This window comes from Rutidosis leptorrhynchoides, chromosome 1 (genome assembly GCF_046630445.1).
Source record: "Rutidosis leptorrhynchoides isolate AG116_Rl617_1_P2 chromosome 1, CSIRO_AGI_Rlap_v1, whole genome shotgun sequence".
In the NCBI taxonomy this organism is placed as follows: Eukaryota; Viridiplantae; Streptophyta; class Magnoliopsida; order Asterales; family Asteraceae; genus Rutidosis; species Rutidosis leptorrhynchoides.
The window spans coordinates 24,458,590-24,530,678 of NC_092333.1; positions in this window are offsets into that span (position 1 = coordinate 24,458,590).

Below are 72,089 nucleotides of genomic sequence, written 5' to 3' on the forward strand. Positions count from 1 at the left end.
AAGAATTGGACAAGAAGTACACCAATTTTCAATCAGAAGGAAAAAATAGAAAAAATGAAAATAACATCAAACTGATTTTGTAACCATCTACAATTGAATTCATGATTGGAATAGTTTTAGGGACAAAAGATCTACAGCTTGAGAGTGATGTCAAACTAATTCTGATTCCCAGCTCATATTTATGTACGATCTTTATTATAAAACATAATCTTAATAAAAGTAATTCTATTATTTATTTAAATAATAAAAATATTGATTATTATTAATAGTGATAACATAATACTAATTATCCTAATAATAAAATTTTTAAGATAATAACTTGTTATTTATAATAATGTTCTTAATGATATTATTATAACATTATTAATAATTTACTTTATTGATACATAATAATATTAATAATATTATTATTAATAATTATCTTTATAATATTAATATTGATTTCCTAATATGTATTTATATGTATCTGCATTAACATTTATACACTATATATATATATATATATATATATATATATATATATATATATATATATATATATATATATATATATATATATATATATATTCATTGTAATAACAACTTAATTACTTTGTATATTTCTTTTCATTTCCAATTCAAATGATTAAATTGTATTTTATTAATTCCCATTATCACATACACTTTTTATTTATAATTATATGTATACATATTTATTAACAATAATTTGTTCGTGAATCGTCGGTAATGGTCGGAGGTTAAAATAAATACATGGACAAAGTTCAAAATTTTTAAGATTCAACATTACAGACTTTGCTTATCGTGTCGAGTTCATATAAAGATTTAGTTTAAATTTGGTTGAAAATTTACGGGTCATCACAATTACTAAGAGTATTATTATTATAGTTATATTTATAATATTAATAAATATATATAAATATAAAAGATATACAAATACAGATATAAATAGAGATATACAGATACATGTTAGGAATCCAGTATTAATATTATAAAGATAATTATTGATAGCAATATTATTACTATTATTATTATATATCAATAATACAAATTATTAATATTATTATTAAAAATATCATTTAGAACATTATTATAACTATTAGTATTATTATTCTAAAATTGTTATTATTAGAATAATTATTATTAATATTATTATTATTATGTTATTATTATTAATAATAATCAGTATTTTTATTATTTAATAATAATAGAATTATTTTCATTAAAATTAAGTTTTATAAATAAAAATCGTTTAATTAAACTGGAAATCAGAACCAGTGGCACGTTCCTTTCATTCCATATTTAATTTCTGTTTCTTATATGAATTTATCAACAATCTATAACAGTTAATTGTAAAATTCTGTTAAATGTCTGTTTTACTTTATTTTTTTTACTTTTCTTCTGCTTGTTTTGTCTGAAAGAATATTTACAGGTCGACTAGTTGGGCCATAAGTAAAACGAATTGTTCAGTAATACTAGGAATTCATTCAGACCTTCACCCTCATTATCAATTATCACTCTAATCTGTTTTCATTTAATTTAATTTAATTAAAAAAATTTTAACAGACGTTTACCTCTGTTCATGTATCAAATAATCAAAAACTCGTTTTCAAATGAATTTTTAAAATCTATAAATGCAATGTTGTTAGAAATCCTTCATTCAAGGTATCTGAAAAGTTTCAATCTTCAATTTTTCATATTGATTACGAATTTCTAAGTCAAAGCTTTTAAATTTAAAATTCAAACTTATGTTCTTGAACGAATTCGAATTTTCTGTTATGAGTTAATTTAAGTTAACGATTCCAACAGTTTCTAGGATGGATTTGCAAAGTATTTCGTGTTATAATTTTCGTCCAAAACTTTCTTAAAATTGATATCATATTTTTTTTTCATAACAGCAAACGTGCAGCTGTTCTTTTATTTTTATTATTTATTTTTTTTCTTTTTCAAATTAATCTCATCTAATCGTTTATATGGAGATTAAATACAAAAATCAGGTTGTAATTATTATTAAGGTTAAAAGGATTTGGATTCGGTTTTGATCGATTTTAAAGAAGATGAACTAGAAACAGAAGTAACCGGTTAAATATTATGAGTGATGAATTAAATCAGAAATACACGAATGGTTCAGTGGTTAAGAGATGATTCGGGTGAGCGGGAGGTCTCGGGTTCGAGCCCGGTTCATGCCTTTTTTTTATAGAAAAAGCTCTAAAGGGTATACTCATTTATTATTATTATTATTATTATTATTATTATTATTATTATTATTATTATTATTATTATTATTATTATTATTATTATTATTATTATTATTATTGTTGTTGTTGTTGTTGTTGTTGTTGTTGTTGTTGTTATTATTATTGTTATTATCGGTATTATTAGTATTATAATTATTAATAGTATTATAATTATTAATAATATTATAATTAATATTACAAACATAGTTATAAGAATCTAACCATTATTATTATTATTAACATTATTAATGTATTCATTATTATAAATTTTACCATTTAAGTATTAGTTATCATTATTATTATTACAATCATAGTTATAATTAAGAGTATTGTTATTATAATAATTATCATTATTATATTTATGAACAACTAATATGCGTATTATCATTATTATTATGTAAACGTAAAAGTAATGATTAATATTATTATTATTAAGAAAATGATACAAGTTATTATTATTTTCACTAATATTAGTATTAGTATCATTTTTACAATTATTAGTATTATTATCATTAACATAAGTGTCATTGTTAACAATATCCTTATTATTATTATTATTAATATTAATAAAGTTGTTATTATTATTATTATTATTATTATTATTATTATTATTATTATTAGTAAATCATTAATATCAAAACTATCGTTTTTAAACAAATAAATATTATGTACATAAAACATTACTTATATAAAAACTTACATACAAAAAATTAGATATTTTTAATACAATACTAAATATATATATAAATATTAATATAGATATATTAATCACTTTAATTACATATACAAAATAAATATATATAACATATGATTTAAGATATAACATAAAGTATATGTTTTAAATAGAATTTAGTATAAATCTTATATAACTACAAAATATATATAAATAATTTATATTAATAAATGAAAATATGATATTTCTATTATATGTTTTTAATAGAAATACAGTTGATATAGGTTCGTGAATCCAAGGCCAACCATGCATTGTTCAATGTCGTCATATGTATTTTTACTACAAAATACAGTATAGTGAGTTTCATTTACTCCATTTTAAATAATTTTGCAATATATATTTATGGGACTGAGAATACATGCGCTGCTTTTATAAATGTTTTACGAAATAGACACAAGTAATCAAAACTTCATTATATGGTTGAATGATCGAAGCCGAATATGCCCCTTTTGCTTGGTAACCTAAGAATTAGTAAACCGATCTACTAATTGACGAGAATCCTAAAGATAGATCTATTGGGCCTAACGAACCCCATCCAAAGTACCGGATGCTTTAGTACTTCGATGTTGTTTTTATCATGTCCGAAGGATTTTCCGGAATGATAGGGGATATTCTTATATGCATCTTGTTAATGTCGGTTACCAGGTGTTCAATCCATATGAATGATTTTTGTCTCTATGCATGGGACGTATATTTATGAGAACTGAAAATGAAATTCTTGTGGTCTATTAAAATGATGGAAATGATTATTTATGTTAAACTAATGAACTCACCAACCTTTTGGATGACACTTGAAAGCATGTTTATACTCAGGTATGAAAGAAATCTTTCGCTGTGCATTTGCTCATTTCAGAGATATTACTTGGAGTTATTCATGACATATTTCAAAAGACGTTGCATTCGAGTCGTCGAGTTCATCAAGATTAATACTAAGTCAATTATAGTTGGATATATTATGAAATGGTATGCATGCCGTCAACTTTCGATGAGATGAAAGTTTGTCTTTTAAAAAAACGAATGCAATATTTGTAAAATGTACCATATAGAGGTCAAGTACCTCGCGATGTAACCCAATGTAATGTATTCGTTCAGATGGATTAGGACGGGTCGCTTCACTGCACTCGCAGGAAACATCAAATTCTTGATTATTGCAATCGACTATTTCACGAAGTGGGTTGAAGCACGACCGCTGGCAACAATTTCAGGAAAGAGGGTGCGAAATTTTGTATGGGAAGACATTGTTTGTCGATTCGGCATACCAAACGAAATCGTTAGTGATAACGGTACACAGTTTGCGGGGGATCGTTTTCGCAGTTGGTGCGCGGAGCTTAATATTAAGCAAACTTTTACTTCTGTTGCACATCCGCAGGGGAATGGCCAGTGCGAAGTCACCAACCGGGGTATAGTAGCTGGAATCAAAGCTAGATTGGGTCATGGTCGCATTGGTTGGGTGGACAGACTACCAAAGGTTTTATGGGCACATAGAACAACACCCAAAGCAAGCACTGGTGAGACTCCGTTCAGTTTGGTCTATGGGTCAGAAGCAGTCGTACCCGCAGAGATTGAGGTGCCAACGTTCCGCATACAGAATTTCGACGAGCAGAATAATTGCGGGAAAATCTTAATTTGTTGGAAGAACGCAGAATTTCTGCGGCGATAAACGAAGCCAACAATAAGCAGAAAATTGCAAAGTACTACAATCAGCGTGTGCATTCGCGCTCTTATAAGTGCGGGGACCTAGTTTGATGTTAGAATGACACAAGTCATGCAGAAGATACTGGAAAATTGGGGCCCCGTTGGGAAGGTCCATACAAGGTAGTGAGAGCAAGCAACACCAGGGCATACCATCTCGCGACATTAGACGGAAAACCTGTGAAACGCAACTGGCACGCGACGTTGTTGAAAAAATGTTACATGTAGCTGGTTGGACCTGATCACTCCAAATATTTTAGCACATTATTTTTTCCTTGTGTAATTTACGTCCGTTTGGATGTGTCATGGTTGTAATAATGATTAATGCCAATTAAAATATTTACTCGCGCGTAATTTTATTGTATATATCTTTCTTTTTTGTATGCGGTTCCTGCCTACTTAAGGGGTGTCCTCTAGCCCCCGTGTAGCAGAAGCATGTTTGGTTACAAGGCTAGACATTAACGGCAGGTGAAGGGAATTGGCTTTCCCCTAACCAAGCGCCACGCAGACTAGATGGCTGCCAAGTCGACTTAAAATATACAAGCATTGGTTTGCTTGTGCATAATTACTCTCGCATTGGTTTGCATGAGGAACTCTTAAGTATAAAAGCATTGGTTTGTTTTTAGTTGCATTGCTTACCATACAGCTAAAGTGCACCTCTAGCACATGACAAAGCGATAACGCAGTAGCTTTTGAGTCTAAACTGTTAAAGGTGAAATTGCTAAAGTACTAGTTTATTTTACGCAGTACCTGCATGAAATGTCCCGTTCATATTGATTATAAATGTTCCATATTAATTGATTTCGTTGCGAGGTTTTAACCTCTATATGAGACGTTTTTCAAAGACTGCATTCATTTTTAAAACAAACCATAACCTTTATTTTATCGACAAGGTTAAAAAGTCACCATCTAGATTATCCAGAAATGATAATCTAAAAATATCACACATACACACTACCAATACATATTGGTTTACAATATTAATATGTTACAACAAAGTAAATCTCGAATACAGTTTTAAATAATATTATACAAGCATGCTGACACCAAATCTTGTCCATATTTTAGCATGCAACAGCGGAAGCTCTTAATAATCACTTGAGAATAAACATGCTTTAAACGTCAACAAAAATGTTGGTGAGTTATAGGTTTAACCTATATATTTATCAAATCGTAATAATAGACCACAAGATTTCATATTTCAATATACATCCCATACATAGAGATAAAAATTATTCATATGGTGAACACCTGGTAACCGACCTTAACAAGATGCATATAGAATATCTCCTATCATTCCGGGACTCCCTTCGGACATGATGAATTCGAAGTACTAAAGCATCCGGTACTTTGGATGGGGTTTGTTGAACCCAATAGATCTATCTTTAGGATTCACGTCAATTTGGGTGTCTGTTCCCTAATTCATAGATTACCAGACTAAAAAGGGGCATATTCGGTTTAATAATTCAACCATAGAATGTAGTTTCGATTACTTGTGTCTATTTCGTAAAACATTTATAAAACTGCATGTATTCTCATCCCAAAAATATTAGATTTTAAAAGTAGGACTATAACTCACTTTCACAGATTTTTACTTCGTCGGGAAGTAAGACTTGGCCACTGGTCAATTCACAAACCTATAACAAGTATGTACATATATATCAAGGTATGTTCAAAATATATTTACAACATTTTTAATACGTTTTAATGTTTTAAGTTTATTAAGTCAGCTGTCCTCGTTAGTAACCTACAACTAGTTGTCCACAGTTAGATGTACAGAAATAAATCGATATATATTATCTTGAATCAATCCACGACCCAGTGTATACACGTCTCAGGCTAGATCACAACTCAAAGTATATATATTTTTGGAATCAACCTTAACCCTGTATAGCTAACTCCAACATTACTGGATATAGAGTGTCTATGGTTGTTCCAAATAATATATATACATAGGTCGATATGATATGTCAAAACATTTGCATACGTGTCTATGGTATCCCAAGATTACATAATATATTAGAATACATGTATAATACAATATGAGTTAGCTAGGATATGATTAATATAGATTTGTTACCAATTTTCACGTAGCTACAACAAGAAAAATTATCCAATCTTGTTTTACCCATAAATTCTTCGTTTCAAATCCGTTTTGAGTGATTCAAGTTGCTATGGTTTCATATTGAACTTAAATTTATGAATCTAAATATAAAAAGTATAAGTTTATAGTCAGAAATACAGGTTAAAAGTCATTTTTTTAAATGTAGTCATTTCAGTCGAAAGAACGACGTCTAGATGACCATTTTGGAAAACATACTTTCACTTTGAGTTTAACCATGATTTTTGGATATAGTTTCATGTTCATAAGAAAAATCATTTTCCCATAAGAACAACTTTTGAATCAAAGCTTATCATAGTTTTTAATTAACTAACCCAAAACAGCCCGCGATGTTACTACGACGGCGTATATCCGGTTTTAGGGTGTTTTTCGTGTTTTCAGGTCTTAAAACATTAAGTTAGCATATAATATAGATATAGAACATGTGTCTAGTTGAATTTAAAAGTCAAGTTAGAAGGATTAACTTTTGTTTGCGAACAAGTTTAGAATTAACTAAACCATGTTCTAGTGATTACAAGTTTAAACCTTCGAATAAGATAGTTTTATATATATGATTCGAATGATGTTATGAATATCATTACTACCTCAGGTTTTGTGGATAAACCTACTGGAAATGATAAAAATAGATCTAGCTTTAAAGGATCCTTGGATGTCTTGAAAGTTCTTGAAGCAAAATCATGACACGAAAACAAGTTCAAGTAAGATTTCCACTTGAAATAAGATTGTTATAGATATAGAAATTGAATCAAATTTTGAATATGAGTACTACCATGTATTAGAGAGATGTCTTACTGTAAATAAGAAAGATTTCTTGAAGTTGGATGATCACTTGAAATGGATTTGCAAGATTGAAAGTAAGCTAGTAAACTTGGAAGTGTTGGTGTGTTCTTGAGTAGTTGTTTTGTATCTTGGTTTATGTATGGATTTATGAACTAGATTGAGCTAGATTTTGATGAAGATGATGAAGAACACTTAGAAAAAAGGAAGAACACTTGAGAGAGAGTAATTTGATGCATAAAAATTGAAAAATTAAAGTGTTTATGGTGATGATTGAAAAAGTGATGTAGGTACTCCATATAAGGTCACATTAGTTTGTAATTTTGTGTAATCATTCATGCTAGTTGCCAAACGATGGTTCCCACATGGTTAGGTGACTCACATGGGCTGCTAAGAGCTGATCATTGGAGTGTATATACCAATAGTACATACATTTAGAAGCTGGGTATTGTACGAGTACGAATACGGGTGCATACGAGTAGAATTGTTGATGAAAATGAATGAGGATGTAATTGTAAGCATTTTTGTTAAGTAGAAGTACTTTGATAAGTGTCTTGAAGTCTTTCAAAAGTGTAAGAATACATATTAAAACACTACATGTATATACACTTTAACTGAGTCGTTAAGTCATCGTTAGTCGTTACATGTAAATGTTGATTTGAAAGCTTTAAGTTAACGATCTTGTTAAATGTTGTTAACCCAATGTTTATTATATCTAATGAGATGTTAAATTATTATATTATCATGATATTATGATATATTAATATATCTTAATATGATATATATACATTTAAATGTCGTTACAACGATAATCGTTACATATATGTCTCGTTTTGAAATCCTTAAGTTAGTAGTCTTGTTTTTACATATGTAGTTCATTGTTAATACACTTAATGACATGTTTACTTATCATTATATCATGTTAACTATATATATATATATATATATATATATATATATATATATATATATATATATATGACATCATATAGTTTTTACAAGTTTTAACGTTCGTGAATCACCGGTCAACTTGGGTGGTCAATTGTGTATATGAAACCTATTTCAATTAATCAAGTCTTAACAAGTTTGATTGCTTAACATGTTGGAAACACTTAATCATGTAAATATTAATTTCATTTAATATATATAAACATGGAAAAGTTCGGGTCACTACAGTACCTACCCGTTAAATAAATTTCGTCCCGAAATTTTAAGTAGTTTGAGGTGTTGACGTATCTTCTGGAAATAAGTTCGGGTATTTCTTCATCATCTGATCTTCTCGTTCCCAGGTGAACTCGGGTCCTCTACGAGCATTCCATCGAACCTTAACAATTGGTATCTTGTTTTGCTTCAGTCTTTTAACCTCACGATCCATTATTTCGACGGGTTCTTTGATGAATTGAAGTTTTTCGTTGATTTGGATTTCGTCTAAAGGAATAGTGAGATCTTCTTTAGCAAATCATTTCTTCAAATTCGAGATGTGGAAAGTGTTATGTACAGCCGCGAGTTGTTGAGGTAACTCAAGTTGGTAAGCTACTGGTCCGACACGATCAATAATCTTGAATGGTCCAATATACCTTGGATTTAATTTCCCTCGTTTACCAAATCGAACAACGCCTTTCAAAGGTGCAACTTTAAGCATGACCATCTCTCCAATTTTAAATTCTGTATCTTTTCTTTTAATGTCAGCGTAGCTCTTTTGTCGACTTTGGGCGGTTTTCAACCGTTGTTGAATTTGGATGATCTTCTTGGTAGTTTCTTGTATTATCTCCGGGCCCGTAATCTGTCTATCCCCCACTTCACTCCAACAAATCGGAGACCTGCACGTTTGTAGTGACCCGAAGTTTTCCATGTTTATATATATTAATTGAGATTGATATTTACATGATTAAATGTTTCCAACATGTTAAGCAATCAAACTTGTTAAGACTTGATTAATTGAAATATGTTTCATATAGACAATTGACCACCTAAGTTGACCGGCGATTCACGAACGTTAAAACTTGTTAAAACGACATGACGATATATATATGGATATACATATGGTTAACATGAGATTATGATAAGTAAGTATCTCCATAAGTATATTAACAAAGAGTTATATACATATAAACAAGACTACTAACTTAAGGATTTCGAAACGAGACATATATGTAACGATTATCGTTGTAACGACATTTAAATGTATATATATCATATTAAGATATATTAATATATAATAATATCATGATAATATAATAATTTAACATCTCATTAGATATAATAAACAATGGGTTAACAACATTAACTGAGATCGTTAACTTAAAGGTTTCAAAACAACACTTACATGTAACTACTAACGATGACTTAACGACTCAGTTAAAATGTATATACATGTAGTGTATTTAGATGTATTAAAATACTTTTGGAAGACTTCAAGACATATATCAAAACACTCATACTTAACGAAAATGGTTACAGTTACTTTCCCGTTCTTTTCTTTCATCAAGAATTCTAGTCGTATTCTTACCCGTATTATACACAGCTTCAAAACGCAGTTACTATGGGTATATACCAATAGGAACTAGCATGGGATTCCACTCTTGATTATGTCATGTATTACTAATCAATTTTAACTTCTACCATGAGCTAGTCAACTAACTAGAACTCCTTTTAACCCCACTCACCACTCACCAATTACCACTCATCATTCACTCCATTTCACTTCCAATTCTCTTTCTAATTCTCTCTCAACACACACACACTATTATGAACGTATTTTTCCAGTAGTTAATCATCATCTTCATCAAAAATCACTTCAAGAATCAAGCTATAATCATCATAGGAAGAACACTTCAAGAACACTTCAAAAATCCCTTCAAGTTTACTAATTTACTTCCAAGCTTTCTAATCCATTCCAAGTAATCATCCAAGATCAAGAAACCTTTGTTATATACAGTAGGTTATCTTTCTTATTCAAGTTAATATTCATATTCAAACTTTGATTCAATTTCTATAACTATAAACTATCTTAATTCGAGTAAAAATCTTACTTGAACTTGTTTTTGTGTCATGATCCTACTTCAAGAACTTTCAAGCCATCCAAGATCCTTTGAAGCTAGATCATTTCTTGTCACTTCCAGTAGGTTTACCTACTAAACTTGAGGTAGTAATTATGTTCATAACATCATTCGATTCATATATATAAAACTATCTTATTCGAAGGTTTAAACTCGTAATCACTAGAACATAGTTTAGTTAATTCTAAACTTGTTCGCAAACAAAAGTTAATCCTTCTAACTTGACTTTTAAGATTAACTAAACACATGTTCTATATCTATATGATATTCTAACTTAATGATTTAAAACCTGGAAACACGAAAAACACCGTAAAACCGGATTTACGCCGTCGTAGTAACACCGCGGGCTGTTTTGGGTTAGTTAATTAAAAACTATGATAAACTTTGATTTAAAAGTTGTTATTCTGAGAAAATGATTTTTATTATGAACATGAAACTATATCCAAAAATTATGGTTAAACTCAAAGTGGAAGTATGTTTTCTAAAATGGTCATCTAGACGTCGTTCATTCGACTGAAATGACTACCTTTACAAAAACGAATTGTAACTTATTTTTCCGACTATAAACCTATACTTTTTCTGTTTAGATTCATAAAATAGAGTTCAATATGAAACCATAGCAATTTGATTCACTCAAAACGGATTTAAAATGAAGAAGTTATGGGTAAAACAAGATTGGATAATTTTTCTCATTTTAGCTACGTGAAAATTGGTAACAAATCTATTCCAACCATAACTTAATCAACTTGTATTGTATATTATGTAATCTTGAGATACCATAGACACGTATACAATGTTTCGACCTATCATGTCGACACATCTATATATATTTCGGAACAACCATAGACACTCTATATGTGAATGTTGGAGTTAGCTATACAGGGTTGAGGTTGATTCCAAAATATATATAGTTTGAGTTGTGATCAATACTGAGATACGTATACACTGGGTCGTGGATTGATTCAAGATAATATTTATTGATTTATTTCTGTACATCTAACTGTGGACAACTAGTTGTAGGTTACTAACGAGGACAGCTGACTTAATAAACTTAAAATATCAAAATATATTAAAAGTGTTGTAAATATATTTTGAACATACTTTAATATATATGTATATATTGTTATAGGTTCGTGAATCAACAGTGGCCAAGTCTTACTTCTCGATGAAGTAAAAAAAATCTGTGAAAGTGAGTTATAGTCCCACTTTTAAAATCTAATATTTTTGGGATGAGAATACATGCAGGTTTTATAAATGATTTACAAAATAGACACAAGTACGTGAAACTACATTCTATGGTTGAATTATCAAAATCGAATATGCCCCTTTTTATTAAGTCTGGTAATCTAAGAATTAGGGAACAGATACCCTAATTAACGCGAATCCTAAAGATAGATCTATCGGGCCCAACAAGCCCCATCCAAAGTACCGGATGCTTTAGTACTTCGAAATTTATATCATGTCCGAAGGATATCCCGGAATGATGGGGATATTCTTATATATGCATCCTGTTAATGTCGGTTACCAGGTGTTCACCATATGAATGATTTTTATCTCTATGTATGGGATTTGTATTAAAATATGAAATCTTGTGGTCTATTGTTACGATTTGATATATATAGGTTAAACCTATAACTCACCAACATTTTTGTTGACGTTTTAAGCATGTTTATTCTCAGGTGATTATTAAGAGCTTCCGCTGTCGCATACTTAAATAAGGACGAGATTTGGAGTCCATGCTTGTATGATATTGTGTAAAAACTGCATTCAAGAAACTTATTTTGTTGTAACATATTTGTATTGTAAACCATTATGTAATGGTCGTGTGTAAACAGGATATTTTAGATTATCATTATTTGATAATCTACGTAAAGCTTTTTAAACCTTTATTGATGAAATAAAGGTTATGGTTTGTTTTAAAATGAATGCAGTCTTTGAAAAACGTCTCATATAGAGGTCAAAACCTCGCAACGAAATCAATTAATATGGAACGTTTTTAATCAATAAGAACGGGACATTTCAGTTGGTATCCGAGCGTTGGTCTTAGAGAACCAGAATTTTGCATTAGTGTGTCTTATCGAGTTTGTTAGGATGCATTAGTGAGTCTGGACTTCGACCGTGTTTACTTGAAAAATGATTGCTTAACAAATTTTGTTGGAAACTATATATTTTTAACATGTGAATATTATGTGATATATTAATCTCTTAACGCGTTTGATATTATGTGATAGATGTCTACCTCTAGAACAAGTCCCATTGACTCACCTAATAATAATGAAGAGTCAGATGTAAATTGGAATGATTCGTGGACTGATTCACAAGTTCCCGAAGAGGAACCGGAAGAAGAGTCGGAACCAGAAGAAGAATCGGAACCGGAAGAAGAATCGGAACCGGATGAAGAAATAGAACCGGTGGGGGAAATAATAAAACGGTTAAGTAAAAGAAAATCCTCAACCAACCGACCAAGGTTAATTATGGTCAATGGTGTTTCCGCTAAGGAAGCAAAATATTGGGAGGATTACCAATTCTCCGATGAATCGGATTCTGACGAGAATTCCGATGATGTTATAGAAATTACCCCAACTGAATTTAAAAAGGCAAAAGAAAATAATAAGGGAAAGGGCATAAAAATAGAAAAATCTTATTCCAACCCCGATGAACTTTATATGTATCGTCAACCCCCGAAGTCCTTAAGTTGTAACAATGACCCGGGAACCTCTAAACCACCAGGTTTTTCTAAACCAATGTGGATAACGACGGCTCGTATTAGGGGAACATCATATATCCCTAGAAACTTGGCAAAACGAACCAAAACCGAAGAAGAAAAAAACAAGCGAGTCGGAATAAGATAGTTGTATTCGTGTGGTGTAATATAAGTAATATAGTGTGCTTATGCTTTATGATATATGTAAAAATTGATTGTATTAATAAGTATTTTTTTTTATGAATCTAACTCTTGTCTATTTTACAGTATAAAAACACAAAATGGATAGACAACCCAATATTTTAAGAGACCTACCCGGAGACATGATTGATGAAATCTTGTCTAGAGTCGGTCAAAATTCTTCGGCACAACTATTTAAGGCGAGATCAGTTTGTAAGACATTCGAAGAACGTTCCAAGAATGCCTTGGTTTATAAAAGGCTTTCGTTCGAAAGATGGGGGATATCACATTGGGAAATCCATAAGTTACGATGTGTTTACTTTGACGCATATATTGCGAGGAACCCAAATGCTATTTTACGCAATGGGCTAAGAAATTATTTTTGACTCAATATATCCGAATATTGGACTTCATGATTTAGAAAAAGCGGCTAACATGCAACATAAAGAAGCATGTTATGCTTACGGATTAGTAATATTCGTTTCTCACCAAAGTGAGAACAAGAACATCGGGCTACAACTATTAAACAAAACGTTCCCACAAGTGACGGAGTCGGTAATTGGGGTAAGAAATGAGGTTTTTAGGTTATTATGAGACTGTTGGTCATTACGTAACCCTCGTCCCTTTGACGACGTTACAACACGCTGTCTTATCAACGGCCATAACGGTTATGTTCCACAAGACCAAGGATGGGAAGTAGTCCTAGTAAAACCAGAATGCATGACTTGTTTCTGGACGTATGAATTACGTGTCTTTATTGCCTTTGCTGAACGACTTGTGTACTAGCTAGAATTATCTTCACAACTATCTTGTATCAAAGTTATTGTGTGCTATATTTCATGCTTTATGTAAAATAAGCGGTATTGTAAGTTTGTAAAATATTGTATAAGAGTTTGAACGCGAAATATTATTATAATCAGTTTTTCATATAGAATTGTAGTAGTTGAATTGTATATTAGCTACTAAGTATGAACTTAACGGGAAGGTACTACCCGAATTTAAACTTATAAAACGCTAATATGAAGAAAAAGCTTTTATAAATGAGTTCATATTATGCTACGAAATACTATTAACTACTCTTAATATTCTGTATGATTAACTTGTTCTATTTGGACTATTTTGAAGGAAATGGCACCGACTACTCGACACACCGTGAATATGAATGAAGAGGAATTCCGTACTTTTCTAGCTTCAAACATAGCCGCAGTACAGGCTGCGCTACATACCAACAATAACCTTGGATCTAGCAGTACAGGAAATCGTGTAGGATGCACCTACAAAGAATTCACTGCCTGCAAACCTTTGGAATTTGATGGAACCGAAGGACCGATCGGATTGAAACGGTGGACCGAGAAGGTCGAATCGGTGTTTGCCATAAGTAAGTGTACTGAAGAGGACAAAGTGAAGTACGCTATGCATACCTTCACAGGTTCTGCGTTAACATGGTGGAATACCTATCTAGAGCAAGTGGGACAAGACGATGCGTACGCACTACCGTGGTCAGCATTCAAGCACTTGATGAACGAGAAGTACCGTCCCAGAACCGAGGTCAATAAGCTCAAGACAGAACTTAGAGGGTTACGAACCCAAGGATTTGATATTACCACGTACGAAAGACGATTCACAGAATTGTGCCTATTGTGTCCGGGAGCATTCGAAGATGAGGAAGAGAAGATCGACGCGTTTGTGAAAGGATTACCGGAAAGAATCCAAGAAGATATAAGTTCGCACGAGCCCGCCTCCATACAACAGGCATGTAGAATGGCTCACAAACTAGTGAACCAGATTGAAGAAAGAATTAAAGAACAGACTGCTGAAGAGACCAATGTGAAGCAAGTCAAAAGAAAGTGGGAGGAAAACGGTGATAAGAATCAACAATACAACAACAACAGCAATTACAACAATAATCGCAACAATTATCCCAGCAATCGCAACATCAATCGCAACTACAACAACAACAACAACAACAACAACAACAACAGCAACTACAATAATCATCCCAACAACAATAATAACCGCAACAACAACAACAACAATCAGAAGCAGCTATGCCAAAGGTGTGAAAAGTATCACTCGGGGTTCTGCACCAAATTTTGCAACAAGTGTAAAAGAAATGGTCATAGCGCGGCGAAGTGTGAGGTCTACGGACCAGGGGTTAATAGAACGAAAGGAACAAATGGTGTCGGAAGGAGTAATGGCGGAGCAAGTTGTGTCGGAGCAAGTTATGCCAATGTAGTTTGTTATAAATGTGGAAAACCGGGCCACATTATTAGAAATTGCCCAAACCAGGAGAACACGAATGGACAAGGCCGCGGAAGAGCTTTCAATATTAATGCGGCAGAGGCACAGGAAGACCCGGAGCTTGTTACGGGTACGTTTCTTATTGACAATAAATCTGCTTACGTTTTATTTGATTCGGGTGCGGATAGAAGCTATATGAGTAGAGATTTTTGTGCTAAATTAAGTTGTCCATTGACGCCTTTGGATAGTAAATTTTTACTCGAATTAGCAAATGGTAAATTAATTTCAGCAGATAATATATGTCAGAATCGAGAAATTAAACTGGTTAGCGAAACATTTAAGATTGACTTGATACCAGTAGAGTTAGGGAGTTTTGATGTGATAATCGGTATGGACTGGTTGAAAGAAGTGAAAGCAGAGATCGTTTGTTACAAAAATGCAATTCGCATTATACGAGAAAAAGGAAAACCCTTAATGGTGTACGGAGAAAAGGGCAACACGAAGCTACATCTTATTAGTAATTTGAAGGCACAAAAACTAATAAGAAAAGGTTGTTATGCTATTCTAGTACACGTCGAGAAAGTACAAACTGAAGAAAAGAGCATCAATGATGTTCCCGTCGCAAAAGAATTTCCCGATGTATTTCCGAAAGAATTACCGGGATTACCCCCACATCGATCCGTTGAATTTCAAATAGATCTTGTACCAGGAGCTGCACCAATAGCTCGTGCTCCTTACGGACTCGCACCCAGCGAGATGAAAGAACTGCAAAGCCAATTACAAGAACTTTTAGAGCGTGGTTTCATTCGACCAAGCACATCACCGTGGGGAGCTCCTGTTTTGTTTGTCAAGAAGAAAGATGGTACATTCAGGTTGTGTATCGACTACCGAGAGTTGAACAAACTTACCATCAAGAACCGCTACCCACTACCGAGAATCAACGACTTATTTGATCAACTACAAGGCTCGTCTGTTTATTCAAAGATTGACTTACGTTCCGGGTATCATCAAATGTGGGTGAAAGAAGATGATATTCCAAAGACTACTTTCAGAACACGTTACGGTCATTACGAGTTTATGGTCATGCCATTTGGTTTAACTAATGCACCAGCTGTGTTCATGGACCTTATGAACCGAGTGTGTGGACCATACCTTGACAAGTTTGTCATTGTTTTCATTGATGACATACTTATTTACTCAAAGAATGACCAAGAACACGGTGAACATTTGAGAAAGGTGTTAGAAGTATTGAGGAAGGAAGAATTGTACGCTAAGTTTTCAAAGTGTGCATTTTGGTTGGAAGAAGTTCAATTCCTCGGTCACATAGTGAACAAAAAAGGTATTAAGGTGGATCCGGCAAAGATAGAAACTGTTGAAAAGTGGGAAACCCCGAAAACTCCGAAACACATACGCCAGTTTTTAGGACTAGCTGGTTACTACAGAAGGTTCATCCAAGACTTTTCCAGAATAGAAAAACCCTTGACTGCATTAACGCATAAAGGGAAGAAATTTGAATGGAATGATGAACAAGAGAAAGCGTTTCAGTTATTGAAGAAAAAGCTAACTACGACACCTATATTGTCATTGCCTGAAGGGAATGATGATTTTGTGATTTATTGTGACGCATCAAAGCAAGGTCTCGGTTGTGTATTAATGTAACGAACGAAGGTGATTGCTTATGCGTCTAGACAATTGAAGATTCACGAGCAAAATTATACGACGCATGATTTGGAATTAGGCGCGGTTGTTTTTGCATTAAAGACTTGGAGGCACTACTTATATGGGGTCAAAAGTATTATATATACCGACCACAAAAATCTTCAACACATATTTAATCAGAAACAACTGAATATGAGGCAGCGTAGGTGGATTAAATTTTTGAATGATTACGACTTTGAGATTCGTTACCACCCGGGGAAGGCAAATGTGGTAGCCGATGCCTTGAGCAGGAAGGACAGAGAACCCATTCGAGTAAAATCTATGAATATAATGATTCATAATAACCTTACTACTCAAATAAAGGAGGCGCACCAAGGAGTTTTAAAAGAAGGAAATTTAAAGGATGAAATACCCAAAGGATCGGAGCAGCATCTTAATATTCGGGAAGACGGAACCCGGTATAGGGCTGAAAGGATTTGGGTACCAAAATTTGGAGATATGAGAGAAATGGTACTTAGAGAAGCTCATAAAACCAGATACTCAATACATCTTGGAACGGGGAAGATGTACAAGGATCTCAAGAAACATTTTTGGTGGCTGGGTATGAAAGCCGATGTTGCTAAATACGTAGGAGAATGTTTAACGTGTTCTAAGGTCAAAGCTGAGCATCAGAAACCATCAGGTCTACTTCAACAACCCGAAATCCCGGAATGGAAATGGGAAAACATTACCATGGATTTCATCACTAAATTGCCAAGGACTGCAAGTGGTTTTGATACTATTTGGGTAATAGTTGATCGTCTCACCAAATCAGCACACTTCCTACCAATAAGAGAAGATGACAAGATGGAGAAGTTAGCACGACTGTATTTGAAGGAAGTCGTCTCCAGACATGGAATACCAATCTCTATTATCTCTGATAGGGATGGCAGATTTATTTCAAGATTCTGGCAGACATTACAGCAAGCATTAGGAACTCGTCTAGACATGAGTATTGCCTATCATCCACAAACTGATGGGCAGAGCGAAAGGACGATACAAACGCTTGAAGACATGCTACGAGCATGTGTTATTAATTTCGGAAATAGTTGGGATCGACATCTACCGTTAGCAGAATTTTCCTACAACAACAGCTACCATTCAAGCATTGAGATGGCGCCGTTTGAAGCACTTTATGGTAGAAAGTGCAGGTCTCCGATTTTTTGGAGTGAAGTGGGGGATAGACAGATTACGGGTCGGAAGATTATACAAGAAACTACCGAGAAGATCATCCAAATTCAACAACGGTTGAAAACCGCCCAAAGTCGACAAAAGAGCTACGCTGACATTAAAAGAAAAGATATAGAATTTGAAATTGGAGAGATGGTCATGCTTAAAGTTGCACCTTGGAAAGGCGTTGTTCGATTTGGTAAATGAGGGAAATTAAATCCAAGGTATATTGGACCATTCAAGATTATTGATCGTGTCGGACCAGTAGCTTACCGACTTGAGTTACCTCAACAACTCGCGGCTGTACATAACACTTTCCACGTCTTGAATTTGAAGAAATGTTTTGCTAAAAAAGATCTCACTATTCCGTTAGATGAAATCCAAATCAACGAAAAAATCCAATTCATCGAAGAACCCGTCGAAATAATGGATCGTGAGGTTAAAAGACTTAAGCAAAACAAAATACCAATTGTTAAGGTTCGATGGAATGCTCGTAGAGGTCCCGAGTTCACCTGGGAGCGTGAAGATCAGATGAAGAAGAAATACCCGCATCTATTTCCAGAAGATTCGTCAACACCTTCAACAGCTTAAAATTTCGGGACGAAATTTATTTAACGGGTAGGTACGGTAGTGACCCGAACTTTTCCATGTTTATATATATTAATTGAGATTGATATTTACATGATTAAATGTTTCCAACATGTTAAGCAATCAAACTTGTTAAGACTTGATTAATTGAAATATGTTTCATATAGACAATTGACTACCTAAGTTGACCGGCGATTCACGAACTTTAAAACTTGTAAAAAAGACATGACGATATATATATGGATATACATATGGTTAACATGAGATTATGATAAGTAAGTATCTCCATAAGTATATTAACAATGAGTTATATACATATAAACAAGAATACTAACTTAAGGATTTCGAAACGAGACATATATGTAACGATTATCGTTGTAACGACATTTAAATGTATATATATCATATTAAGATATATTAATATATCATAATATCATGATAATATAATAATTTAACATCTCATTAGATATAATAAACAATGGGTTAACAACATTAACTGAGATCGTTAACTTAAAGGTTTCAAAACAACACTTACATGTAACGACTAACGATGACTTAACGACTCAGTTAAAATGTATATACATGTAGTGTATTTAGATGTATTAAAATACTTTTGGAAGACTTCAAGACATATATCAAAACACTCATACTTAACGAAAATGGTTACAGTTACTTTCCCATTCTTTTCTTTCATCAAGAATTCTAGTCGTATTCTTACCTGTATTATACACAGCTTCAAAACGTACTTACTATGGGTATATACCAATAGGAACTAGCATGGGATTCCACTCTTGATTATGTCATGTATGACTAATCAATTTTAACTTCTACCATGAGCTAGTCAACTAACTAGAACTCCTTTTGACCCCACTCACCACTCACCAATTACCACTCATCATTCACTCCATTTCACTTCCAATTCTCTTTCTAATTCTCTCTCAACACACACACACACTATTATGAACGTATTTTTCCAGTAGTTAATCATCATCTTCATCAAAAATCACTTCAAGAATCAAGCTATAATCATCATAGGAAGAACACTTCAAGAACACTTCAAAAATCCCTTCAAGTTTACTAATTTACTTCCAAGCTTTCTAATCCATTCCAAGTAATCATCCAAGATCAAGAAACCTTTGTTATATATAGTAGGTTATCTTTCTTATTCAAGGTAATATTCATATTCAAACTTTGATTCAATTTCTATAACTATAAACTATCTTAATTCGAGTAAAAATCTTACTTGAACTTGTTTTTGTGTCATGATCCTACTTCAAGAACTTTCAAGCCATCCAAGATCCTTTGAAGGTAGATCATTTCTTGTCACTTCCAGTAGGTTTACCTACTAAACTTGAGGTAGTAATGATGTTCATAACATCATTCAATTCATATATATAAAACTATCTTATTCGAAGGTTTAAACTCGTAATCACTAGAACATAGTTTAGTTAATTCTAAACTTGTTCGCAAACAAAAGTTAATCCTTTTAACTTGACTTTTAAGATTAACTAAACACATGTTCTATATCTATATGATATGCTAACTTAATGATTTAAAACCTGGAAACACGAAAAACACCGTAAAACCGGATTTACGCCGTCGTAGTAACACCGCGGGCTGTTTTGGGTTAGTTAATTAAAAACTATGATAAACTTTGATTTAAAAGTTTTTATTCTGAGAAAATGATTTTTATTATGAACATGAAACTATATCCAAAAATTATGGTTAAACTCAAAGTGGAAATATGTTTTCTAAAATGGTCATCTAGACGTCGTTCTTTCGACTGAAATGACTACCTTTACAAAAATGACTTGTAACTTATTTTTCTGACTATAAACCTATACTTTTTCTATTTAGATTCATAAAATAGAGTTCAATATGAAACCATAGCAATTTGATTCACTCAAAACGGATTTAAAATGAAGAAGTTATGGGTAAAACAAGATTGGATAATTTTTCTCATTTTAGCTACGTGAAAATTGGTAACAAATCTATTCCAACCATAACTTAATCAACTTGTATTGTATATTATGTAATCTTGAGATACCATAGACACGTATACAATGTTTCGACCTATCATGTCGACACATCTATATATATTTCGGAACAACCATAGAAACTCTATATGTGAATGTTGGAGTTAGCTATACAGGGTTGAGGTTGATTCCAAAATATATATAGTTTGAGTTGTGATCAATACTGAGATACGTATACACTGGGTCGTGGATTGATTCAAGATAATATTTATTGATTTATTTCTGTACATCTAACTGTGGACAACTAGTTGTAGGTTACTAACGAGGACAGCTGACTTAATAAACTTAAAACATCAAAATATATTAAAAGTGTTGTAAATATATTTTGAACATACTTTAATATATATGTATATATTGTTATAGGTTCGTGAATCAACAGTGGCCAAGTCTTACTTCTCGACGAAGTAAAAAAAATATGTGAAAGTGAGTTATAGTCCCACTTTTAAAATCTAATATTTTTGGGATGAGAATACATGCAGGTTTTATAAATGATTTACAAAATAGACACAAGTACGTGAAACTACATTCTATGGTTGAATTATCGAAATCGAATATGCCCCTTTTTATTAAGTCTGGTAATCTAAGAATTAGGGAACAGACACCCTAATTGACGCGAATCCTAAAGATAGATCTATCGGGCCCAACAAGCCCCATCCAAAGTACCGGATGCTTTAGTACTTCGAAATTTATATCATGTCCGAAGGGTGTCCCGGAATGATGGGGATATTCTTATATATGCATCTTGTTAATGTCGGTTACCAGGTGTTCACCATATGAATGATTTTTATCTCTATGTATGGGATGTGTATTGAAATATGAAATCTTGTGGTCTATTGTTACGATTTGATATATATAGGTTAAACCTATAACTCACCAACATTTTTGTTGACGTTTTAAGCATGTTTATTCTCAGGTGATTATTAAGAGCTTCCGCTGTCGCATACTTAAATAAGGACGAGATTTGGAGTCCATGCTTGTATGATATTGTGTAAAAACTGCATTCAAGAAACTTATTTTGTTGTAACATATTTGTATTGTAAACCATTATGTAATGGTCGTGTGTAAACAGGATATTTTAGATTATCATTATTTGATAATCTACGTAAAGCTTTTTAAAACTTTATTGATGAAATAAAGGTTATGGTTTGTTTTAAAATGAATGCAGTCTTTGAAAAACGTCTCATATAGAGGTCAAAACCTCGCAACGAAATCAATTAATATGGAACATTTTTAATCAATAAGAACGGGACATTTCAACTTTCTACCATAAAGTGCTTCAAACAGCGCCATCTCAATGCTTGAATGGTAGCCGTTGTTGTAGGAAAATTCCGCTAACGGAAGGTGTCGATCCCTACTGTTTCCAAAATCAATAACACATGCTCGTAGCATGTCTTCAAGCGTTTGTATCGTCCTTTTGCTCTGCCCATCAGTTTGTGGATGATAAGCAGTACTCATGTCTAGACGAGTTCCTAATGCCTGCTGTAATGTCTGCCAGAATCTTGAAATAAATCTGCCATCCCTATCAGAGATAATAGAGATTGGTATTCCATGTCTGGAGACAACTTCCTTCAAATACAGTCGTGCTAACTTCTCCATCTTGTCATCTTCTCTTATTGGCAGGAAGTGTACCGATTTGGTGATACGATGAACTATTACCCAAATAGTATTAAAACCACTTGCAGTCCTTGGAAATTTAGTGATAAAATCCATGGTAATGTTTTCCCATTTCCATTCCGGGATTTCGGGTTGTTGAAGTAGACCTGATGGTTTTTTATGCTCAGCTTTGACCTTAGAACACATCAAACATTCTCCTACATATTTAGCAACATCGGCTTTCATACTCGGCCACCAAATATGTTTCATAAGATCCTTGTACATCTTTCCCGTTCCAGGATGTATTGAGTATCTGGTTTTATGAGCTTCTCTAAGTACCATTTCTCTCATATCTCCAAATTTTGGTACCCAAATTCTTTCAGCCCTATACCGGGTTCCGTCTTCCCGAATATTAAGATGCTTCTCTGATCGTTTGGGTATTTCATCCCTTAAGTTTCCCTCTTTTAAAACTCCTTATTGCGCCTCCTTTATTTGAGTAGTAAGGTTATTGTGAATCATTATATTCATAGCTTTTACTCGAATGGGTTCTCTGTCCTTTCTGCTCAAGGCGTCGGCTACCACATTTGCCTTCCCCGGGTGGTAACGAATCTCAAAGTCGTAATCATTCAACAATTCAATCCACCTACGCTGCCTCATGTTCAGTTGTTTCTGATTAAATATGTGTTGAAGACTTTTATGGTCGGTATATATAATACTGTTGACCCCATATAAGTAGTGCCTCCAAGTCTTTAATGCAAAAACAACTGCGCCTAATTCCAAATCATGCGTCGTATAATTCTGCTCGTGAATCTTCAATTGTCTAGACGCATAAGCAATTACTTTCGTTTGTTGCATTAATACACAACCGAGACCTTGCTTTGAGGCATCACAATATATTACAAAATCATTATTCCCTTCAGGTAACGACAATATAGGTGCCGTAGTTAACTTTTTCTTCAACAATTGAAACGCTTTCTCTTGTTCATCCTTCCATTCAAATTTCTTCCCTTTATGCGTTAATGCAGTCAAGGGTTTTGCTATTTTGGAAAAATCTTGGATGAATCTCCTGTAATAACCAGCTAGCCCTAAAAATTGGCGTATGTGTTTTGGAGTTTTCAGGGTTTCCCACTTTTCAACGGTTTCAATCTTTGTTGGATGCACCTGAATACTTTCTTTGTTCACTATATGACCGAGGAATTGAACTTCTTCCAACCAAAATACACACTTTGAAAACTTAGCGTACAGTTTTTCTTTCCTTAACAACTATAGCACTTTTCTCAAATGTTCTTAGGGCTCTTGGTCATTCTTTGAGTAAATAAGTATGTCATCGATGAAAACAATGACAAACTTGTCAAGGTATGGTCCACATACTCGGTTCATAAGGTCCATGAACACAGCTGGTGCGTTAGTCAACCCAAACGGCATAACCATAAACTCGTAATGACCGTAACGCGTCCTAAAAGTAGTCTTTGGAATATCATCCTCCTTCACCAGCATTTGATGATACCCAGAACGTAAATCAATCTTCGAATAAACTAATGAGCCTTGTAGTTGATCAAATAAGTCGTCGATTCTCGGTAGTGGGTAGCGGTTCTTGATGGTAAGTTTGTTCAACTCTCGCTAGTCGATACACAACCTAAATGTACCATCCTTCTTCTTGACAAACAAAATAGGAGCTCCCCACGGTGATGTGCTTGGTCGAATGAAACCACGTTCTAAAAGTTCTTGTAATTGGCTCTGAAGTTCCTTCATTTTGCTGGGTGCGAGCCTGTATGGAGTACGAGCTATTGGTGTAGCTCCCGGTACAAGGTCTATTTGAAATTCAACGGATCGGTGTGGAGGTAGTCCCGGTAATTCTTTTGAAAATACATCGGGAAATTCTGTTGCGACGGGAACATCATTGATGTTCTTTTCTTCGGTTTGTACTTTCTCGACATGTGCTAAAACAGCGTAGCAACCTTTTCTTATTAGCTTTTGTGCCTTCAAATTACTAATAAGATTTAGCTTCGCGTTGCTCTTTTCTCCGTACACCATTAAGGGTTTTCCTTTTTCCCGTACAATGCGAATTGCATTTTTGTAACATATGATCTCTGTTCTCTCCTTTTTCAACCAGTCCATGCCAATTATCACATCAAAACTTCCTAACTCTACTGGTATCAAATCAATCTTAAATGTTTCACTAACCAGCTTAATTTCTCGATTCCGACATATATTATCTGCTGTAATTAATTTACCATTTGCTAATTCGAGTAAAAATTTATTATCCAAAGGCGTCAGTGGACAACTTAATTTAGCACAAAAATCTCTACTCATATAGCTTCTATCCGCACCCGAATCAAATAAAACATAAGCAGATGTATTGTCAATAAGAAACGTACCCGTAACAAGCTCCGGGTCTTCCTGCGCTTCTGCCGTATTAATATTGAAAACTCTTCCGCGGCCTTGCCCATTAGTATTCCCTTAGTTTTGGCAATTTCTAATAATGTGGCCCGGTTTTTCACATTTATAACAAAGTACGTCGGCATTATTTGTTCTGACCTTATTTGTTTCTTTATTTTTGTTATTCTTTGGTCCGTAAACCTCACATTTTGCCGTGCCATGACCACTTCTCTTACACTTGGTGCAAACTATTGTGCAAAACGCATTCGGATGGTACTCTGCACACCTGAAGCATGGTTGTTTCTATTGTTTGTTGTTATTGAGGTTGTTGTTGGAATTGTTATTGTTGTTGAAACGGTTGTTGTAGTTGTTGCTGTTGTTGAGACGTTTGTTGTAGTTATTGTTAGGATTGCGGTTATTGTTGCGATTGTTGTGCGGTTGTGGTTGTAATTATTATTGTTGTTGTACTGGTGACTCTTGTCACCGTTTTCCTCCCACTTCCTCTTGAGTTGTTTCGTGTTGGCTTCTTCGGCTGCCTGCTCTTTAATTCTCCCCTCAATCTGATTTATGAGTTTATGAGCCATTCGACTTGCCTTCTGTATGGAAGCAGGCTTGTGTGAAATCACATCTTCTTGAATCCTTACTGGTAACCTTTTTACAAACGCGTCGATCTTCTCTTCTTCATCTTCGAACGCTCCCGGACACAATAGGCACAACTCTGTGAATCGTCGTTCATATGTGGTAATGTCGAACCCTTGTGTTCGTAACTCTCTAAGTTCTACCTTGAGCTTATTGACTTCGTTTCTAGGACGGTACTGCTCGTTCATCAATTGCTTGAATGCCGACCACGGTAGTGCGTAAGCAGTATTTTGTCCTACCTGTTCAAGATAGGTGTTCCACCACGTTAACGCAGTACATGTGAAGGTATGCGTAGCGTACTTAAATTTGTCCTCTTCAGTACACTTACTTATGACAAACACCGATTTGACCTTCTCGGTCCACCATTTCAATCCAATTGGTCCTTCGGTTCCATCAAATTCCAAAGGTTTACAGGCAGTGAATTCTTTGTAGGAGCATCCTACACGATTTCTTGTGGAATTTGTTCCACTGCTAGAACCAGAGTTATTGTTGTTATTTTGCATTGCGGCCTGCACTGCTACTATGTTCGTAGCAAGGAAAACACGGAAGTCTTCCTCACTCATGTTCAAGTTCTGACGAGTCGTCGGTGCCATTTCCTTCAAAAATAGCCAAAAGAATTGAGTTAATCATATAGAATTTATATAGAATTTAAGAGTAGTCAATAGTATTTCGTAGCATAATATGAACTTATTTATAAAAGCTTTTTCTTCATATTAGCATTTTTATAGTTTTAATTCGGGTAGTACCTACCCGTTAAGTTCATACTTAGCAGATACTATACAACTCAACTACTACGCTTCTATATGAAAAACTTATTACAATAATATTTCGCATTCAAACTTTATACAAAATTTTACAAACTTACAATACCGCTATTATACATATAGGATGAAATATAGCACATAATAACTTTGCTACTCGGCAGCTATAAAGGCAATTCTAGTTAATACGTAAGTTGTTCAGCAAAATAAATAAAGACACGTAATTCATAAGTCCAGAAACAAGTCATGCATTCTGGTTTTACTAAGACGACTTCCCATCCTTGGTCTTGTGGAAAGTAATCGTTATAACCATTGGCTAGGCAGCATGTTGTAATGTCGTCAAAAGGACGAGGGTTTCGTAATTCCCAACAGCCTCGTAGCAATCTAAAAACCTTGTTTCTTACCCCAACTACTGAGTCCATCACTTGTGGAAATGTGTCATTTAATAGTTGTAATCTGATGTTCTTTTTCTCACTTTGGTGAGAAGTGAACATCACTAACCCGTAAGCATAACATGCTTCTTTATGTTTCATGTTAGAAGCTCTTTCTAATTCACGAAATCCTATGTTGGGAAATGTTGAGTCAAAATAGGTTCTTAACCCGTAGCGAAAAGTTGCATTTGGGTTCCCCACATTTAACGCTTTAAAGAAAACACGGTGTAACTTACGGTCTCCCTAATGTGATATACCCCACCTATCAAAGGAAAGTCTTTTATCAACTAAGGCATTTCTGGAAAGTCTTTCAACTATTTGACAAGTTAATTTCGCCATAACTAATTGTGCTGATGAATTCTGACCGACTCTAGACAAGATTTCATCAATCATATCCTCTGGTAGGTCTTCTAAAATATTCAGTTGTCTACCCTTAACGTCCATTTTGTGTTTTTATACTGTAAAAATAGACGAGGGTTAGATTCATAAAAGATAATTAACAAACAATACAAGAAATTTTACATTTATCATAAAAGCACAAGCACACTATATTACATATATTACACAACATGATTACAACTCTTTAATCTGACTAACTCGTTTCTTCTTCTTCGGACTTGGTTCGTTTTGCTAATTTCCTAGGGATATATGGTGCTCCCCTAATAGGAGCTGTCGTTTTTCACAATGGTTTAGAAAAACCTGGTGGTTTAGAGGTTCCCGGGTTATTGTTACAATTTAGGAAATACGAACGTTGCTGATACATATAAAGTTCATCGGGGTTGGAATCAGGTTTCTCCATTTTTATACCTTTTCCCTTATTATTTTCTTTTGCTTTATTAAATTGGGTCGAGGTAATTTCTATAACATCATCGGAATCCTCATCGGGATCCGATTCATCAGAAAATTGGTAATCTTCCCAATATTTTGCTTCCTCGGTGGAAACACCATTGACCATTTTTAACTTTGGTCCGTTGGTTGAGAATTTTCTTTTATTTAACCGATTTACTGTATGTATCAACATTTCTTCCTCCAGAACCTCTTCTTCTTCTTCCGGTTCTTCCTCTTTCAGTTCCTCCTCTTCCGGTTCCTCTTCTTCCGGTTCCTCCTCTCCCGGTTCCTCCTCTCCCGGTTCTTCTACGGGAATTTGTGAATCTTCCCGAAATATATTCGACTCTTCATTATTATAATTAGGTGAGTCGATGGGATTTGTACTAGTTGTAGACATCTATCACACAATATCAAACATATAAAGAGGTTAATATATCACATAATATTTACATGTTACAATTTGTAGTTTCCAACAAAAAATATTAAGCAATCATTTTTAAAGAAAACACGGTCGAAGTCCAGACTCACTAATGTATCCTAACAAACTCGATAAGACACACTAATGCAAATTTCTGGTTCTCTAAGACCAACGCTCGGATACCAACTGAACTGTCCCGTTTATATTGATTATAAATGTTCCATATTAATTGATTTCGTTGTGAGGTTTTGACCTCTATATGAGACGTTTTTCAAAGACTGCATTCGTTTTTAAAACAAACCATAACCTTTATTTTATCGACAAGGTTAAAAAGTCACAACCTAGATTATCAAGAAATGATAATCTAAAAATATCACACATACACACTACCAATACATATTGGTTTACAATATTAATATGTTACAACAAAGTAAATCTTGAATGCAGTTTTAAACAATATTATACAAGCATGCTGACACCAAATCTTGTCCATATTTTAGCATGCAATAGTGGAAGCTCTTAATAATCACTTGAGAATAAACATGCTTTAAACAACAACAAAAATGTTGGTGAGTTATAGGTTTAACCTATATATTTATCAAATCGTAATAATAGACCACATGATTTCATATTTCAATATACATCCCATACATAGAGATAAAAATCATTCATATGGTAAACACCTGGTAACCGACCTTAACAAGATGCATATAGAATATCCCCTATCATTCCGGGACTCCCTTCAGACATGATGAATTCGAAGTACTAAAGCATCCGGTACTTTGGATGGGGTTTGTTCAACCCAATAGATCTATCTTTAGGATTCGCGTCAATTAGGGTGTCTGTTCCCTAATTCTTAGATTACCAGACTAAAAAGGGCATATTCAGTTTAATAATTCAACCATAGAATGTAGTTTCGATTACTTGTGTCTATTTCGTAAAACATTTATAAAACTGTATGTATTCTCATCCCAAAAATATTAGATTTTAAAAGTGGGACTATAACTCACTTTCACAGATTTTTACTTCGTCGGGAAGTAAGACTTGGCCACTGGTCGATTCACGAACCTATAACAAATATGTACATATATATCAAGGTATGTTCAAAATATATTTACAACATTTTTAATACGTTTTAATGTTTTAAGTTTATTAAGTCAGCTGTCCTCGTTAGTAACCTACAACTAGTTGTCCATAGTTAGATGTACAGAAATAAATCGGTATATATTATCTTGAATCAATCCACGATACAGTGTATACACGTCTCAGGCTAGATCACAACTCAAAGTATATATATTTTTGGAATCAACCTCAACCCTGTATAGATAACTCCAACATTACTGCATATAGAGTGTCTATGGTTGTTCTAAATAATATATATACATGGGTCGATATGATATGTCAATACATTTGCATACGTGTCTATGGTATCCCAAGATTACATAATATATTCGAATACATGTATAATACAATATGAGTTAGCTAGGATATGATTAATATAGATTTGTTACCAATTTTCACGTAGCCACAACAAGAAAAATTATCCAATCTTGTTTTACCCATAACTTCTTCGCTTTTTTTTTTTTTTTTTTTTTACCCATAACTTCTTCGCTTCAAATCCGTTTTGAGTGATTCAAGTTGCTATGGTTTCATATTGAACTTAAGTTTATGAATCTAAACAGAAAAAGTATAAGTTTATTGTCAGAAATACAGGTTACAAGTCATTTTTGTAAAGGTAGTCATTTCAGTCGAAATAACGACGTCTAGATGACCATTTTAGAAAACATACTTCCACTTTGAGTTTAACCATGATTTTTGAATATAGTTTCATGTTCATAAGAAAAATCATTTTCTCAGAAGAACAACTTTTAAATCAAAGTTTATCATAGTTTTTAATTAACATACCCAAAACAGCCCGCGGTGTTCCTACGACGGCGTATATCCGGTTTTACGGTGTTTTTCGTGTTTTCAGGTTTTAAAACATTAAGTTAGTATATCATATAGATATAGAACATGTGTCTAGTTGATTTTGAAAGTCAATTTAGAAGGATTAACTTTTGTTTGCAAACAAGTTTAGAATTAACTAAACCATGTTCTAGTGATTACAAGTTTAAACCTTCGAATAAGATAGTTTTATGTATATGATTCAAATGATGTTATGAACATCATTACTACCTCAGATTTTGTGGATAAACCTACTGGAAATGAGAAAAATAGATCTAGCTTCAAAGGATCCTTGGATGGCTTGAAATTTCTTGAAGCAAAATCATGACACGAAAACAAGTTCAAGTAAGATTTCCACTCGAAATAAGATTGTTATAGTTATAGAAATTGAATCAAAGTTTGAATATGAGTACTACCTTGTATTAGAGAGATATCTTACTGTAAATAAGAAAGATTTCTTGAAGTTGGATGATCACTTGAAATGGATTTGCAAGATTGAAAGTAAGCTAGCAAACTTGGAAGTGTTGTTGGTGTGTTCTTGAGTAGTTGTTTTGTATCTTGGTTTATGTATGGATTTATGAACTAGATTGAGCTAGATTTTGATGAAGATGATGAAGAACACTTAGAACAAAGGAAGAACACTTGAGAGAGAGTAATTTGATGCATAAAAATTGAAAAATGAAAGTGTTTATGGTGATGATTGAAAAAGTGATGTAGGTACTCCATATAAGGTCACATTAGTTTGTAATTTTGTGTAATCATTCATGCTAGTTGCTAAATGATGGTTCCTACATGGTTAGGTGACTCACATGGCTGCTAAGAGCTGATCATTGGAGTGTATATACCAATAGTACATACATTTAGAAGCTGGGTATTGTACGAGTACGAATACGGGTGCATACGAGTAGAATTGTTGATGAAAATGAACGAGGATGTAATTGTAAGAATTTTTGTTAAGTAGAAGTACTTTGATAAGTGTCTTGAAGTCTTTCAAAAGTGTAATTATACATATTAAAACACTACATGTATATACTGAAATGTCCCGTTCTTATTGATTAAAAATGTTCCATATTAATTGATTTCGTTGCGAGGTTTTGACCTCTATATGAGACGTTTTTCAAAGACTGCATTCATTTTTAAAACAAACCATAACCTTTATTTCATAAATAAAGGTTTAAAAAGCTTTACGTAGATTATCAAATAATGATAATCTAAAATATCCTGTTTACACACGACCATTACATAATGGTTTACAATACAAATATGTTACATCGAAATCAGTTTCTTGAATGCAGTTTTTACACAATATCATACAAACATGGACTCCAAATCTTGTCCTTATTTTAGTATGCAACAGCGAAAGCTCTTAGTATTCACCTGAGAATAAACATGCTTTAAACGTCAACAAAAATGTTGGTGAGTTATAGGTTTAACCTATATATATCAAATCGTAACAATAGACCACAAGATTTCATATTTCAATACATATCCCATACATAGAGATAAAAATCATTCATATGGTGAACACCTGGTAACCGACATTAACAAGATGCATATATAAGAATATCCCCATCATTCCGGGACACCCTTCGGATATGATATAAATTTCGAAGTACTAAAGCATCCGGTACTTTGGATGGAGTTTGTTAGGCCCAATAGATCTATCTTTAGGATTCGCGTCAATTAGGGTGTCTGTTCCCTAATTCTTAGATTACCAGACTTAATAAAAAGGGGCATATTCGATTTCGATAATTCAACCATAGAATGTAGTTTCACGTACTTGTGTCTATTTTGTAAATCATTTATAAAACCTGCATGTATTCTCATCCCAAAAATATTAGATTTTAAAAGTGGGACTATAACTCACTTTCAAAGATTTTTACTTCGTCGGGAAGTAAGACTTGGCCACTGGTTGATTCACGAACCTATAACAATATATACATATATATCAAAGTATGTTCAAAATATATTTACAACACTTTTAATATATTTTGATGTTTTAAGTTTATTAAGTCAGCTGTCCTCGTTAGTAACCTACAACTAGTTGTCCACAGTTAGATGTACAGAAATAAATCGATAAATATTATCTTGAATCAATCCACGACCCACTGTATACGTATCTCAGTATTGATCACAACTCAAACTATATATATTTTGAAATCAACCTCAATCATGTATAGCTAACTCCAACATTCACATATAGAGTGTCTATGGTTGTTCCGAAATATATATAGATGTGTCGACATGATAGGTCAAAACATTGTATACGTGTCTATGGTATCTCAAGATTACATAATATACAATACAAGTTGATTAAGTTATGGTTGGAATAGATTTGTTACCAATTTTCACGTAGCTAAAATGAGAAAAATTATCCAATCTTGTTTTACCCATAACTTCTTCATTTTAAATCCGTTTTGAGTGAATCAAATTGCTATGGTTTCATATTGAACTCTATTTTATGAATCTAAACAGAAAAAGTATAGGTTTATAGTCGGAAAAATAAGTTACAAGTCATTTTTGTAAAGGTAGTCATTTCAGTCGAAAGAACGACGTCTAGATGACCATTTTAGAAAACATACTTCCACTTTGAGTTTAACCATAATTTTTGGATATAGTTTCATGTTCATAATAAAAATCATTTTCCCAGAATAACAACTTTTTAATCAAAGTTTATCATAGTTTTTAATTAACTAACCCAAAACAGCCCGCGGTGTTACTACGACGGTGTAAATCCGGTTTTACGGTGTTTTTCGTGTTTCCAGGTTTTAAATCATTAAGTTAACATATCATATAGATATAGAATATGTGTTTAGTTGATTTTAAAAGTCAAGTTAGAAGGATTAACTTTTATTTGCGAACAAGTTTAGAATTAACTAAACTATGTTCTAGTGATTACAAGTTTAAACCTTCGAATAAGATAGCTTTATATGTATGAATCGAATGATGTTATGAACATCATTACTACCTCAAGTTCCTTGGATAAACTAACTGGAAATGAGAAAAATAGATCTAGCTTCAAAGGATCCTTGGATGGCTTGAAAGATCTTGAAGCAGAATCATGACACGAAAACAATTTCAAGTAAGATTTCCACTCGAAATAAGATTGTTATAGTTATAGAAATTGAATTATAGTTTGAATATGATTATTACCTTGTATTAGAAAGATAACCTACTGTAAATAACAAAGGTTTCTTGATCTTGGATGATTACTTGGAATGGATTTAGAAAACTTGGAAGTAAACTTGCAATCTTGGAAGTATTCTTGATTTTATGAAACTTGAACTTTTGGAATTATGAAGAACACTTAGAACTTGAAGATAGAACTTGAGAGAGATCAATTAGATAAAGAAAATTGAAGAATGAAAGTGTTTTTAGGTGTTTTTGGTCGTTGGTGTATGGATTAGATATAAAGGATATGTAATTTTGTTTTCATGTAAATAAGTCATGAATGATTACTCATATTTTTGTAATTTTATGAGATATTTCATGCTAGTTGCCAAATGATGGTTCCCACATGTGTTAGGTGACTCACATGGGCTACTAAGAGCTGATCATTGGAGTGTATATACCAATAGTACATACATCTAAAAGCTGTGTATTGTACGAGTACGAATACGGGTGCATACGAGTAGAATTGTTGATGAAACTGAACGAGGATGTAATTGTAAGCATTTTTGTTAAGTAGAAGTATTTTGATAAGTGTCTTGAAGTCTTTCAAAAGTGTATGAATACATATTAAAACACTACATGTATATACATTTTAACTGAGTCGTTAAGTCATCGTTAGTCGTTACATGTAAATGTTGTTTTGAAACCATTAGGTTAACGATCTTGTTGAATGTTGTTAACCCATTGTTTATTATAACAAATGAGATGTTAAATTGTTATATTATCATGATATTATGATATATAATATATCTTAGTATGATATATATACAGTTAAATGTCGTTACAACGATAATCGTTACATATATGTCTCGTTTCGAAATCATTAAGTTAGTAGTCTTATTTTTACATATGTATTTCATTGTTAATACACTTAATAATATATTTACTTATCATTTAACATAATTAACCAAGTGTATCAATATCTTAATATGATTCATATGTACCTAGTAAGACGTTGTTATAACGATAATCGTTATATATATCGTTTTCGAGTTTCTTAAATTAATAGTCTCATTTTTTATGTATATAACTCATTGTTAAAATACCTAATGAGATACATACTTATAATAAAATCATGTTAACTATATATATAACCAAATATATGTCATCGTATAGTTTTTACAAGTTTTAACGTTCGTGAATCACCGGTCAACTTGGGTGGTCAATTGTCTATATGAAACCTATTTCAATTAATCAAGTCTTAACAAGTTTGATTGCTTAACATGTTGGAAACACTTAATCATGTAAATAACAATTTCATTTAATATATATATATATATATATATATATATATATATATATATATATATATATATATATATATATATATATATATATATATATATATATATAAACATGGAAAATTTCGGGTCACTACAGTACCTACCCGTTAAATAAATTTCGTCCCGAAATTTTAAGCAGTTGGAGGTGTTGACGTATCTTCTGGAAATAAATGCGGGTATTTTTTCTTCATCTGATCTTCACGCTCCCAGGTGGACTCGGGTCCTCTACGAGCATTTCATTCAACCTTAACAATCGGTATCTTGTTTTGTTTAAGTCTCTTAACCTCACAATCCATTATTTCGACGGGTTCTTCAATGAATTGAAGTTTTTCATTGATTTGGATTTTGTCCAACGGAATAGTGAGATCTTCTTTAGCAAAACATTTCTTCAAATTTGAGACGTGAAAAGTGTTATGTACAGCCGCGAGTTGTTGAGGTAGCTCCAGTTGGTAAGCTACTGGTCCGACACGATCTATAATCTTGAATGGTCCAATGTACCTTGGATTTAGTTTTCCCCGTTTACCAAATCGAACAATGCCTTTCCAAGGTGAAACCTTAAGCATGACCATTTCTCCAATTTCAAACTCTATATCTTTTCTTTTACTGTCCGCGTAGCTCTTTTGTCGACTCTGGGCGGTTTTCAATCTTTGTTGAATTTGGATGATTTTCTCGGTAGTTTCTTGTATTATCTCCGGACCCGTAATCTGTCTATCCCCCACTTCACTCCAACAAATTGAAGACCTGAACTTTCTACTATAAAGTGCTTCAAACGGCGCCATCTCAATGCTTGAATGGTAGCTGTTGTTGTAGGAAAATTCTGCTAACGGTAGATGTCGATCCCAACTGTTTCCGAAATCAATAACACAAGCTCGTAGCATGTCTTCAAGTGTTTGTATCGTCCTTTCGCTCTGCCCATCAGTTTGTGGATGATAGGCAGTACTCATGTCTAGACGAGTTCCCAATGCTTGCTGTAATGTCTGCCAGAATCTTGAAATAAATCTGCCATCCCTATCAGAGATAATAGAGATTGGTATTCCATGTCTGGAGACGACTTCCTTCAAATACAGTCGTGCTAACTTCTCCATCTTGTCATCTTCTCTTATTGGCAGGAAGTGTGCTGACTTGATGAGACGATCAACTATTACCCAAATAGTATCATAACCACTTGCAGTCCTTGGCAATTTAGTAATGAAATCCATGGTAATGTTTTCCCATTTCCATTCTGGGATTTCAGGTTGTTGTAGTAGACCTGATGGTTTCTGATGTTCAGCTTTGACCTTAGAACACGTCAAACATTCTCCTACATATTTAGCAATATCGGCTTTCATACCTGGCCACCAAAAATGTTTCTTAAGATCCTTGTACATCTTCTCCGTTCCAGGATGTATTGAGTATCTGGTTTTATGAGCTTTTCTAAGTACCATTTCTCTCATATCTCCAAATTTTGGTACCCAAATTCTTTCAGCCCTATACCGGTTTCCGTCTTCCCGAATATTAAGATGCTTCTCCGATCCTTTGGGTATTTCATCCTTTAAATTTCCCTCTTTTAAAACTCCTTGTTGCGCCTCCTTTATTTGAGTAGTAAGGTTAGTGTGAATCATTATATTCATAGATTTTACTCGAATGGGTTCTCTGTCCTTTCTGCTCAAGGCGTCGGCTACCACATTTGCCTTCCCGGGTGGTAATGAATCTCAAAGCCGTAATCATTCAACAATTCAATCCACCTACGCTACCTCATGTTCAGTTGTTTCTGATTAAATATGTGTTGAAGACTTTTATGGTCGGTATATATAATACTGTTGACCCCATATAAGTAGTGCCTCCAAGTCTTTAATGCAAAAACAACTGCGCCTAATTCCAAATCATGCGTCGTATAATTCTGCTCGTGAATCTTCAATTGTCTAGATGCATAAGCAATTACTTTCGTTTGTTGCATTAATACACAACCGAGACCTTGCTTTGAGGCATCACAATATATTACAAAATCATTATTCCCTTCAGGTAACGACAATATAGGTGCCGTAGTTAACTTTTTCTTCAACAATTGAAACGCTTTCTCTTGTTCATCCTTCCATTCAAATTTCTTCCCTTTATGCGTTAATGCAGTCAAGGGTTTTGCTATTTTGGAGAAATCTTGGATGAATCTTCTGTAGTAACCAGCCAATCCTAAAAATTGACGTATATGCTTCGGAGTTTTTGGGGTTTCCCACTTTTCAACGGTTTCGATCTTTGCCGGGTCCACCTGGATACCTTCTTTGTTATGTAACCGAGGAATTGAACTTCTTCCAACCAAAATGCACACTTTGAAAACTTAGCGTACAGTTTTTCTTTCCTCAATACTTCTAGCACTTTTCTCAAATGTTCTTCGTGCTCTTGATCATTCTTTGAGTAAATAAGTATGTCATCGATGAAAACAATGACAAACTTGTCAAGATATGGCCCACACACTCGGTTCATAAGGTCCATGAACACAGCTGGTGCGTTAGTCAATCCAAACGGCATAACCATAAACTCGTAATGACCATAACGCGTCCTAAAAGCAGTTTTTGGAATATCATCCTCCTTTACTCGCATTTTATGATATCCAGAACGTAAATCGATCTTCGAATAAACCGACGAGCCTTGTAGTTGATCAAATAAGTCGTCAATTCTCGGCAGTGGATAACGGTTTTTGATGGTAAGTTTGTTCAACTCTCTGTAGTCAATACACAACCTAAATGTACCATCCTTCTTCTTGACAAACAAAATAGGAGCTCCCCATGGTGATGTGCTTGGTCGAATGAAACCACGTTCTAATAGTTCTTGCAGTTGGCTTTGAAGTTCTTTCATCTCGCTGGGTGCAAGTCTATAAGGAGCACGAGCTATTGGTGCAGCTCCTGGTACAAGATCTATTTGAAATTCAACAGATCGATGTGGAGGTAGTCCCGGTAATTCTTTCGGAAATACATGGAGAAATTCTTTTGCGACGGGAATATCATTGATGCTCTTTTCTTCAGTTTGTACTTTCTCGACGTGTGCTAGAACAGCATAGCAACCTTTTCTTATTAGTTTGTGTGCCTTCAAATTACTAATAAGATGTAGCTTCATGTTGCCCTTTTCTCCGTACACCATTAAGGGTTCTCCTTCTTCTCGTACAATGCGAATTGCATTTTTATAACATACGATCTCTGCTTTCACCTTCTTCAGCCAGTCCATGCCAACTATTACATCAAAACTCCCTAACTCTACTGGTATCAAGTCAATCTTAAATATTTCGCTACCTAGTTTAATTTCTCGATTCCGGCATATATTATCTGCTGAAATTAATTTACCGTTTGCTAATTCGAGTAAAAATTTACTATCCAACGGCGTCAATGGACAACTTAATTTAGCACAAAAATCTCTACTCATATAGCTTCTATCCGCACCCGAATCAAATAAAACGTAAGCAGATTTATTTTCAATAAGAAACGTACCCGTAACAAGCTCCGGGTCTTCCTGTGCCTCTGCCGCATTAATATTGAAAACTCTTCCGCGGCCTTGTCCATTCGTGTTCTCCTGGTTCGGGCAATTTCTAATAATGTGGCCCGGTTTTCCACATTTATAACAAACTACATTGGCATAACTCGTTCTGACACCATTTGTTCCTTTCGTTCTGTTAACTCCTGGTCCATAGACCTTACACTTCGCCGCGCTATGACCATTTATTTTACACTTGTTGCAAAATTTGGTGCAGAACCCCGAGTGATACTTTTCACACCTTTGGCATAGCTGCTTCTGATTGTTGTTGTTTTTGCAGTTGTTATTGTTGTTGGGATGATTGTTGTAGTTGCTTTCGTTGTTGTTGTTGTTGTTGTTGTTGTTGTTGTTGTTGTTGTTGTTGTTGTTGTTGTTGTTGGGCCGTTTGTTGTAGTTGCGATTGATGTTGCGATTGTTGGGATAATTGTTGCGATTATTATTGTAATTGCTGTTGTTGTTGTATTTGTAGTGACCCGAACTTTTCCATGTTTATATATATTAATTGAGATTGATATTTACATGATTAAATATTTCCAACATGTTAAGCAATCAAACTTGTTAAGACTTGATTAATTGAAATATGTTTCATATAGACAATTGAGCACCCAAGTTGACCGGTGATTCACGAACGTTAAAACTTGTAAAAACTATATGATGACATATATATGGATATATATATATATAGTTAATATGATACTATGATAAGTAAACATATCATTAAGTATATTAACAATGAACTACATATGTAAAAACAAGACTACTAACTTAATGATTTTTAAACGAGACATATATGTAACGATTATCGTTGTAAAGACATTTAATGTATATATATCATATTAAGAGATATTCATACATGATAATATCATGATAATATAATAATTTAAAATCTCATTTGATATTATAAACATTGGGTTAACAACATTTAACAAGATCGTTAACCTAAAGGTTTCAAAACAACACTTACATGTAACGACTAACGATGACTTAACGACTCAGTTAAAATGTATATACATGTAGTGTTTTAATATGTATTTATACACTTTTGAAAGACTTCAATACACTTATCAAAATACTTCTACTTAACAAAAATGCTTACAATTACATCCTCGTTCAGTTTCATCAACAATTCTACTCGTATGCACCCGTATTCGTACTCGTACAATACACAGCTTTTAGATGTATGTACTATTGGTATATACACTCCAATGATCAGCTCTTAGCAGCCCATGTGAGTCACCTAACACATGTGGGAACCATCATTTGGCAACTAGCATGAAATATCTCATAAAATTACAAAAATATGAGTAATCATTCATGACTTATTTACATGAAAACAAAATTACATATCCTTTATATCTAATCCATACACCAACGACCAAAAACACCTACAAACACTTTCATTCTTCAATTTTCTTCATCTAATTGATCTCTCTCAAGTTCTATCGTCAAGTTCTAAGTGTTCTTCATAAATTCTACAAGTTCTAGTTACATAAAATCAAGAATACTTTCAAGTTTGCTCGCTCACTTCCAATCTTGTAAGTTGATCATCCAACCTCAAGAAATCTTTGTTTCTTACAGTAGGTTATCATTCTAATACAAGGTAATAATCATATTCAAACTTTGGTTCAATTTCTATAACTATAACAATCTTATTTCAAGTGATGATCTTACTTGAACTTGTTTTCGTGTCATGATTCTGCTTCAAGAACTTCGAGCCATTCAAGGATCCGTTGAAGCTAGATCCATTTTTCTCTTTTCCAGTAGGTTTATCCAAGGAACTTAAGGTAGTAATGATGTTCATAACATCATTCAATTCATACATATAAAGCTATCTTATTCGAAGGTTTAAACTTGTAATCACTAGAACATAGTTTAGTTAATTCTAAACTTGTTCGCAAACAAAAGTTAATCCTTCTAACTTGACTTTTAAAATCAAATAAACACATGTTCTATATCTATATTATATGCTAATTTAATGATTTAAAACCCGAAAACACGAAAAACACCGTAAAACCGGATTTACGCCGTCGTAGTAACACCGCGGGCTGTTTTGGGTTAGTTAATTAAAAACTATGATAAACTTTGATTTAAAAGTTGTTATTCTGAGAAAATGATTTTTATTATGAACATGAAACTATATCCAAAAATTATGGTTAAACTCAAAGTGGAAGTATGTTTTCTAAAATGGTCATCTAGACGTCGTTCTTTCGACTGAAATGACTACCTTTATAAAAACGACTTGTAACTTATTTTTCCGACTATAAACATATACTTTTTCTGTTTAGATTCATAAAATAGAGTTCAATATGAAACCATAGCAATTTGATTCACTCAAAACGGATTTAAAATGAAGAAGTTATGGGTAAAACAAAATTGGATAATTTTTCTCATTTTAGCTACGTGAAAATTGGTAACAAATCTATTCCAACCATAACTTAATCAACTTGTATTGTATATTATGTAATCTTGAGATACCATAGACACGTATACAATGTTTCGACCTATCATGTCGACACATCTATATATATTTCGGAACAACCATAGACACTCTATATGTGAATGTTGGAGTTAGCTATACAGGGTTGAGGTTGATTCCAAAATATATATAGTTTGAGTTGTGATCAATACTGAGATACGTATACACTGGGTCGTGGATTGATTCAAGATAATATTTATCGATTTATTTCTGTACATCTAACTGTGGACAACTAGTTGTAGGTTACTAACGAGGACAGCTGACTTAATAAACTTAAAACATCAAAATATATTAAAAGTGTTGTAAATATATTTTGAACATACTTTGATATATATGTATATATTGTTATAGGTTCGTGAATCAACCAGTGGCCAAGTCTTACTTCCCGACGAAGTAAAAATCTGTGAAAGTGACTTATAGTCCCACTTTTAAAATCTAATATTTTTGGGATGAGAATACATGCAGGTTTTATAAATGATTTACAAAATAGACACAAGTACGTGAAACTACATTCTATGGTTGAATTATCAAAATTGAATATGCCCCTTTTTATTAAGTCTGGTAATCTAAGAATTAGGGAACAGACACCCTAATTTATGCGAATCCTAAAGATAGATCTATTGGGCCTAACAAACCCCATCCAAATTACCGGATGCTTTAGTACTTCGAAATTTATATCATATCCGAAGGGTGTCCCGGAATGATGGGGATATTCTTATATATGCATCTTGTTAATGTCGGTTACCAGGTGTTCACCATATGAATGATTTTTATCTCTATGTATGGGATGTGTATTGAAATATGAAATCTTGTGGTCTATTATTATGATTTGATATATATAGGTTAAACCTATAACTCACCAACATTTTTGTTGACGTTTTAAGCATGTTTATTCTCAGGTGATTATTAAGAGCTTCCGCTGTCACTTATTTAAATAAGGATGAGATTTGGAGTCCATGCTTGTATGATATTGTGTAAAAACTGCATTCAAGAAACTTATTTTGTTGTAACATATTTGTATTGTAAACCATTATGTAATGGTCGTGTGTAAACAGGATATTTTAGATTATCATTATTTGATAATCTACGTAAAGCTTTTAAACCTTTATTGATGAAATAAAGGTTATGGTTTGTTTTAAAATGAATGCAGTCTTTGAAAAACGTCTCATATAGAGGTCAAAACCTCGCAACGAAATCAATTAATATGGAACGTTTTTAATCAATAAGAACGGGACATTTCAGTTGGTATCTGAGCGTTGGTCTTAGAGAACCAGAATTTTGCATTAGTGTGTCTTATCGAGTTTGTTAGGATGCATTAGTGAGTCTGGACTTCGACCGTGTTTACTTGAAAAATGATTGCTTAACAAATTTTGTTGAAAACTATATATTTTTAACATGTGAATATTATGTGATATATTAATCTCTTAACGCATTTGATATTATGTGATAGATGTCTACCTCTAGAACAAGTCCCATTGACTCACCTAATAATAATGAAGAGTCAAATGTAAATTGGAATGATTCGTGGACTGATTCACAAGTTCCCGAAGAAGAACCGGAAGAAGAGTCGGAACCGGAAGAAGAATCGGAACCGGATGAAGAAATAGAACCGGTTGGGGAAATAATAAAACGGTTAAGTAAAAGAAAAACCTCAACCAACCGACCAAGGTTAATTATGGTCAATGGTGTTTCCGCCAAGGAAGCAAAATATTGGGAGGATTACCAATTCTCCGATGAATCGGATTCCGACGAGAATTCCGATGATGTTATAGAAATTACCCCAACTGAATTTAAAAAGGCAAAAGAAAATAATAAGGGAAAGGGCATAAAAATAGAGAAATCTAATTCCAACCCCGATGAACTTTATATGTATCGTCAACCCCCGAAGTCCTTAAGTTGTAACAATGACCCGGGAACCTCTAAACCACCAGGTTTTTCTAAACCAATGTGGAAAACGACGGCTCGTATTAGGGGAACATCATATATCCCTAGAAACTTGGCAAAATGAACCAAAACCGAAGAAGAAGAAACAAGCGAGTTGGAATAAGATAGTTGTATTCGTGTGGTGTAATATATGTAATATAGTGTGCTTATGCTTTATGATATATGTAAAAATTGCTTGTATTAATAAGTATTTTTTTTTATGAATCTAACTCTTGTCTATTTTACAGTATAAAAACACAAAATGGATAGACAACCCAATATTTTAAGATACCTACCCGGAGACATGATTGATGAAATCTTGTCTAGAGTCGGTCAGAATTCTTCAGCACAACTATTTAAGGCGAGATCAGTTTGTAAGACATTCGAAGAACGTTCCAAGAATGCCTTGGTTTATAAAAGGCTTTCGTTCGAAAGATGGGGGATATCACATTGGGAAATCCATAAGTTACGATGTGTTTACTTTGACGCATATATTGCGGGGAACCCAAATGCTATTTTACGCAATGGGTTAAGAAATTATTTTGACTCAATATATCAGAATATTGGACTTCGTGATTTAGAAAAAGCGGCTAACATGCAACATAAAGAAGCATGTTATGCTTACGGATTAGTAATGTTAGCTTCTCACCAAAGTGAGAACAAGACCATCGGGCTACAACTATTAAACAAAACGTTCCCACAAGTGACGGAGTCGGTAATTGGAGTAAGAAATGAGGTTTTTAGATTGTTACGGGACTGTTGGACATTACGTAACCCTCGTCCCTTTGACGACGTTACAACACGCTGTCTTATCAACGACCATAACGGTTATGTTCCACAAGACCAAGGATGGGAAGTAATCCTAGTAAAACCAGAATGCATGACTTGTTTCTGGACGTATGAATTACGTGTCTTTATTGCCTTTGCTGAACGAATTGTGTACTAGCTAGAATTATCTTCACAACCATCTTGTATCAAATTTATTGTGTGCTATATTTCATGCTATATGTAAAATAAGCGGTATTGTAAGTTTGTAAAATATTGTGTAAAAGTTTAAATGCGAAATATTATTATAATCAGTTTTTCATATAGAATTGTAGTAGTTGAATTGTATATTAGCTACTAAGTATGAACTTAACGGGTAGGTACTACCCGAATTTAAACTTATAAAACGCTAATATGAAGAAAAAGCTTTTATAAATGAGTTCATATTATGCTACGAAATACTATTAACTACTCTTAATATTCTGTATGATTAACTTGTTCCATTTGACTATTTTGAAGGAAATGGCACCGACTACTCGACACACCGTGAATATGAATGAAGAGGAATTCCGTACTTTTCTAGCCTCAAACATAGCCGCAGTACAGGCTGCGCTACATACCAACAATAACCTTGGATCTAGCAGTACAGGAAATCGTGTAGGATGCACCTACAAAGAATTCAATGCCTGCAAACCTTTGGAATTTGATGGAACCGAAGGACCGATCGGATTGAAACGGTGGACCGAGAAGGTCAAATCGGTGTTTGCCATTAGTAAGTGTACTGAAGAGGACAAAGTGAAGTACGCTACGCATACCTTCACAGGTTCTGCATTAACATGGTGGAATACCTATCTCGAGCAAGTGGGACAAGACGATGCGTACGCACTACCGTGGTCAGCATTCAAGCACTTGATGAACGAGAAGTACCATCCCAGAACCGAGGTCAATAAGCTCAAGACAGAACTTAGAGGGTTACGAACCCAAGGATTTGATATTACCACGTACGAAAGACGATTCACAGAATTGCGCCTATTGTGTCCGGGAGCATTCGAAGATGAGGAAGAGAAGATCGACGCGTTTGTGAAAGGATTACCGGAAAGAATCCAAGAAGATATAAGTTCACACGAGCCCGCCTCCATACAACAGGCATGTAGAATGGCTCACAAACTAGTGAACCAGATTGAAGAAAGAATTAAAGAACAGACTGCTGAAGAGGCCAATGTGAAGCAAGTCAAAAGAAAGTGGGAGGAAAACGGTAATAAGAATCACCAATACAACAACAACAGCAATTACAACAATAATTGCAACAATTATCTCAACAATCGCAACATCAATCGTAACTACAACAAACGGCCCAACAATAACAACAACAACAACAACAACAACAACAACAACAACAACAACAACAACAGCAACTACAACAATCATCCCAACAACAATAATAACCGCAACAACAACAACAATCAGAAGCAGCTATGCCAAAGGTGTGAAAAGTATCACTCGGGGTTCTGCACCAAATTTTGCAACAAGTGTAAAAGAAATGGTCATAGCGCGGTGAAGTGTGAGGTCTACGGACCAGGGGTTAATAGAACGAAAGGAACAAATGGTGTCAGAACGAGTAATGGTGGAGCAAGTAGTGTCGGAGCAAGTTATGCTAATGTAGTTTGTTATAAATGTGGAAAATCGGGCCACATTATTAGAAATTGCTCGAACCAGGAGAACACGAATGGACAAGGCCGCGGAAGAGTTTTCAATATTAATGCGGCAGAGGCACAGGAAGACCCGGAGCTTGTTACGGGTACGTTTCTTATTGACAATAAATCTGCTTACGTTTTATTTGATTCGGGTGCGGATAGAAGCTATATGAGTAGAGATTTTTGTGCTAAATTAAGTTGTCCATTGACGCCGTTGGATAGTAAATTTTTACTCAAATTAGCAAACGGTAAATTAATTTCAGCAGATAATATATGCCGGAATCGAGAAATTAAACTAGGTAGCGAAATATTTAAGATTGATTTGATACCAGTAGAGTTAGGGAGTTTTGATGTGATAATCGGTATGGACTGGTTGAAAGAAGTGAAAGCAGAAATCGTTTGTTACAAAAATGCAATTCGCATTATACGAGAAAAAGGAAAACCCTTAATGGTGTACGGAGAAAAGGGCAACACGAAGCTACATCTTATTAGTAATTTGAAGGCACAAAAACTAATAAGAAAAGGTTGCTATGCTGTTCTAGCACACGTCGAGAAAGTACAAACTGAAGAAAAGAGCATCAATGATGTTCCCGTCGCAAAAGAATTTCCCGATGTATTTCGAAAGAATTACCGGGATTACCCCCATATCGATCCGTTGAATTTCAAATAGATCTTGTACCAGGAGCTGCACCAATAGCTCGTGCTCCTTACAGACTCGCACCCAGCGAGATGAAAGAACTGCAAAGCCAATTACAAGAACTTTTAGAGCGTGGTTTCATTCGACCAAGCACATCACCGTGGGGAGCTCCTGGTTTGTTTGTCAAGAAGAAAGATGGTACATTCAGGTTGTGTATCGACTACCGAGAGTTGAACAAACTTACCATCAAGAACCGCTACCCACTACCGAGAATCGACGACTTATTTGATCAACTACAAGGCTCGTCTGTTTATTCAAAGATTGACTTACGTTCCGGGTATCATCAAATGCGGGTGAAAGAAGATGATATTCCAAAGACTACTTTCAGAACACGTTACGGTCATTACGAGTTTATGGTCATGCCGTTTGGTTTAACTAATGCACCAGCTGTGTTCATGGACCTTATGAACCGAGTGTGTGGACCATACCTTGAGAAGTTTGTCATTGTTTTCATGGATGACATACTTATTTACTCAAAGAATGACCAAGAACACGGTGAACATTTGAGAAAGGTGTTAGAAGTATTGAGGAAGGAAGAATTGTACGCTAAATTTTCAAAGTGTGCATTTTGGTTGGAAGAAGTTCAATTCCTCGGTCACATAGTGAACAAAAAAGGTATTAAGGTGGATCCGGCAAAGATAGAAACTGTTGAAAAGTGGGAAACCCCAAAAACTCCGAAACACATACGCCAGTTTTTAGGACTAGCTGGTTACTACAGAAGGTTCATCCAAGACTTTTCCAGAATAGCAAAACCCTTGACTGCATTAACGCATAAAGGGAAGAAATTTGAATGGAAGGATGAACAAGAGAAAGCGTTTCAGTTATTGAAGAAAAAGCTAACTACGGCACCTATATTGTCATTGCCTGAAGGGAATGATGATTTTGTGATTTATTGTGACGCATCAAAGCAAGGTCTCGGTTGTGTATTAATGCAACGAACGAAGGTGATTGCTTATGCGTCTAGACAATTGAAGATTCACGAGCAAAATTATACGACGCATGATTTGGAATTAGGCGCGGTTGTTTTTGCATTAAAGACTTGGAGGCACTACTTATATGGGGTCAAAAGTATTATATATACCGACCACAAAAGTCTTCAGCACATATTTAATCAGAAACAACTGAATATGAGGCAGCGTAGGTGGATTGAATTGTTGAATGATTACGACTTTGAGATTCGTTACCACCCGAGGAAGGCAAATGTGGTAGCCGACACCTTGAGCAGAAAGGACAGAGAACCCATTCGAGTAAAATCTATGAATATAATGATTCACAATAACCTTACTACTCAAATAAAGGAGGCGCAATAAGGAGTTTTAAAAGAGAGAAATTTAAAGGATGAAATACCCAAAGGATCGGAGAAGAATCTTAATATTCGGGAAGACGGAACCCGGTATAGGGCTGAAAGAATTTGGGTACCAAAATTTGGAGATATGAGAGAAATGGTACTTAGAGAAGCTCATAAAACCAGATACTCAATACATCCTGGAACGGGGAAGATGTACAAGGATCTTAAGAAACATTTTTGGTGGCCGGGTATGAAAGCCGATGTTGCTAAATACGTAGGAGAATGTTTGACGTGTTCTAAGGTCAAAGCTGAGCATCAGAAACCATCAGGTCTACTTCAACAACCCGAAATCCCGGAATGGAAATGGGAAAACATTACCATGGATTTCATCACTAAATTGCCAAGGACTGCAAGTGGTTTTGATACTATATGGGTAATAGTTGATCGTCTCACCAAATCAGCACACTTCCTGCCAATAAGAGAAGATGACAAGATGGAGAAGTTAGCACGACTGTATTTGAAGGAAGTCATCTCCAGACATGGAATACCAATCTCTATTATCTCTGATAGGGATGGCAGATTTATTTCAAGATTCTGGCAGACATTACAGTAAGCATTAGGAACTCGTCTAGACATGAGTACTGCCTATCATCCACAAACTGATGGGCAGAGTGAAAGGATGATACAAACGCTTGAAGACATGCTACGAGCATGTGTTATTGATTTCGGAAACAGTTGGGATCGACATCTACCGTTAGCAGAATTTTCCTACAACAACAGCTACCATTCAAGCATTGAGATGGCGCCGTTTGAAGCACTTTATGGTAGAAAGTGCAGGTCTCCGATTTGTTGGAGTGAAGTGGGGGACAGACAGATTACGGGTGCGGAGATTATACAAGAAACTACCGAGAAGATCATCCAAATTCAACAACGGTTGAAAACTGCCCAAAGTCGACAAAAGAGCTACGCTGACATTAAAAGAAAAGATATAGAATTTGAAATTGGAGAGATGGTCATGCTTAAAGTTGAACCTTGGAAAGGCGTTGTTAGATTTGGTAAACGAGGGAAATTAAATCCAAGGTATATTGGACCATTCAAGATTATTGATCGTGTCGGACCAGTAGCTTACCGACTTGAGTTACCTCAACAACTCGCAACTGTACATAACACTTTCCACGTCTCGAATTTGAAGAAATGTTTTGCTAAAGAAGATCTCACTATTCCGTTAGATGAAATCCAAATCAACGAAAAACTCCAATTCATCGAAGAACCCGTCGAAATAATGGATCGTGAGGTTAAAAGACTTAAGAAAAACAAGATACCAATTGTTAAGGTTCGATGGAATGCTCTTAGAGGACCCGAGTTCACCTGGGAGCATGAAGATCAGATGAAGAAGAAATACCCGCATCTATTTCCAGAAGATTCATCAACACCTTCAACAGCTTAAAATTTCGGGACGAAATTTATTTAACGGGTAGGTACTGTAGTGACCCGAACGTTTCCATGTTTATATATATTAATAGAGATTGATATTTACATGATTAAATATTTCCAACATGTTAAACAATCAAACTTGTTAAGACTTGATTAATTGAAATATGTTTCATATAGACAATTGACCACCCAAGTTGACCGGTGATTCACGAACGTTAAAACTTGTAAAAACTATATGATGACATATATATGGATATATATATAGTTAATATGATACTATGATAAGTAAACATATCATTAAGTATATTAACAATGAACTACATATGTAAAAACAAGACTACTAACTTAATGATTTTTAAACGAGACATATATGTAACGATTATCGTTGTAAAGACATTTAATGTATATATATCATATTAAGAGATATTCATACATGATAATATCATGATAATATAATAATTTAAAATCTCATTTGATATTATAAACATTGGGTTAACAACATTTAACAAGATCGTTAACCTAAAGGTTTCAAAACAACACTTACATGTAACGAATAACGATGACTTAACGACTCAGTTAAAATGTATATACATGTAGTGTTTTAATATGTATTTATACACTTTTGAAAGACTTCAATACACTTATCAAAATACTTCTACTTAAAAAAAATGTTTACAATTACATCCTCGTTCAGTTTCATCAACAATTCTACTCGTATGCACCCGTATTCGTACTCGTACAATACACAGCTTTTAGATGTATGTACTATTGGTATATACACTCCAATGATCAGATATTAGCAGCCCATGTGAGTCACCTAACACATGTGGGAACCATCATTTGGCAACTAGCATGAAATATCTTATAAAATTACAAAAATATGAGTAATCATTCATGACTTATTTACATGAAAACAAAATTACATATCCTTTATATCTAATCCATACACCAATCACCAAAAACACCTACAAACACTTTCATTCTTCAATTTTCTTCATCTAATTGATCTCTCTCAAGTTCTATCTTCAAGTTCTAAGTGTTCTTCATAAATTCTACAAGTTCTAGTTACATAAAATCAAGAATACTTTCAAGTTTGCTAGCTCACTTCCAATCTTGTAAGGTGATCATCCAACCTCAAGAAATCTTTGTTTCTTATAGTAGGTTATCATTCTAATACAAGGTAATAATCATATTCAAACTTTAGTTCAATTTCTATAACTATAACAATCTTATTTCAAGTGATGATCTTACTTGAACTTGTTTTCGTGTCATGATTCTGCTTCAAGAACTTCGAGCCATCCAAGGATCCGTTGAAGCTAGATCCATTTTTCTCTTTTCCAGTAGGTTTATCCAAGGAACTTAAGGTACTAATGTTGTTCATAACATCATTCGATTCATACATATAAAGCTATCTTATTCGAAGGTTTAAACTTGTAATCACTAGAACATAGTTTAGTTAATTCTAAACTTGTTCGCAAACAAAAGTTAATCCTTCTAACTTGACTTTTAAAATCAACTAAACACATGTTCTATATCTATATGATATGCTAACTTAATGATTTAAAACCTGGAAACACGAAAAACACCGTAAAACCGGATTTACGCCGTCGTAGTAACACCGCGGGCTGTTTTGGGTTAGTTAATTAAAAACTATGATAAACTTTGATTTAAAAGTTGTTATTCTGAGAAAATGATTTTTATTATGAACATGAAACTATATCCAAAAATTATGGTTAAACTCAAAGTGGAAGTATGTTTTCTCAAATGGTCATCTAGACGTCGTTCTTTCGACTGAAATGACTACCTTTACAAAAATGACTTGTAACTTATTTTCCCGACTATAAACATATACTTTTTCTGTTTAGATTCATAAAATAGAGTTCAATATTAAACCATAGCAATTTGATTCACTCAAAACGGATTTAAAATGAAGAAGTTATGGGTAAAACAAGATTGGATAATTTTTCTCATTTTAGCTACGTGAAAATTGGTAACAAATCTATTCCAACCATAACTTAATCAACTTGTATTGTATATTATGTAATCTTGAGATACCATAGACACGTATACAATGTTTCGACCTATCATGTCGACACATCTATATATATTTCGGAACAACCATAGACACTCTATATGTGAATGTTGGAGTTAGCTATACAGGGTTGAGGTTGATTCCAAAATATATATAGTTTGAGTTGTGATCAATATTGAGATACGTATACACCGGGTCGTGGATTGATTCAAGATAATATTTGTCGATTTATTTCTGTACATCTAACTGTGGACAACTAGTTGTAGGTTACTAACGAGGACAGCTGACTTAATAAACTTAAAACATCAAAATATATTAAAAGTGTTGTAAATATATTTTGAACATACTTTGATATATATGTATATATTGTTATAGGTTCGTGAATCAACCAGTGGCCAAGCCTTACTTCCCGACGAAGTAAAAATCTGTGAAAGTGAGTTATAGTCCCACTTTTAAAATCTAATATTTTTGGGATGAGAATACATGCAGGTTTTATAAATGATTTACAAAATAGACACAAGTACGTGAAACTACATTCTATGGTTGGATTATCGAAATCGAATATGCCCCTTTTTATTAAGTCTGGTAATCTAAGAATTAGGGAACAGACACCCTAATTGACGCGAATCCTAAAGATAGATCTATTGGGCCTAACAAACCCCATCCAAAGTACCAGATGCTTTAATACTTCGAAATTTATATCATATCCGAAGGGTGTCCCGGAATGATGGGGATATTCTTATATATGCATCTTGTTAATGTCGGTTACCCGGTGTTCACCATATGAATGATTTTTATCTCTATGTATGGGATGTGTATTGAAATATGAAATCTTGTGGTCTATTATTATGATTTGATATATATAGGTTAAACCTATAACTCACCAACATTTTTGTTGACGTTTTAAGCATGTTTATTCTCAGGTGATTATTAAGAGCTTCCGCTGTCGCATACTTAAATAAGGAAGAGATTTGGAGTCCATGCTTGTATGATATTGTGTAAAAACTGCATTCAAGAAACTTATTTTGTTGTAACATATTTGTATTGTAAAACATTATGTAATGGTCGTGTGTAAACAGGATATTTTAGATTATCATTATTTGATAATCTACGTAAAGCTTTTAAACCTTTATTGATGAAATAAAGGTTATGGTTTGTTTTAAAATGAATGCAGTCTTTGAAAAACGTCTCATATAGAGGTCAAAACCTCGCAACGAAATCAATTAATATGGAACGTTTTTAATCAATAAGAACGGGACATTTCAGTATTGGTGATTCTTATCACCGTTTTCCTCCTACTTTCTTTTGACTTGCTTCACATTGGCCTCTTCAGCCGTCTGTTCTTTAATTCTTTCCTCAATCTGGTTCACTAGTTTGTGAGCCATTCTACGTGCCTGTTGTATGGAGGCGGGCTCGTGTGAACTTAGATCTTCTTGGATTCTTTCCGGTAATCCTTTTACAAACGCGTCGATCTTCTCTTCCTCATCTTCGAACGCTCCCGGACACAATAGGCACAATTCTGTGAATCGTCTTTCGTACGTGGTAATATCAAATCCTTGGGTTCGTAACCCTCTAAGTTCTGTCTTGAGCTTATTGACCTCGGTTCTGGGACGATACTTCTCATTCATCAAGTGCTTGAATGCTGACCACGGTAGTGCGTACACATCATCTTGTCCCACTTGCTCTAGATAGGTATTCCACCATGTTAACGCAGAACCTGTGAAGGTATGCGTAGCGTACTTCACTTTGTCCTCTTCAGTACACTTACTTATGGCAAACACCGATTCGACCTTCTCGGTCCACCGTTTCAATCCGATTGGTCCTTCGGTTCCATCAAATTCCAAAGGTTTGCAGGCAGTGAATTCTTTGTAGGTGCATCCTACACGATTTCATGTACTGCTAGATCCAAGGTTATTGTGGGTATGTAGCGCAGCCTATACTGCGGCTATGTTTGAAGCTAGAAAAGTACGGAATTCCTCTTCATTCATATTCACGGTGTGTCGAGTAGTCGGTGCCATTTCCTTCAAAATAGTCAAATGGAACAAGTTAATCATACAGAATATTAAGAGTAGTTAATAGTATTTCGTAGCATAATATGAACTCATTTATAAAAGCTTTTTCTTCATATTAGCGTTTTATAAGTTTAAATTCGGGTAGTACCTACCCGTTAAGTTCATACTTAGTAGCTAATATACAATTCAACTACTACAATTATATATGAAAAACTGATTATAATAATATTTCGCGTTCAAACTTTTATACAATATTTTACAAACTTACAATACCGCTTATTTTACATAAAGCATGAAATATAGCACACAATAACTTTGATACAAGATAGTTGTGAAGATAATTCTAGCTAGTACACAAGTCGTTCAGCAAAGGCAATAAAGACACGTAATTCATACGTCCAGAAACAAGTCATGCATTCTGGTTTTACTAGGACTACTTCCCATCCTTGGTCTTGTGTAACATAACCGTTATGGTCGTTGATAAGACAGCGTGTTGTAACGTTGTCAAAGGGACGAGGGTTACGTAATGACCAACAGTCTCGTAATAACCTAAAAACCTCATTTCTTTCCCCAATTACCGACTCCGTCACTTGTGGGAACGTTTTGTTTAATAGTTGTAGCCCGATGTTCTTTTTCTCACTTTGGTGAGAAGCGAACATTACTAACCCGTAAGCATAGCATGCTTCTTTATGTTGCATGTTAGCCGCTTTTTCTAAATCATGAAGTCCTATGTTCGGATACATTGAGTCAAAATAATTTCTTAACCCGTTGCGTAAAATAGCATTTGGGTTCCCCGCAATATATGCGTCAAAGTAAACACATCGTAACTTATGGGTTTCCCAATGTGATATCCCCCATCTTTCAAACGATAGTCTCTTATAAACCAAGACATTCTTGGAACGTTCTTCGAATGTCTTACAAACTAATTTCGCCGTAAATAGTTATGCCGAAGAATTCTGACCGACTCTAGACAAGATTTCATCAATCATGTCTCCAGGTAGGTCTCTTAAAATATTGGGTTGTCTATCCATTTTGTGTTTTTATACTGTAAAATAGACAAGAGTTAGATTCATAAAAAAAAATACATATTAATACAAGCAATTTTTACATATATCATAAAGCATAAGCACACTATATTACATATATTACACCACACGAATACAACTATCTTATTCCGACTCGATCGTTTCTTCTTCTTCGGTTTTGGTTCGTTTTGCCAAGTTTCTAGGGATATATGATGTTCCCCTAATACGAGCTGTCGTTTTCCACAACAGTTTAGAAAAACCTGGTGGTTTAGAGGTTCCCGGGTCATTGTTACAACTTAAGGGCTTCGGGGGTTGACGATACATATAAAGTTCATCGAGGTTGGAATTAGATTTCTCTATTTTTATGCCCTTTCCCTTATTATTTTCTTTTGCCTTTTTAAATTCAGTTGGGGTAATTTCTATAACATCATCGGAATTCTCGTCGGAATCCGATTCATCGGAGAATTGGTAATCCTCCCAATATTTTGCTTCCTTGGCGGAAACACCATTGACCATAATTAACCTTGGTCGGTTGGTTGAGGATTTTCTTTTACTTAACCGTTTTATTATTTCCCCCACCGGTTCTATTTCCTCCTCCGGTTCCTCCTCTTCCGGTTCTGATTCTTCTTCCGGTTCTGATTCTTCTTCCGGTTCTTCTTCGAGAACTTGTGAATCAGTCCAATATATATTCGACTCTTCATTATTATTAGGTAAGTCAATGGGATTTGTGCTAGAGGTAGACATCTATCACACAATATCAAACATGTTAAGAGATTAATATATCACATAATATATACATGTTAATAATATATAGTTTCCAACAAAAATGTTAAGCAATCATTTTTAAAGAAAACACGGTCGAAGTCCAGACTCACTAATGCATCCTAACAAACTCGATAAGACACACTAATACAAATTTTCTGGTTCTCTAAGACCAACGCTCGGATACCAACTGAAATGTCCCGTTCTTATTGATTAAAAACGTTCCATATTAATTGATTTCGTTGCGAGGTTTTGACCTCTATATGAGATGTTTTTCAAAGACTGCATTCATTTTTAAAACAAACCATAACCTTTATTTCATAAATAAAGTTTTAAAAAGCTTTACGTAGATTATCAAATAATGATAATCTAAAATATCCTGTTTACACACGACCATTACATAATGGTTTACAATACAAATATGTTACATCAAAATCAGTTTCTTGAATGCAGTTTTTACACAATATCATACAAACATGGACTCCAAATCTTGTCCTTATTTTAGTATGCAACAGCGGAAGCTCTTAGTATTCACCTGAGAATAAACATGCTTTAAACGTCAACAAAAATGTTGGTGAGTTATAGGTTTAACCTATATATATCAAATCGTAACAATAGACCACAAGATTTCATATTTCAATACACATCCCATACATAGAGATAAAAATCATTCATATGGTGAACACCTGGTAACCGACATTAACAAGATGCATATATAAGAATATCCCCATCATTCCGGGACACCCTTCGGATATGATATAAATTTCGAAGTACTAAAGCATCCGGTACTTTGGATGGGGTTTGTTAGGCCCAATAGATCTATCTTTAGGATTCGCGTCAATTAGGGTGTCTGTTCCCTAATTCTTAGATTACCAGACTTAATAAAAAGGGGCATATTCGATTTCGATAATTCAACCATAGAATGTAGTTTCACGTACTTGTGTCTATTTTGTAAATCATTTATAAAACCTGCATGTATTCTCATCCCAAAAATATTAGATTTTAAAAGTGGGACTATAACTCACTTTCACAGATTTTTACTTCGTCGGGAAGTAAGACTTGGCCGCTGGTTGATTCACGAACCTATAACAATATATACATATATATCAAAGTATGTTCAAAATATATTTACAACACTTTTAATATATTTTGATGTTTTAAGTTTATTAAGTCAGCTGTCCTCGTTAGTAACCTACAACTAGTTGTCCACAGTTAGATGTACAGAAATAAATCGATAAATATTATCTTGAATCAATCCACGACCCAGTGTATACGTATCTCAGTATGGATCAAAACTCAAACTATATATATTTTGGAATCAACCTCAACCCTGTATAGCTAACTCCAACATTCACATATAGAGTGTCTATGGTTGTTCCGAAATATATATAGATGTGTCGACATGATAGGTCGAAACATTGTATACGTGTCTATGGTATCTCAAGATTACATAATATACAATACAAGTTGATTAAGTTATGGTTGGAATAGATTTGTTACCAATTTTCAAGTAGCTAAAATGAGAAAAATTATCCAATCTTGTTTTACCCATAACTTCTTCATTTTAAATCCGTTTTGAGTGAATCAAATTGCTATGGTTTCATATTGAACTCTATTTTATGAATCTAAACCGAAAAAGTATAGGTTTATAGTCGGAAAAATAAGTTACAAGTCGTTTTTGTAAAGGTAGTCATTTCAGTCGAAAGAACGACGTCTAGAAGACCATTTTAGAAAACATACTTCCACTTTGAGTTTAACCATAATTTTTGGATATAGTTTCATGTTCATAATAAAAATCATTTTCCCAGAATAACAACTTTTAAATCAAAGTTTATCATAGTTTTTAATTAACTAACCCAAAACAGCCCGCGGTGTTACTACGACGGCGTAAATTCGGTTTTACGGTGTTTTTCGTGTTTTCAGGTTTTAAATCATTAAGTTAGCATATCATATAGATATATAACATGTGTTTAGTTGATTTTAAAAGTCAAGTTAGAAGGATTAACTTTTATTTGCGAACAAGTTTAGAATTAACTAAACTATGTTCTAGTGATTACAAGTTTAAACCTTCGAATAAGATAGCTTTATATGTATGAATCAAATGATGTTATGAACATCATTACTACCTCAAGTTCCTTGGATAAACCTACTGGAAATGAGAAAAATAGATCTAGCTTCAAAGGATCCTTGGATGGCTTGAAAGTTCTTGAAGCAGAATCATGACACGAAAACAATTTCAAGTAAGATTTCCACTCGAAATAAGATTGTTATAGTTATAGAAATTGAATTAAAGTTTGAATATGATTATTACCTTGTATTAGAAAGATAACCTACTGTAAGTAAAAAAGGTTTCTTGATCTTGGATGATTACTTGGAATGGATTTAGAAAACTTGGAAGTAAACTTGCAATCTTGGAAGTATTCTTGATTTTATGAAACTAGAACTTTTGGAATTTATGAAGAACACTTAGAACTTGAAGATAGAACTTGAGAGAGATCAATTAGATGAAGAAAATTGAAGAATGAAAGTGTTTGTAGGTATTTTTGGTCTTTGGTGTATGGATTAGATATAAAGGATATGTAATTTTGTTTTCATGTAAATAAGTTATGAATGATTACTCATATTTTTATAATTTTATGAGATATTTCATGCTAGTTGCCAAATGATGGTTCCCAAATGTGTTAGCTGACTCACATGGGCTGCTAAGAGCTGATCATTGGAGTGTATATACCAATAGTACATACATCTAAAAGCTGTGTATTGTACGAGTACGAATACGGGTGCATACGAGTAGAATTGTTGATGAAACTGAACGAGGATGTAATTGTAAGCATTTTTGTTAAGTAGAAGTATTTTGATAAGTGTCTTGAAGTCTTTCAAAAGTGTATGAATACATATTAAAACACTACATGTATATACATTTTAACTGAGTCATTAAGTCATCGTTAGTAGTTACATGTAAATGTTGTTTTGAAACCTTTAGGTTAACGATCTTGTTGAATGTTGTTAACCCATTGTTTATTATAATAAATGAGATGTTAAATTGTTATATTATCATGATATCATGATATATAATATATCTTAGTATGATATATATACAGTTAAATGTCATTACAACGATAATCGTTACATATATGTCTCGTTTCGAAATCATTAAGTTAGTAGTCTTATTTTTACATATGTATTTCATTGTTAATACACTTAATAATATATTTACTTATCATTTAACATAATTAACCAAGTGTATCAATATCTTAATATGATTCATATGTACCTAGTAAGAAGTTGTTATAACGATAATCGTTATATATATCGTTTTCAAGTTTCTTAAATTAATAGTCTAATTTTTTATGTATATAACTCATTGTTAAAATACCTAATGAGATACATACTTATAATAAAATCATGTTAACTATATATATAACCATATATATGTCATCGTATAGTTTTTACAACTTTTAACGTTCGTGAATCACCGGTCAACTTGGGTGGTCAATTGTCTATATGAAACCTATTTCAATTAATCAAGTCTTAACAAGTTTGATTGCTTAACATGTTGGAAACACTTAATCATGTAAATAACAATTTCATTTAATATATATATATATATATATATATATATATATATATATATATATATATATATATATAAACATGGAAAAGTTCGGGTCACTACATATACACTTTAACTGAGTCGTTAAGTCATCGTTAGTCGTTACATGTAAATGTTGATTTGAAACCTTTAAGTTAACGATCTTGTTAAATGTTGTTAACCCAATGTTTATTATATATAATGAGATGTTAAATTATTATATTATCATGATATTATGATATATTAATATATCTTAATATGATATATATACATTTAAATGTCGTTACAACGATAATCGTTACATATATGTCTCGTTTCGAAATCCTTAAGTTAGTAGTCTTGTTTTTACATATGTAGTTCATTGTTAGTACACTTAATGACATGTTTACTTATCATTATATCATGTTAACTATATATATATATCCATATATTTGACATCATATAGTTTTTACAAGTTTTAACGTTCGTGAATCACCGGTCAACTTGGGTGGTCAATTGTCTATATGAAACCTATTTCAATTAATCAATTCTTAACAAGTTTGATTGCTTAACATGTTGGAAACACTTAATCATGTAAATATCAATTTCATTTAATATATATAAACATGGAAAAGTTCAGGTCACTACACTACGTATGCGCATGAGTTTTGGTTAATTATGCGCATGGGCATGCGGTTCGTCCTTTGTTTTGATTCGCGATATATAAACAATTAATACATCACGCATGCATAACACAAAAAATATATAATACAACTAAGTTGTTACAGGTAACAATTGTTTCAAATAACTGCCCAACACGGGACTTCGGGCTCAAAAACTATAATTACCAAATGCCTGCCTAAACATAGGACTTACGACGCATAACATTAAGGTGTTCAAATTAAAAATCTTTCTTGAGAAACCCATCAATTGGCATATTGGGATCCGCAGCGAAAGCGTCTATTAAGGGGATCAGAATGGACTGGATGGCCTGCTCAACTTCTAGGAGCGCCTCAGCTGTACTGTCATGACCCAAAAATTTCTGACCAAATTTAAACTTAATCTTTAACATTTATGACACGATAATCAAAGTCTATGAAGTTGAATCCTAAAATTCTTGAACTATTCAAATACCCTTCGATTGTTCTCAATGATTCGCGAACAAATATATGTAAATAGATACATATATATACTATAACTTGAAAACGTAACAAAGTGTTATGAAAACGATACTGTGCATGAACCTTATTGGTTTGATTATCTAATTGATATATTTAACTACGGAGTTAAACGATTATGCCAAACGATTGAATTAAAAGATATTTATTGAGTCCCTTAAAGATTATGATATTATTACGAGTCTCTGTTGTGAGGTCCACGTTGATTTGGGAAATCGTTCATTTTTAACAATATTCGAAATAAATGGTAAAGTGTTTGTTTAAATAACGTAATTTGGAGACATACAATAATAAGGAATATTAACTGTTGGAATTAGATATATGAATAACTTGTAATATGTATTTTAAAATGTATATATTAATATTGAAAATATATAAAATATAATATTAAACTGGTCATAAAATGAATTGTTATTATATATATATTAACAAATAGCGAGACAATGATTTATAAAAGTAAATGACCAAAATACTCGAAAGTTTAATATATACTTTGAGTGGTATAGTTTAGGGATAATTTAAGGCTATATTTTGACAAAGGTACGTGACACGAAACATAAAATACAAGTTTTCTAAGCGTACAAAAATGCGTTCGAGAAACCGGAACTGGGACATAAGTCGAGTGACAACGTACGAGACATCGGAACAAAAATTTCAAGTCAACTATGCACAAGAATATAATATAATATATAATTAATTAATATAAATTATATATATTATATATTAATAAATAAATATGTCGACAAACAAGAAAACAAAAGTTTGTGAGCTGGATCAGAGGGCCATGCGATCGCATGGCCTTGAAGCACAAATCCCATGCGATCGTATGGGTGCTTTTTCAGAAAAGGTTCTATAAATTGCACGATTTCAGTTCTGTTTTTCTTACACTCTTAATATTACTCCGTAAGTATTTATTTATATTATTTATATTATTATTATTATTATTATTATTATTATTATTATTATTATTATTATTATTATTATTATTATTATTAAGATTAATATTATTATTAATCTTATTATTATTAGTATTATTAATTAGTATTATACATAAAATACTACGACCAGGTTATGAGCATGTCACCTTCAAAATGGGTTTTCGAGCGGGATAGAACTAAGGAAATTATGGGTTATAGCTATGGAGGTTATGGGTAATCTTCGTGGGTATTGTTCGCAAGTCAAACCTAGTGTTTATCATCTCTGTTACTTCTACGTACTGTCCTACAATATTGAATCTCAATATTGATACGTAAGCACTCATATTTTATCTTTTATATATTTATGGTGTATCCATGTCTAGTGCTCGAGTATATATATTTATACATACTTGTATGCTAAATTTCGTCGCTAAACAGTTTATAATGAATCACAAATTAAATACATATATTACTGGTAAAAAGTATATGATATGCATGTTTTTGGAAAGCTGGCGAAAAATCAATGACTTTTCATTTAGACATCGAATAGTTTCGATGAACGGATTAAAAGATATGATCAACTGAATTATAATTGATGATAATTGAAATTGCTTTTGAATCTGCAATTAAGATTTAAACAACTTGTTTACAAGATTGATAAAATGGATTTTTAAATATTACCAGCCGAGTAAATGAATCCATATATAAGGTACGTCTCGTTTGTTGAACTATTGTCAAAATTGACTTTTTGAAACAACATTGGATAACTTTTGTATGTCGATATCGAGCATTAGGATTGTGATACACTATGACCTGACCTAGCTTGATAGACATTTATTGACCAACATATGTTCTCTAGGTTGAGATCTACGATTATTTGATAATCCGAGTTTCGGTCACATTACGATGAACAACTTTATGTGCTGCTAAGGTGAGTTTCATTTGCTCCCTTTTTAATTGCTTTTGCAATCTATATTTTTGGGCTGAGAATACATGAACTTTATTTTAAACGCGATGGATACAAGTACATACTAAATTCTACACTGAGTTTGAATCGAAAATCCCTTAGCTTTGGTAACTAGTAACTGCCGGTTATAAGAACTGGTGGGCGCGAGTAGTTATATATGGATCCATAGGGCTTGATATGTAATGACCCGGAAATTTCCGATCAAATTTAAACTTTAATCTTTATATGTTCCCAACACGATAAGCAAAATCTGTAATGTTGAGTCTCGAAAGCTTTGAAATCTATGTTCATATATTCAAATTACCCATGACTGGTCTCGACGATTCATGAACATTTGTTGTAAGTAGATAAATATATTCGAGACAATTATATTTAATACGCAAACACATATTATATAATGTATTTATATTAAAATGTATAAATAATAAATATATGTTATTATATAATGTATATGGTATAATTAAAATATATAATATTAATATGATGAATGTAAGTACAAATATGATTGTTATACTAATATTAATATCAATATTAATATTAATATTAAAATTTAGTGTTAGTATTATTATTATTTTCAATAGATAAATATGGAAGTTGATACATATAATTTATTATGATTTTTACCATTATCATTAAAATCATTATTATTAAAAAAACATAATAAATAAATAAATAATACAATTTATTATTTGTATCATTAAGAATAATATTATTATCATTCTTATAGATTATTATTAACAAACTTATTAAAAGTTTCATGTTGGTTATTATTAATATCCTCATATTATCATCATTATTATTTTTCTTGTTTATTATTATAGGTATTTCATTAGTAATAATTAATATAATTATTATTAAGTAGTATTAGTATTATTATTATATTATTACTTTTATAATTTATGATATTGAGAATAATGTTAATACAATTATATAAAGGAAAAGATTAATTAAATTACTGATTTACGGTTATACTTATATATATTCAGATTATATATAGGAACAAATAGATATATATATATATATATATATATATATATATATATATACCAATATTATACAGTTACAACTATGTATTATATACAAATATATAATAAATACGGTTAATTGTATAAAAATAGAAAAAGAATACGTATCATAACTTTAACTTATAAAAATCCAATTCAGTTCTACATCATTATCATACCTATGTAATTTGTCTACGTGATTGGTAAATCTGTCCATATCAAGAATCGCAGAGTACAAATCAATATCGATTTTTTTTATCTTTTTCTTATTGTTTTTTTCTTCTGATAGAATAAATCTTGACGATATCATCTGCTATAAAATTCGATGCTTTCTAGTTGTGATAAAATATCAATCAACTCCACATTATCAAATATCAATCACAATTACACTTAACAGTTTTTATATAATTAAATTCAAACATGAAACAGGAAGAACACATTCTATCTCTGTTCGTGGCATCCTCAAATACAAATTTCAAATTTTGTATCAGTTTTAAAAATCTAAAAATGTAGAAGTGTTAGTAATCTTTATTTCGATCTTCCTGCAAAGTTTCAACAACTAATTTGTAAAATTAACAACGAATTTTGAGGTCAAAGCTTTTAAATAAAAAGTCAACCGATGGTTCTTTATTAAAATTCGAATTCTCTGTTATGAATTAAGTTAAATGGACGATTCCTAAAGTTTCTAGGAGTCATTTAAAACCCAATTCATGTAGGAATCTAAAGCTAAAACTCTCTTAAATTCAAAATCACGAGATGAGTTATTCATCGTGATTATTTTTACAGCTCGAATCTTATTTTTTTTTATTTAAGCAATCAATCTCTGGGGAACTTTTCTGTTTAAATCTCAATATATAAAGTAACTGTTAAGATTTCCATTTGGGTTTTGATCGACTGAATTATCGAAGATGAAGAAGATGATGAAAGATTGAATAATAATAAAAACGGGTTATAAAGATTTCAAAGGGTATAAAATTAGAAAAACAAAACTAGCTGGATGGTCATGGGTGTTATGTGTGAGCGGGAGGTCACGGGTTCGAGCCCGACTTTGAGCTTTTCTTTTTAAAAAGGATTTTCAAAGGTATTTTTATTTTAAAAATTATTATTATTATTATTATTATTATTATTATTATTATTATTACTACTACTACTACTATTATTATTAATATCATGAACATTATTATCACAAATATTATTATTATCATTAACATATAATATTCTAATTATTTTATTATTAATATTATCATTATTATTATTTTTATTATTATTAATATTAGTTTTAACAAAAATATTATCATTATTATTGTTAATATTATAAAAATTACCATTATTATTACTATTATTACTATTTTTAAAATGATTACTAGTTATTGTTGATATAAAAATATTACAACTTTTCATTTATTAATATTGTTTTATAAAAATATATTTAAATACATATAACATAACTATATGAATATATTTATAATAAATACTAATTATGTATCTAAAGTATATAGAATAAAAATAGTTAATTAAATTATTAATGAAACATATAATTACTGAAATAATAGTTAATAATATTATATAAGTTTGTTCGATTACTATTATGTGTTTTAATATATACAAAACTAATATAGGTTCGTGAATCCGAGGCCAATTCTACATTGTTCACTTATTCAATGATGTTATATGTATTTTTACTACAAAATACAGTATGGTGAGTTTCATTTGCTCCCTTTTTAATTGCTTTTGCAATATATATTTTTGGGCTGAGAATACATGCGCTGCTTTTATAAATGTTTACGAAATAGACACAAGTACTTAAAATATATTCTACGTTGAGTTGCACCACTGGCATACTTCCCTGTAGCTTGGTAACTACTATTTACATGGGTATTGTAAACGCGAATCCTGTTGATAGATGTATCGGGCCTGACAACCCCAACCGAACTGGACGACCAGTATTCAACGGTTGCACAGTACTTCGTTTTGGTGACTACACTTGGTACGGTGTAGTGAGATTTCATAATAAAGGGAATATGCGACGTTGATTAAATGTTAAGTATGGTTACCAAGTGCTCAACCACTTAGAATGCTTTACATACACTTGCGAGTGTATTATGTTTATGATTATGAAATCTTGTGGTCTATTAACATATTGAAATGATTGTTATGATAAACCTATGAACTCACCAACCTTTTGGTTGACACTTTAAAGCATGTTTATTCTCAGGTACGAATTAAGTCTTCCGCTGTGCATTTGCTCAATTTAAGGACATTACTTGGAGCCGATCATCGTAATGGGACCAAATGTTGATGACTTCGTCCAGGTGGATTAGGACGGGTCCTTTCAGTTGGTATCAGAGCGGTGGTCGTAGCGAACCAGGTCTTGCATTAGTGTGTCTAACTAGGAGTTGTTAGGATACATTAATGAGTCTGGACTTCGACCTAGTAGTTGTTAGGTTATGTTAATGAGTCTAGACTTGAACCTGGTCTGCATGTTAAAAGTGTTTGCTTACCACCATTTGTCGAAAAATATCTACTTGTCATTTTCAGTCTCGACGCGTCTTATTGCAATTATTGCATAGACGGTGTACAGACAAATTCACATCCCATCATATTAAGTCTTGTCTGACACGTTTCCTTAATTCCCTCCGTAATATACGGGATCTTCTGTACTATATTTAGGTATTCTATACAATTGAAATATCATCCGATATCCAAAAATCATCTCATATCGAAAATCCTTTATCTAACCGTATAAGACGGAACTCGCAACTAGTTCAAATTCCTTAGATTTCGACAGCTATTCCGATATGGATTTTGACTCAAGCTCCGAAGACAGTGCAACTGGAATAGATCAACCAGTTAGTCATCACCAATTCTGGATGAATTGGGGATGGGTTCGTAGCCTACTTAATCATTGGAGGCAAGAAGAAGGTGATCCCTTCCACCAACCGAATTCACCTCTGGGTGAAGAACCTGAAGCACTTACCGGCGAACCTGTTCGAAACACCATTTTCTCTCTCATTTCCCGAGTATCTCGTCACGATCATATACTATACCAAATTCTAGATCTTATTTATCCACTTGTCCGAACCGACAGTCACCCCGGTGTAATAGAAGAGGTCAACGAGCTTCGCGCTCGGGTAGTGGCTTTAGAGAACCTGGTGCGAAGGTTACAAACACCAGCAGCAGTACCAGCAGCATAACCAGTACCACCATCAACAACATCAACAATACCATCATCACCACTAACAAACAACATCCCCATCACACGTCTCGACATCATAATCTGTCCCACAAACATCAACATCATACGCACCATAGATACCAAGGAGTACCAACAATAATGAACGATGAAGTATTGATCCATAACTTCATTGATATTCTGCGAAGAATATGTGGTTTCAAAAAGTTTTAGAGATTTCTTATTCTAGCTCAAACCGAAAAGAAGATGAGATTAATATCATATTAACTCATTAAATTCATGATTTCATTTGAAGAAAATATATATGTATATATGTTTTCATAAAGATTGTAATTAAAAGTTCTTTTGTACAAAATATTAATGGTGAAATGTTTTTTAACGGGTAGGTAATACCCGAGGAATAATTAGATTTCATCTTAATAAGTTACATTGTACATTCGTCGAAGCTGATTCAACAGTCATTTACTATCCTACTTACAACCACCGATATACGTATCCGTTCACCGCAGAATAACCATATTCATTCAATTTCATATTTGGATTTTGACTTTCCAGAATCCAACAAGTGGCATAATGAAGAAAACATATGACAAAATAAAATCCGTTAGAAACAAACAAATTAACTATGAAAAATTTTGTTAAGAATCCACGCTAACTGTTCCAGCTAACTGTTCCTAGCTAACTGATTAAATTTTATTTATCGCAGTTTATTTATCGCAATTTAATTATCGCACTTTTATTTATCGTCATTTAATTTCTGTTATTTATTTTATGCAATTTAAATATCGGGACACGTATACAATGTTTTGACATATCATATCGACGCATCTATATATATTATTTGGAATCACCATAGACACTCTATATGCAGTAATGATCGAGTTCTCTATACAGGGTTGAGGTTGATTCTACAATAATATATATAGTTTGAGTTGTGATCGAGCCTGAGACGTATACGGGTCACGACACGTATTAATTAATTCGTATATTATATAATAAACTATATATGAAATATTGGACTGTTACTGTGGACTATCGACTGTGGACTAATGTCATTGGACAATTAAAATGAATTAAAATATTGATTATAACATATGAAACTAAACATTTCTTCAAGATTTCCACTTGATTTCATCTTAAACCTCATTTGTATCTCGACGATATCAATCAGCGTTCAAATCTATCATGATTCTTAAAAACACCTCAATCGAGAGGATAAACCAACCGCACTTTATCTACGGAAGAAATGATTGATGCATATAGTTATGCACCTGAAAAACCCTCGGAAACTGAGTAAACGTTTGACACGTATCTGTTCTAGTTCCTTTGACATTGTTATACAGAAGATCATTTTGCAATCCCTTTCCAAAGTAGCTAATTTTGTCACAGCTCCAGCAAGTCAACTCCGACTTTTCATCCGAAACAACCTTATTATAACCGCGATATATATGCGTACTCTTTATTGTTACTGGGGAACCTTTTATATTCCACAATATTACCATCAGCGATTAATCATCTAAAAACACAATTCTCCTGAAACTACCTCGGTTTGATAACCGATGACCCAGATCAGTTAACTTTGAAAATGCTGATGAAGCAGCATGTTGTAGATGATCTTAATGGCCAAAAGTTTGATGATAAAGAAAGGAGTGTTAGAAACGCTCGATAGAAAATTTAGTACCGAAAAGCGGATTATGCGAAACTATGAAGAAAGCCGTGGACAAATCACAAAGAATAAGTTTAACTTCATAGAATCCAAATAATTCAATGCCTGCTGAAGTCTTTAGCGAATATCTTACTCCTTACTCAAAACCCTTGCGGACAATAGTCTCCATCATCCTCTGATCTTAGATATTCAAAGATATTATCGTATCTTTCATTATAAATATCCTCGATATATCTGAATATATTTTCATAATTAATCTTATCTGAAATCATTTATCTCTTGAGCTATCAGTGTTACATCATATGAGAAACTATTAGTTTCTATATTCTGCGAACCTTCGAATTTAAAATATGAATGCTTTTGAAGTAGTGTTGGGAACTGAAGCATGAGTTAGTATAATATAATGACACTTGATCAACGTGATTATATTACAGTAAGTCATGCTGAGTTTCTAATGGAACGTGATGATTCACAGTATCGTCATCATGTGCCATGTTACACGACTCTTGTATTCTATTTAACCTCTAAACATTTCAAGAAAATATTTTTCTTGATGATTTGGTCTTTTCCCGGATATTCTGGTAATTTGACAAGTCAAATTGTGCTATTACCGTTTCTTTCTTAGAACATTAACAATGTTCATTCTGAAACTTATATCTACGAATTTTGGATCATTACAAGAGATGCCAATTGCAAGAAGAAGAAACGAAGGGACAAAGCTCCGAAATAGAAATTGGAGTATAAATCACAGCAAATAGGAGAGAGCATTAACTGTGGATGACAATGATTATAGAAGACAGAAGCTGGGACATCGAAGTATAAGGGAAGATATAAAACCCAACAACCACCCAGAAATTACAAACCGTGTATATCAATACGTAGTGCAACGTAAAGACACGGGAGAATTAAAAACATTATAATTCCAAGGAAATAATAAAAGTGAATAGATTCTTCTGGCGGCAGATGAAAGAGAAGAATGAAAGATAGAAGTATAACAAGAATTAGAACGGGATGGAGCATTTTGAAGAATACTTTAAGGTATGAATTGAAGGAGAAAGAATAGAAGATGTGAGATATGGAAATAAGGAAGTGAAGGGGGTGGATTTATAGTAATATATCCGACAGAGATATCGGAACAGATTATTGCATATAATCAAAGAAGATCCTGATTTCCTTAATCACCGAAGAACCAAATTTTATTACGAAGATTTTCTTTAAATCCCATGAATTCCGAAAATCAATCATAATTACGCCATCGGTTAAAACGATTTTGCATTTACCTATTTCAATCTCTTGTGATAGCCTCACTTATACTCCTCGCATAATCAAATTGTTTTATCTATATTACTCAATGATGATAAAACTCCATTATCACCTCATATTCGTCATGAAAACATTTTTATTGTTTTCCATGACGACCTCTATCAAATTTCGGGGACGAAATTTCTTTAACGGGTAGGTACTGTAATGACCCGGAAATTTCCGATCAAATTTAAACTTTAATCTTTATATGTTCCCAACACGATAAGCAAAATCTGTAATGTTGAGTCTCGAAAGCTTTGAAATCTATGTTCATATATTCAAATTACCCATGAATGGTCTCGATGATTCACGAACATTTGTTGTAAGTAGATAAATATATTCGAGACAATTATATTTAATACGCAAACACATATTATATAATGTATTTATATTAAAATGTATAAATAATAAATATATGTTATTATATAATGTATATGGTATAATTAAAATATATAATATTAATATGATGAATGTAAGTACAAATATGATTGTTATACTAATATTAATATCAATACTAATATTAATATTAAAATTTAGTGTTAGTATTATTATTATTTTCAATAGATAAATATGGAAGTTGATACATATAATTTATTATGATTTTTACCATTATCATTAAAATCATTATTATTAAAAAAAACATAATAAATAAATAAATAATACAATTTATTATTTGAATCATTAAGAATAATATTATTATCATTCTTATAGATTATTATTAACAAACTTATTAAAAGTTTCATGTTGGTTATTATTAATATCCTCATATTATCATCATTATTATTTTTCTTGTTTATTATTATAGGTATTTCATTAGTAATAATTAATATAATTATTATTAAGTAGTATTAGTATTATTATTATATTATTATTTTTATAATTTATGATATTGAGAATAATGTTAATACAATTATATAAAAGAAAAGATTAATTAAATTACTGATTTACGGTTATACTTATATATATTCAGATTATATATAGGAACAAATATATATGTATATATATATATATATATATATATATATATATATATATATATATATATATATATATATATATATATATATATATACACCACTATTATACAGTTACAACTATGTATTATATACAAATATATAATAAATACGGTTAATTGTATAAAAATAGAAAAAGAATACGTATCATAACTTTAACTTATAAAAATCCAATTCAGTTCTACATCGTTATCATACCTATTGAAAGGACCCGTCCTAATCCATCGGGACGAAGTCCATATCGATTATAAACGATTCACAACAGTTGATTACATCGCGAGGTACTTGACCTCTATATGATACATTTTACAAACATTGCATTCGTTTTTGAAAAGACAATATTTCATTACATCAAAAGTTGACGGCTTGCATACCATTTTATAATGTATCTATCTATAATTGACTTAATAATAGTCTTGATGAACTCAACGACTCGAATGCAACGTCTTTTGAAATATGTCATGAATGACTCCAAATAATATCTTTATAATCAGCAATTGCACAGCGGAAGACTTCTTTCATACCTGAGAATAAACATGCTTTAAAGTGTCAACCAAAAGGTTGGTGAGTTCATTAGTTTAACATAAATAATTATTTCATAATTTTAATAGACCACAAGATTTCATAATTTCATTTCTCATAAACATACGTCCCATGCATAGAGACAAAAATATCATTCATATGGATTGAACACCTGGTAACCGACATTCACAATATGTATATAAGAATATCCCCATCATTCCGGGATCATCCTTCGGACATGACATAAATTTCGAAGTACTAAAGCATCCGGTACTTTGGATGGGGCTTGTTGGGCCCGATAGATCTATCTTTAGAGTTCGCGTCAATTAGGGTTTCTGTTCCCTAATTCTTAGATTACCAGACTATATAAAAAGGGCATATTCGATTAGATAATCCAACCATAGAATGTAGTTTCGATCACTTGTGTCCATTTCGTAAAACATTTATAAAAGCAGAGCATGCATTCTCAGTCCCAAAAATATATATTGTGAAAGCATTTAAAAAGGGAATAATGAAACTCACCTAATGTATTTTGTAGTAAAAATACATATGATTATATTGAACGACTGAACAATGCAGGGTTGACCTAGGATTCACGAACCTATATTAATCGTATATATATATTAAGATATATAATCGTAATCGAACAAAATTATATATTATATCTTAAATTATATATTATACTTATTTAGTTTGTATATATATCCAAAATGTGTAACATATATATAGTTATATTTATCTCATATATTATTATTATTTTGAAAATATATAATTTGTCATTTATGAATATTGATATACAAATTGTTATACGATTAATACATATTTATAATCTTAATAATACTATCGTTACTAACATGTCCAATACTTATAAATTTAAATAGGATATTATTACTAATAACTATAATACTAACCGTATCAATGATAATGATAATTAATCATAATATTAATAACGATACTTAAAATGATAAAATTAGTGGTAATAATTTATATAAATCATAATAATACTAATACTAATATTAGTGATGATACTAATAATTTTCAATGATAAATCTAGTAATGATAATGATAATGATATTTATAATAATACTAATTATTTTATTAATCTTGATATGTATAATAACAATTGTAATTTTTAATAATAGCAATAATAATAACAACATAATAATAATCACTATAACAACAACAACAATAATAATAATAATAATAATAATAATAATAATAATAATAATAATAATAATAATAATAATAATAATAATAATAATAATAATAATAATAATAATAATAATAATAATAATAATAATAATAATAATAATAATAATAATCTTTAAAAGGAAGACTACCTTTAAAAGCCTCTAATAAAAAAATGCACCCGGTGAGGATCGAACCCGAGACCTCTCGCTCACACGCAAACCTCTTTAACCAATACGCCACCTACTCGTTTCCGATTTACTTAGCTTGATATCTGTTTTTAACTCGTCCCCAGAATCAGAGTTGGGTCATAGTATCACAGCTCGACTATGAACCAAACTTGGCCCAATTAACAGTCTAGCTCTCTAAAAAAAATAATAATAATATGCCCTGGCCTGGAATTGAACCCCTGACCTCTCGTTTCTCAACACACCTCCTAACCATCCATCTATGTCTGTTTATCTGTAGTAAATTGATCCCTCAAAAATATAACTCATCTTTCTTACTTATCCTATTTCTGCTTCTTCTTCAAGACTATACCCTCCAACGATTACTAAATAATTCCTAATAACAAATTTATGATTTTTAAATATACTTGCAACCTACCATAAACTCAACAAAGGTGTTATTGAACATAAAATAAAAATTGTAAAACGAAAAAAAAAAAAAAATACAAATGCAGCTATGCTGCTGTTCGCTGAAATAAAGAAAAAAAAATATTAAAATCGATTTTTGGTAGCATTTTAGATTAAGATTATAACACGAAAAAGTTTTCTAATCGTATATAGAAACTACATGATTCGTTAATTTAACTTAAAACATAACAGCAACTTCAAATTTTTGGATGAACATATAGTTGACTTTTTAAAACCAAAAGTTTGACTCACAAATTAACAACCAATTTGAGGAATTAAAGTACGAAATTTTGCAGTTAGTAAAACTATATGTATCCTAACACATCTGCATTCTTGAATTTTGAAAATTGATTCGAAAATTGATTATGGACCAAAGTGGGTTTACGAAGAAGAAAAAAAAAATAAATAAATAAAATAAAAGAGTTTAAGCTGTGATTTATCTTTTTGATTTCCAAGAACAACAAAAGTTGTGAATGTACGAGTACCTGCTATATGTTATAACAATAATTGAATAAACAATGTTTTGTATATATGATTGGGGAGACAGAGGTTCACGGTAGTGGAAGAAAAAATGAAAAGGGAAGCAGGTGAAAGAAAGAAGAAAAAAAAATTAAATAACAAATATAGATAGCAAGTGTCGAGTGAC